Raw genomic sequence first — 72089 nt, forward strand, 5'->3', positions numbered from 1 at the left:
ATAGAATCATAGGACTGGAAGGGACCTCAAGAGGTCATCGAGTCCAGCCCCCCGCCCTCAAGGCAGGACCAAGCTCTGTCTACACCATCCCTGACAGATGTCTATCTAACCTGTTCTTAAATATCTCCAGAGAGGGAGATTCCACCACCTCCCTTGGCAATTTATTCCAATATTTGACCACCCTGACAGTTAGGAATTTTTTCCTAATGTCCAGTCTAAACCTCCCCTGCTGCACTTTAAGCCCATTACTCCTTGTCCTGTCCAGAGAAACCAAGAGGAACAAATTTTCTCCTTCCTCCTTGTGACACCCTTTTAGATATTTGAAAACCACTATCATGTCCCCCCTTAATCTTCTTTTTTCATCTCCATCTTCCACACCCTTGTTCTTCTGAAGAAGTGGGCTGTGCCCACGAAAGCTCATGATACCATCTACATGTTTTGTTACTCTATAAAGTGCTACCAGACCATTTGCTTGCTGTTTTCTTTGACAAGTTAGACATATGGAATTAGAAACCTAAAGGCAAATCAAGAGGAAAGCTGCTCTCTTTTCTATTTTATTATTAACTGTTCAAAATGGATTCCTTTTCCATTTTCTAGCCAACAGAGCTAAATCCAAGCTAAGCAGCACACTGTAGCTGCTACTTTGACTTCTCTTTTTGGACATTACTGTATCCAAAGTTACTAATGCTCTACAGAAAAATTTCTTCAGAATAGGCAGCTGTTCATGCAGTTGCTAAAAAAGTACTTGTTGTAAAAGCAGTTAGAGTGCCAAAAACCTACCATCACAAAACTTGGCAATGAACAATGGCATATCATCATAGAAGTAGTAGTGTATATACCTGTGCATAAAAAGTTTTCTGTCATATCTACATTCTCATCAAATCACCATTTTCAGGATTCAGATGGTACAATTGGAAAACTAGGCTGGAGAATGTACTATTCCTCTGAAACAACAGCTTCAGTTAATGATATAAGTGTTTGTCTGGCATGAAACATGGCACATAAAGCAAATTGTCTATCCTCAAGACCTTAACTATTTCCTGTGGAAAAGACTGTCTGCTAAAATAGAGAACAATTTCTTGCCATTTCAACCAGAAAGGACACTGTCTCAACGACTTAACTACCTGCATTCTGCTACAAAGACCTTTTACATCTGCACTTGAAAGGGAATCCTCTGAACTGTCATTCATGCTAAAATTCAACATTCTCCGAGGGGGATTGAACAAAGACCCCAACTACCTTACCCATTACAAAGATAGCTTCCCCAATTATCACCTCTAATACCATTAGCTCACAGACATCTACCTTTCACAATCACAATGATTGTGACTATTTTCTTCCACTATTTGATCTGAGGAAGTGGGTCTGGCCCACGAAAGCTCATCATCTAATAAAGCATCTTGTTAGTCTTTAAAGTGCTACATAGTCCTGCATTTTGTTTATTAGATGATGAGCTTTCGTGGACCAGACCCACTTCCTCAGATCAAATAGTGGAAGAAAATAGTCACAACCATATATACCAAAGGATACAATTAAAAAAAATGCACACATATGAAAAGGACAAATCACATTTCAGAACAGAAGGGGGATGTGGAGGGGGGAAGGAAGGTAAATGTCTGTGAGTTAATGATATTAGAGGTGGGGAAAGGTAGATGTCTGTGAGCTAATGGTATTAGAGGTGATAATTGGGGAAGCTATCTCTGTAATGGGTAAGGTAGTTGGTGTCTTTGTTGAGCCTCCCCTCCCCCCCGCGGTGAATGTCAAATTTTAGTATGAATGACAGTTCAGAGGATTCCCTTTCATCTAAGGCATTTATAGTGTATGCATAATCTAAACCAATAGGCTTTTCTTGCCCCTAAAGTTTAACATAAGGATAATTATCACTGTTGCTAAACACTGAATAGTTGCAATTTGTTTATAAAGGCTTTTTGCAAAAGTGGATTTATTTAAATGCTCTTCAGAGGAAAGTACCTATTCTTATTTTTAAGAAATGCCTTTATACTTAGGATGTCTAGAATTCCCACAAGTTGGTCTAAAAATCCCCTTAATTCATTCAAAAGACAATAGGAAAGCAGTAAGGGACCAGTAAGAGAACATTTGCACTCCCAATCATTTCCATCAGAAATCTAATAAACAAGCCTTATTTGGAAATCCTTATGTTCATAATAATTTGCTTAGAAAAGGCTATATTGATAAGCAGGGAATTATCATTTTGATACTGTTTACATAGTAAATTGGATTCAGTAAGGTTAACCTCCCACAATGCTCCTTCCCCATACCTTCAAACCAAGAAATAAACAAAGAAAAAAGAAAGAGTCCTAAAAACATGCTGCTTCTGAAGCACTGGGAAAAAAATTGTTCTTTCACAAGCTATTTTAAAAGCGGAGAAAATGAAAAAAAAAAACAATCAAAAGTCTCCTTTGTTTTCCTCCAATTTTATGTCAGTACAATTCCAATGGAATCGATGGAGTTGCACTAACATAAATGTGGAGTAATATAGGCTAGAATCCAGCTCCAGTTATCAAGGCTTGATATATTTTTTACCCACTTCCTCTTCTTGTCCCTCCCTCCCATTTTTTCCTTTTCCCATCCACCCTCCTCCCCTATGTATTTTGGTCCTGGACATCCAGCACTCCGGTCATCTGAAGAAGTGGGCTGTGCCCACAAAAGCTCATGATACCATCTACGTGTTTTGTTAGTTAGTCTTTAAAGTGCTACCAGACTATTTGTTGTTTTTTTAAATTTAGAACTTGGACAGTGTGAGATGAAAATTTACTGGGAGAAAGGGGAATAATATGTAGAAATCTTCAAATAATACTCAAAATAGCACAAAGATCCACAATACCTTTACATGTTAAATCAATAAGACATTATAAAGCAGAATTTGCATACAAAACACATTTGAAATCTCAATTGGCAACACTGAGACAACAATATTTATGAAGGGAAAGGGAGACAAAGACATAGATGTGAGATAATTGTCATTTTAAATTTTTTAAAAACGCCATAGCCAGAGGCCCTGGTGTTAATTCAGTTTCTTTCCTCTCAAAATATACAGTAATAAAAAAATGTATGCATTCTAGAAAATAGCTAAGCAAATAATCTAATCTAATCCAGAAGAAAGGGTGTCTCTGCTCAATTGTGCTAATTAATATTTGTCAACTACAGTTTATACATCTATATATTAGAGCTGGTAAAAAATGGGGGAAAATAACATGCCAAAATTGTGATTTTTCTTTTTATATTTTCATTAAGAAAATCCATTAGTAGAAATTGCCTAACCAGCACTAGTTCTTATGTAGCTATGGAATCCAACTTCCTAAATTAGATTTGTTACGGTAAGAAATCAGATAGTCATTTGGCCTTGGCTAGCAACATATATCAGGTGTTCAAGCCAGGAAACTCCAACAAAGGACTGTAGAAAATGAGTTCATAACATGGAAGTGTTTTAAAGCACAGACCCTTTGGGAAATCCACTTTTGCTACAATGGGTGACTCGGCCTTAGGAAAAGGCTGCCTACGGTAAACTACCCTCCCTCTGAGAAGCTGCTGAAGAGATAAGGATAGTAATGAACTGGAGGGTATTGTTAGAGTAATCACACAAGCAGTTACAGGAACAGCCTATCTTACATATATAGCCCAGGCAGCTGGGTGTTTCATGTTCTTATCCATTCAAATGCTGGTATGCTGTATATCAATGTTAATTCTTATCAAATGCATCACCATCTCAGTAATGTTTAGTTTATTGGCATTGTGATATTGACTATTAACTCTAGTACATATCAGCAAAACAGGAGAAAAATGTTGCCTGGTCTTTAGATTGTATATTAATTATATAGATCACTTATAAAAACAATGATTAGTCCTGTGGCAACTTTGGAACTAACTGATATATTATATCATGAGCTTTCATGAGTAAAACCTACTTCATAAGATGAGTTGAAGTAGAAATTACAGAATCCAGAGTATATATAACAGCAAAAGCAGTTACCTGTAAACTGTAGAACCATTGTTAATGACCCTGAGTCAGGCTAGATATGACTTTCTGGTGATTACTTTGAGGATTGACAAGTCCTTGTCCCAGGATCAGACCCAGTATTTAAATGATTCTATGGTTGGGAATCTTAGTGTGCAAAATTGCCACACTCACACTATAGGAACTCTTCAATATTTACAAATATAGTTTAGTAATACATTTAGCACAATAACAAACAACGTATCAAGAATAACCTGAAGTCTGTGTAGACTGCATCCCTTTTCCGTAAAAGGGATGCAAATTAGACACATCGCAATTGCAAATGAAACGGGGATTTAAATCCCCCCGCTTCATTTGCATAAACATGGCTGCCACTTTTTTCCAGCTCGGAGCTTTGCCGGAAAAAAGCGCCAGTCTAGACGGGGAACTTTTGGAAAATAAAGCCTTTTCTGAATGATCCCTTATTCCTTTTTTAAAGAAGAATAAGGGATCTTTTGGAAAAGGCTTTATTTTCCGAAAGATCCCCATCTAGACTGGCGCTTTTTTCTGGCAAAGCTCCGAGCAGGAAAGAAGCGGCAGCCATGTTTATGCAAATGAAGTAGGGGGATTTAAATCCCCGCTTCATTTGCAATTGCGATGTGTCTAATTTGCATCCCTTTTACGGAAAAGGGATGCAGTCTAGACACAGCCGAAGTGTTTATCCATCATCTTCCTCATCACCATCACCTCCCCCATCATCACCAGTGTCCATCACCTGGCACCTCCCACGGATTATATCTCCTTCTCCTACTGTCCCTAAGGTGGGATGCCATTTTATACAGTACTATGTTACACTGACATTGTTATGTTCAATGCATATTCAGTAGGGGATGTTTTCCTTTCTCTTTATTTGTATTTCCTCATCTTGCTAATGGTGAAGTGTCCTTTTCCCATAGGTCAGTATATTATTGATGTCAACTTATTATTATTATATTATATATGTCAATTTGTTACCCTGGCCCCTTTTGTGCTTATATATTAGATTTTGTTATTTCTGTTTTAACCAGTTATTCTATCTGGTCTTAACCAGTTATTTTGGGTTTCTTTCAAGTTGTGGTTACCTGTTAAGTTTGAAGATGTTCTTGGAAGCCCCCTATCCAATTAAAGGTTGTCTTATTTTATCACTATATATCTAGTAGGTGAAAGGTCCAGAGTATATGCACACTGACTTTGAGAGCACTCCTGCTAACAAAGCAAGAGTTCACACCTGCACTTGCCAGGGAAAAACTTTTGTCATTCAGAGGTGTTTGATTTTTTTTAGCACCTGCAAGGGACAAAAGTTTTGTCAATCAATTGCAAATATAGACATAGCCTCCATTCCTTGTTGATAAAATGGAAATAATTCCCTACTTCACAGGGTTGTTGTAAGGTTAAATGCATTGTTGTTTGTAAAATCTTCACACTGTGGTGTAAGTACCCACACAGATATCTGATCCTAGTTAAAGCAAGGAGGAAAAGACAGTGTTGGGAATGAGTGACTGCTCTGCTTAGGTGGCTTGTTAGAAAACAAATCTATTGCATAATACTTTCATTGTTCCACTCATTATGGTATATCCCAAGCTGACCAGAATAATTATTCAATGGATGTATCATGTACCAAGTAGGTCAGCAATACAGCACTAAATGCTTTACTTCCAGAGAGCAGTAAGCAAGGGGAAAACTGTAACACTGCAGGATCCACACAGTAAGTTAGTACCTAGCAAGCTGGTTCCCTGTAGATTGATACCCTGACTTCCTGGGCACTAATTCACAGCGTAGACAAGCTGTTATAAAGCATTTCTCTGAGGACAGAGGCACCGACTCCGTGGATATTAAAGAGCTGGAGCACCCGGCAGGGGGTGTGTGTGTGTGGAAATGAGCAAGTGCTTAGCATTCACCAGCAGGTGAGATCCCTGTCATTCCTCAAGGCCTCTTGCTCACTTAGAGTTGCCAGATGGTTTAACCAAAAACACCGAATGTGCCTCCCCCCCAAAAAAAAACCACCACCAGGGAAAAAATTGAGAAAAAAAAGGAAAGAGACAGAAGTTGTAAAACAAACAAAAAAGCATTACACCTTTAAATGGCCCCGCGCTCATCACTCCCCTGCCATATGCAGCAAAGGAAAATTGTCCCCGCCGGGCTTCCATCCGAGGGAAACAGGAAATACCAGACATTTTACATGTCCAATATTTTCTGGGTTTTTTACTGGACAGGGGACACGAATACCGGATGGTCCGGGTGAATACCGGATACCTGGCAACCCTATGCTCACTGGCACCCCATTGATCAAGTCCTCCCACTGCCTCCTGGTCACTGGGATCAGCTGTTCCACCATATGCAGGATGTGCTAGGGGAAAGGGGAGGATTGGGGATGGGACACACTTGAGGAAGAGGTGGGGCAGTGTGGGAGCTTAGAGGAAAAGTGTGGTGGGAGCAGGCCTGGGGCACTGGGTTGGTCGAACATCCTTCTCCCCTCCCGGTAGAGAGAGGAAGTCAGTGCCTGTGTTTGAGAGTATGTCTACACTGGAATAAAAGACCCAAGTCAGCTGACTCATGCCCAAGTTTGGGGCTACTGAGCTAAAAATTGCTGTATATATTTTCAGGCTTGGGTCTGCATTCTGAGACCCTGACCCCTTCTGGGTCCCAGCATAGATGCCATATCTGGGGGTGCTCCTAGGCTGGAATACCCACTGGGGAAAAATGAGAGGGTGCTGAGCACCTACCAGCAGCCAAGCTCCCTCCTCTACATTACAACCTCCCAAATCCCTCTCACCCACTGGTGGCTCCTCCCCCACCCTGTCAGCACTCCTGGAGAGCCACAAACAGCTGGTTTGTGGCATTTAGGAAGCTCCAGGAGGGAGGAGAGGAGCAGGGATGGGAGGAGTCCTGGGAAGGAGGCCGGGCAGGTGTGGGAGTTTGGGTGGAAGGGATGGAATGGAGTGGGCCAGGGGCAGGGCCTGAGCTGGCGGAGCGGGGGCACTGAGCAGTGCCCACCAACCAGTTAGAGGGGAAGCCAGTACCTCTGGTTTCTAGAGCTCAAGCTGGAGTCCCTGCCCAAGTATCTACACAGCAGATTTGCAGACCAAGTCCAGTGAGACTAAGGGAGTTGACAGTCAAGCCTTAAGTGTTTAATTGCTGTGTGGACATCCCTAAAGGCACAATGCCTCCAAAGGCTTTTTCTGGGATGTTGCAACTTATGAGCAAGTCCATGCACACACTCGCACACACTCGGGGCTATGCCTGAAAGCACTATCTAGTCTTGTATTACCAGAAAAGGCTCATGGGAGCATTAGTTACCAGTTCAAGTGTCACGCAAATGCTTACCCTTTTTCACATGCACATCTATATAAACTGCTCAGATTGCTTGCTTGGCCATATTTAATTGAAAGGTTCAAGGGCCTGAAATTGGATTTATGAAACATGAGTAATCTAGAGGTTGTTTGCTTTGGGGCTTGTTTGTTTTTTTAGTTTTTAATTTGTTTATTTTGCATTTTAACATCATACAGACTTGAAAACTAAACTTCCCACAGCACTGGAGGAACAAGAAGAGTGGAAATAACAATTAGCACTTGTCCACCATAACTCTCAAGTAGGGTCTCTCTATATAGCCAAAATCAGCCCAAGTCTATCAACTCAGGCTCAGTGGCTTGCTGCTGTGGACTGTATAGACATAACATAAGGCACAGAGAGGAGAGGTGACTTTCCCAAGATCACAGTGTAGGTCACCAGTCAAACCAGGAATAGACTTCACATCCTTGACTTAAAAGTTCAATGCTCTGGACTATATGGCCTTTGGGAGGGTTCATCTATAAGGGCTCAGCACCCCAGAAATCAACCCCCAAAAGGGACCAAAACCTCAAAAAAATCCATCTTATTCTGTGTGAAGTGTCACTAATGGCCCTTATTATCACATTAGTGTGTGTCTAGACTACACGTTTTTTTCGAAAAAAGTGGCCTCTTTTGAAAGAACTTCCCCTGCGTCTAGACTGCTGCCACGTTCTTTCAAAAGTAAATTAAAAGAATGCGGCAGTTTTTTCAACTGCAGAAAACCTCGTTTTATGAGGAATAGCACCTTTTTTCGGAAGTGCTCTTTTGAAAAAAGGAGCTACGTCATGTAAACTGTGCTTTGTGAAAGAGCATCCAGACTGCCTGGGTGCTCTCTTTCAAAAAAGCAACTTGCTTTTTCGAAAGTCCTGGTTGTAATCTAGACGCTCTTTTTCAAAAAAGGCTTTATCAAAAATATCTTTCGAAAAAGCCTCTTTCGAAAGAAGCTTGCAGTCTAGACGTAGCCTTAGAATTATAAACAGATTCACACTTCATATTTCTAACTTCACATAGAAGAATGATATAGGCAGTCCCCGGGTTACGTACAAGATAGGGACTGTAGGTTTGTTCTTAAGTTGAATTTGTATGTAAGTCGGAACTGGTCCATATTGTAGGGGAAACTCTAGCCAAACATTTCTCCAGAGCTCAGTTTTATTCTCCCACACCTCACTTCCCTCAGTCCTTTATTCTCAAGCTGAGGTGTCTGCTGAGAAAAGCCGCTCTGCGTCTCCCTGGTCTGCTGGGGGTGGGGGGGCGCTAGCTTCGCGTCTCCCTGGTCTGCTGGGGGGAAGCAGCTAGTGCGGGGTTGCCTCACCCCGTTTGTAAGTAGGGATCCGATGTAAGTCGGATGCATGTAACCCGGGGACTGCCTGTACATACACAAAAACAGAAAATACAGATTCAGCAGACTGTAACTGTAAAATTGATATATTACATGACCTATTCTGCATAAAGCATCTTTGGATTATTCATATTATAAGCCAATTTTCATCAAGCGTGAAGAGGGGTATAACAGACTGTTTTGGTGATAAATTAATATCGGTCCAAGTGACTCATGAATATTTATTATGGGCTAAATAGCACTATGTTTAATTTAATATTTATGTTCTTTTCGACCTAACACAACTGTACCAAAAATATCTCAATGGAGCAGTTTGAAGACTTTAACTGCCCTTTGGTTCTCTGGCACCACTAGTAGTTGTAGTAGAATATCCTGACAATAGGACCACACAAATAGTAAAAGTTTAGCTGCAGAACAGCTGTGCTTCATCTTCAAACGCCAAAACATCAGTGTATTGGCAGAGAAATTGGCAGTGGCGGCCAGCACAGACATAAATGGCTGTTGACTTACTAATCTGTCCATCTTCCACGTTGTCTTCACAGAGTGTCTTCAATGCAGCAAGCTCAATAATCAGTGACTATTGAACTTCTACAGGGAATGTTGAGAGGCTGATGTCAATAAAAATGAACACATGTCAATAAAAATGAACACATTAGTAGCATCGGCTACCAATAGCCGATGCGCTGCACAAAAATTGAGCCGTTGATATCTAGCTGCTATTATTATAGTGCTTGAAGACTTTTGTTACTCAACATCTTCCAGACTTTTGTGACACTATCCCCTCCTTCTCTTCCAACCTTTCTTCAGGGCCAGATTCAATCCCCCTGTCCTTTTTGCCCATTTGCACTTTTTAGGTGGTGCAAAGTTTCAGAAGTTGCCCAGCTCTAAAATGACATGAAGCCAATGTAAGGTAAAACCCAGAAAAGTCAAGATGGAGGAGGTGTGGAAAAAAGCTAGTGCTGATTAGAGCAGCCTCATGATAACCTTGAGTGCTGCAGAACAATCAGCAAGAGCTGATAAGCCTTTCTTAAAATAATCCTTTTTTGTTTGCAAATGACCTTAGTGATAAAAAGGAAGAGATACATAGACAGAAGCAATGTTTTTTTTGCAACTGTGCTTCTCAAAATATTTTAAGGTGTACCAGATATTTTACACATCTGGATGATGACAACAACTGGGGTAGTGCCTAGACACCCCAATTATGGATCACCATCCGTGTTGTGCTAAGTACCACATAATCACATACCCTACATATATCCACACCCAAAGAGATGCTTCCTGCCCCAGAAAGCTTATGATCTAAGTAAAATATGGAAAATAAGGAAACTAGATCTTTCATTTTTCCCATAAAAATGTTAGTCTTAGTAAAACAACATTTATCCTTTCTGCCTCACCTCATCCATAAAGCTGATAGCCTAGTCAAGAAACGTAACTTGAACTTATTCACAGACTATCTGGGAGGGACAAACAGCAGTATATGATTAGCTATATCATTTCAGCGTACAGGCAGTCCCCGGGTTACGTATAAGATAGGGACTGTAGGTTTGTTCTTAAGAAGAATCTCTATGTAAGTCGGAACTGGCGTCAGCTGCTGCTGAAACTGATCAGTTTCAACCGCGGCTGAATCTGGATGCCAGTTCTGACTTACATACAGATTCAACTTAAGAAACCCAGGCGTCCCCAAGTCAGCTGCTGCTGAAACTGATCAGCGGCTGATTCCAGGAAGCCCGGGGCGGCTTTGCTCGGGTGTCCCTGATCTGCTGGGGGGGTCCAGCGGCTTTGCTGGACCCCCCCAGCAGACCAGGGGGACAGAAGCAAAGCCGCCCAGGCGGCGGGGGTCCCGCCGCCTGGGCGGCTTTGCTCCCGGGTAAACGAGCAAAGCCGCCCAGGCGGTGGCTTTGCTCGGGTGTCCCTGGTCTGCTGGTGGGGGGCCAGCGGCTTTGCTGGACCTCTCCCCCCCCCAGCAGACCAGGGAGACCGGGAGAAGCTTTTCTCACCCCAGAGGACACGGGTGGCGACCGGCCGCCCGTGAGCTCCGGGGCGAGAAAAGCCCCGTTCGTAAGTGCGGATCTGATATAAGTCGGATCTGCGTAAGTCGGGGACTGCCTGAATTCAAGTTCCAAAAAATAGGTTGATTTAGAACATTATTATTTTAGTAACCTTGATATTTTTAAAACGGTGAGAAATAAAATTGATATTTGTTCTTCCAAAAAAAATTATTCATGAATGGTGCTCTTTGTTGCACTCTTAGCAATAATTTTCAGCACTACATAGATTTGATAAAGGGAGACTCCAGCATAGATTAGAGTCAATCTTTGTTCATTTTTTTAAAGGAAACACATATGGCAGTAATGTGTGCTGTTAACTCACAAAGTAGCCAATAATAAATTTCATTTTTTTGGAACTCAATAATTAAATAACAGCCAGAGGATGAGAGATTTAAATTTAACCTAATGTAAGAGTGGTGGCCCATGACCACAGAGGGGCCCAATCCAGAGAAGCCAGTGGGCTGGGGTGCTGGGCTGTAGCTGCGCCCAGACAGGCTTCTTCAGCTCTCCTGCAGGCTTCCTTGCTAAGTAAGCAGGCATCCAGGCAGGTGAGAAAGGTTGACTGGGGATGTGTGTCCCTCCGCCTCCCCATTGGGGACTGTTCTAATCCATATAGCCCCCCTCCCTGTCCCCTTTAGGAAAGGTGAAAGGGAGGGCTGCAGCCCTGTGTGGCTGGAACTCTAATGCTCATCTCCTGACTTCCAGGGAGTGAGGGGAAAGTGTGCAGTTTGTGCATGCCTTCCTCTTGCTCCCAACTGCTAGGAGAGAGTAGAGGAGACTTCACATAAGTTGTGCACTTCCCCTCATTCCCTGATCTTCAGAGGAAGAGGAAGAGTAACAGCAGCCTTGCACTTAAATATGCTCAAAAGGATTTTTTTTAAATAAAGAAGTTCTAGCATTTTTTTCATTTCCCAATAGTCACGAACCATTCTGATAATATTTTAAAATCAAAACAGCATGATACTTTTCACAATAATTTTAATATAGCAAATTTTTTTTAAAAAAAACAACTTACTTTAAAAATTCTAATTTACAAAAAAAAAAAAAAAAGTTCAGAAAACTCCAGCCTATTCTAGTCCTGGCACTGGAATGGAAAGTATTGGGGTGTCTCATAGCTTCCTTCTGTCTGGCAGTCTGCTCTGGCTGTGCAATTATGCTTAAGAATTTTATTTTCCTGTAGCCTGGAGTCTCAAATAACTTTCCTTAACTGAACCTTTAAATGTGGTGTAATATTTCACCTTATCAGGATACACATCAACAGTTTCTGATTGACATATAACTACAACAGTTTCTGATTGACATATAACTACTTTTTAAAAAACATTCCTGCAGACAAAAATGTTAAGAATAAAATTATAACTGAAAAGAAAAATAAACAGGCAGACAAAAAATAGGACTATATATCAGAAAGTGACATCTTTTTAGTAGCATTTTAAGAGTAAGTGAAATGTGGGGAATGGATTTTCAGTGATGAGAATAGGGTGCAAACCTTGCTATTGTAAAGTAATTGTAAAAAAAAAAAAAAAGCAAATAGAGAAGGTTAGGCCACACCCACTGCTCAATTTTCTTATTAGCAGTACCTGCTTGTGCAAGCAAGTAGAACTAAGAATAACATTTGGCTCCCTTGGAGGAGATGAGTTCTGTAACCCACTAGAGCAGTGGTCCCCAATGTGGTGCCCACGGGCACTATGGCACCCACCGGGACATTTATGTATGCCCTCCGAATGATCTGGGCCAGCCCTGCCCCGGGCGCACGGCGCATGTGCGGTGCCGGTCCCAGGCACATGGGCGTCCCCTGCTCCAGGCGTGCGGCACATATGTGGTGCTGGCCCTGGGTGCGTGGCGCATGGGTGGCCCTGCCCTCGGACGTGCAGTCTGTGAGCGGCCCCGCCCCCGAGCACCTGGCAGCCCCAAAAGGTTGGGGACCACTGCGCTAGAGTCTTGGTTCTGGTGTCAGTTGTACAGAATGCACATACACAGTGGGAGTCCATCATCTAATGAGAAACTTCCATGTTTGTCTCCCGTAGGGGCTAGCGATTAAACTGAATTTGTTTTTTCTCTAGGCTTTCCTTAAGTTTGTCATGTTTCTCATACTATTGTGACACCTGATTCAGTCAAATTGTTGTATTTAAAAGTGCTGCATGGGGTCTTTTCAGGAGAAAAGGCAAAATACCACACTTATTGGTAATACACACATATAGCAAGCAACACTTATCATATACATAGGATATATCACACTTACACACACACACACACACACACATACACAAGCACACCCTGTCTTCTTGTTGTTACCAATAGTTGTTCCCCCTAACTGCATTGGCCAGGTGAGTTAGTTAGGGGTTAGGGTTAGGGTGGAGCCAGGCTTCTGCAGATCCAGATTGGTGCTCCTATGTTGACAAGATGAAAATCCGGGGTTGCTCTGCAAGATGCCTTAGATTTACAGTGTCTTACCTCTCCCGCAGATCTCCACCAGTTAGTCATCACGTGCATATGCAACATCTGTGGGTATGTCTACACTACAGAGTTAGTTCGAACTAACTTAGTTCGAATTAGTTAATTAGAATTAAGCTAATTACAACTAACGCGTTTAGAACTAAAAACTAGTTCGAATTAGCGTTTTGCTAATTCGAACTAGCAAGTCCACATTGAGTGGACCCTGAACAGGGCTTAAGGATGGCCGGAAGCAGTGCCGGCAGGGCATCAGAGGAGGACTTAGAGCGTGGAGATGCTGTCTCAGGCTAGCCGAGGGCTGCGCTTCAAGGGACCCGAACCCCACCCCGGACAGACAGTTCTCAGGGGTGCCCCGCTTGAAAACCAGTCCTGGCTTGGAGTGCCCGGAGTGCCCACACTGGGCACATCACAGCACTCGGCCATCAGCCCGGCTGCACTTGCCGCAGGCTGCCATCTGGGGAGAGGGGACAATTGGGGGCTGCAGGAGAGCTTTCACCCCCAGAAGCCCGCAGAGCCAGCCCAGTCCTCCCCATCGGGGGCTCGTACCCCATTCCTCCCTCACCTCCTTCCACTTACCCTTCCCTAGCCCCCCTTCCTGATGTACAAAATAAAGATAACGTTTCTTCCAACATTGACTCTGTCTTTATTGAACAAAACTGGGGGAGACTGGGAAAAGGAGGTGGGAGAGGGGAAGAGAAAGGCTGGAAGAGGGGAGGGCAACTAACATGATCAGGGGTTGGGAACATGTCCCAGATGAAGAGAGGCTACAGAGACTGGGACTGTTCAGCTTAGAAAAGAGGAGATGGAGCGGGGACAGGATAGAGCAGGAGTTAGGTGGAGAGGGTGCATACAGAAAAGTTCTTCATGAGTTCCCATAAAGAAGGACTAGAGGACACCAAAGGAAAGGAATGGGTAGCAAGCTTCAAACTAGTAAGAGAAAGTTGTTCTTCACAAAGCAAAGAGTCAACCTGTGGAACTCCTTGCTGCAGGAGGCTGTGAAGGCTAGAACTAGAACAGAGTTTAAAGGGAAGTGAGATCAAGTCATGGAGGTTGGGTCCATGGAGTAGTCTTAGCCAGGGGGTAGGAGTGGTGCCCCTGCCCAAAGTTTGTAGAAGGCTGGAGAGGGATGGCACGAGACAAATGGCTTGGTCACTGTCTTCGGTCCATCCCCTCCAGGGTCCCTAGGGTTGGCCGCTGTCGGCAGACAGGCTACTGGGCTAGATGGACCTTTGGTCTGACCCAGGATGGCCATTGTAAGCTCAGGGCTCAGGGTCGGAGGTCTCAGTGGACCCCCTTGATTTTCATGCACACCTGCTCCTGGGTGGCCAGGCTGGCAGCTCTCCTGCCCTAGCCGGCCACTTTCCTGTGCCTAGTGCGGAGATCGTGGACGAGGTCCACGATGTCTGCACTAGCCCAGGAAGGTGCCCGCCTCTTGCGGTCCCGGGCAAGCTCCCAGGAGCCGCCAGCCTGGTCCCGGGAAGAGGGGGTGGGCTGGGGGACATCGGGTGGGTGGCTCTGTGCCGTGCCAGGTGCAGGGTCTGCTGGCTGGGTGCTGGCAGGCTTGCACCTGGCACGGGCACCGTAGCCAGCCCGTGGCCCTTTAAGGGGTCCGGGGCCGGGAGGGGGGCATAGAGTTTCCCTGGTGTTGGCCAGAGTGGTTGGCCATAGTTTCCCACTAGTTCTAATTAAGGGGCTACACAGCCCTTAATTCGAACTAGTAAGTTCAAACTAGGCTTAATCCTCGTAAAATGAGGTTTTCCTAGTTCGAACTAAGCGCTCCGCTAGTTCGATTTAAATTCGAACTAGCGGAGCGCTAGTGTAGCGCCTATGAATGTTAGTTCGAACTAACATCTGTTAGTTCGAACTAACATTGTAGTGTAGACATACCCTGTGAGAGTTATCATATGCATATGCAGTTAGACATCTGTGGCACCCATGGGCGGTGAGTTATATGGGCTCATGGTGCCCATGCTCCAGCAATATTCAGAGCCAGGGCCCTGCTCCACCAATATTTGGAACTGGGTCTCTCCCCCGGTCCTACCTGGAGTGGGCTCCAGCCCCCACCTGCCGGCCTCCCCGTGTTTCCTCCCACCCCAGCCCCAGAGCATCCCCCCAGCCCCGGACCATCCCTGCCGTGCGCAGTTTTCAGTCTGGCTCCCCCTTGCCGGTGCGTGCTGCCGGCTGCTGCTGCCATGCGCGGCCTTTACAGGTGAGCAGGAAGACACCCAAGGCATGATGTGACATCACAGCCTGGGACTTTAAAACTGCTTGGCGCGGTGTTACGCTGCGTGGCCTAGCTCCATGTTTGGAATCTGGGGACTTCTGGGGCCCGAGCACAGACTCTGGCCCCACAAAGTGGAAGGTGGAAGGGAAGGGAAAGGAAGGGAAGGGAAGGAGAAAACCTAGGGGGAAGGGGTGGGAAAGGAAGGGGCTTGTGCGGAGGGGGAGGGGGAAGGGGAAAATAGGGGAAGGAGTAGGAGAGGAAGGGGCTTGTGCAGAGGAGGAGGGGAAGGGGAAAAATAGGTGAAAGGATGGGAGAGGAAGGGGCTTGTTTGGAGGGAGAGGAGGAAAACAGGAGAAGCGGTGGGAGAGGAAGGGGCTTATGCGGAGGAGGAGGGGGATGAGGAAGAAAGTGGAAGGCACCAAGCACAACCGTAAGGTTAACAAATTTGGGTTCTGCGAGACCCAGTGTATGTTTACACTGCAGTCCAAAACGTGACCCACTCTAGTTTTACCCCATGGCTAAAAATAGCAGTGGCAGGGGATTCAGTATATGCTAGCAACATGAGTAGGTGCCAAGCAATTCCTGGTGTGATTGTACAGCTTGTGCTGAAGCCCACATGCCACATCTATGCTGCTATTTCAAACCATTCTAACATGGGTGAAGCTACTGCAGGTATGTTTTCCCATGCTGCACTCACACGTTGGATTGCAGTATAGCTGCACCCATAGGGGCAAATGAATCCCTTGGGGAAGGGATGCTCAGAGATCCAGCAGCTCCCTCTCAGGCATTTCTGCTGATCTCTGATGTGACTGTGAAGTATAGTGATAGCTCAGCTAACCTGCTCCCAAACCATTAAGAGCTTTATAGGCTAAAACCAATACTTTGACATTTTAATTCACCCAGGAGCTTACTGGAGATCAGTGTAGATCAGAACATGGGTCTAATAAAGTGATGCTAAAGGGCACCACCACTGAAGAACAGCATTCTGCACTAGCTTCAGCATCTGTATCCCCTGTAGAGAGCACTGCAGCCAACTAATATTTAGGAAATAAAAACAAGGATACTTGTGGCAAAAAAAAAAAAAAAAAAACCACCAGCCAATTTCAGAGACAGAGAGGGCAGAATTTGACATTTATCTGTAAATCTGAAAATCTCCCTGGGCTTGAACAAAGACAGGGTCTTTCTTTTCTTATGCTCCAGATCAGTGCATGTAATAATTCAGGAAAAAATCAGGGGAAGGGGATAAGTAGAATGTATATTTTAGGTGTTGTTGGAAAACACTTGAGAAGATGTCTGCTTCTCTAACAGGGCAGAGCAGCCAGGTGAAAAGCTGAACCAACAACCTGATGCAAGTGACCACTTGGTCAGCAACCTGATCAGGTAAACAACTGAGTTAGTAAACTAATCTCAATCCAAACATTTTAGGCAGAAAAAAGTGTTTATGTCATATATAAAATCTCTGTATCCAGGCACTTAAGGTGAGCACCTGAGTGTGGGCATGCGCTTCTGCATTTTAATCCTATGTTGTGACTTTTTTGGTGGACTGATCACTTCCTGAAGCAGCAAAAAATGTACTTCTTCAGCTCAGGAGTATGTATGTGAACCTGAGTTTAGGGGTAGTGGGCAAAAGAACCAGTCAACACTTTCATTCAGCTCCTTTTGATTGGCACAGAAGGACTCTGCAATAGGGGTGTAAAATCCAATTTAATTAATTAACCTGTTAAACATTAAATGGGGAAGACTGCCCTAGCTGAGCTGGAGTACCCCCACCCCACCCACGGCAGGCCCTGTGGGGCTGGAGCAGCCCCCTGACCATGGCAGGTGGGGGGCTGCTCCATCCCCTATGGGTTCACCATAACTGATAAGCATCACCGGGTAAGGTGCTCTGGCCCTGACAGCAGCAGGTGGGTAGCAGGGGTAGACTGGAGGCCTAGCCCAGTGACAGCATGGCCATGAGGGGAGGGACCTTCCCTGGTCTGGCAAATCCCCTTGTTGGGACCAATCAGGTCCTGAGTGTGCCAGACCAGGGAGGTCCAACCTGTACTGTTATCAGTTCAACTTGAGATAGATGTATGATATAAAATTCCAGTTGTTCTCGGCCATGACACATTGCCCTTGTGTAAGCTATTTCACTAATGGCATTTTTATTAGTCACTGAAATAACTGGCTGGGATACTGTTTCTTTTATAGTCAAAAGCTTTCCCAAATAGCAAGAAGCATTTTAATTGGCTATTCATTGGTTCTGTATTGTATCATATAATGTAGGAATTAAACTTTGCTCTCCCTGAAGATACCATCTTCTCTGAAGTTTCCACATCAGCTTATGAAGAATACAAATAAGCAGAGAGACTTTTTCCCTGAAATAAAGCATGCCCTAATGGATGTTGAACTGTATCTTTCTTTCAATAAGTTAAGTACACAATGTTTCTAGAGGGTCACGACTCTGAAATAGATCTAAAATTCTGTGAGGTTGTTTGTGCTGTATGATGGATGATTTAATACAAAACATTTTTGCCAAGAGTTTGTTCTGAAGCAGCTGGGTATCAAAAATTTGACTTTCAACCAAAAGCATTAGGCTTGTCTTGTCTGATCAAACAATTTTGTATTTCCCTAATGATTTAGAATACTTTCAGTAGCTTACATAACATTCAGTTAGACATAGCGCATTACTGCAGTTCATATAATTTCTTATGTATTTAGAGTATGTAAAGAGTGAATACAAACATAATATGCTCCAAAAATGATTAATTATTGTATTAATATATGCATGAATGATAAATAAATTGAAACTTTCATCAACCAGGAGTGGTACAGTGATAAGAAAAGGGTGAATACAAAGTTAAACATGCTGGACACTTTTAAATTATCTTGGAGTTAATTATATTTGAACTGAAATTTTGGTTAAAAAAAGGAGCCACATGTATCTCTATTTGAAACAGGTTTACCTGATTTGCGCCCTACAAATTTTGCTTTGAGATTAATGAAAACACTCGAAGTGAAACCCAGACAGAACTGCCAACTTTTGATTGGCTTACGGGCAGAACACGGGTTTGAATGGTTTCCAAAAAACATAAATTAGCCTAAATTAACATGAAACTTGGCCCAGATTTGCTTGAATTTTGTCAAAAGGTTTGTAAGGCTTAGTCTAAAATCCTAGCCTCTACAATGATTATATAATGGAGTCATACATGCACTTTGGCAAGAAAATATGTATTATGAGATAAAGAACTAAGATTTAACATGGTGCTCTATGTGAGGACATTTTCTATGTCTGTCTTCAGTTACACAGATGTTAATTGAGAATTATTAAATAGTTTGTTGTGCCATTCAAAGAAACAACGTTGTGGGCACTTTATATTTCAAACATAATTTTAAAAGTGTTAAATATATTCAGTTTTTAAATACATGCTTTTGAATATAAATAGGAAGGTGATGGACTAATGGTTATCTAAGATCCCTTATTCTCTTTTAAGACTTGTATTATGTTCACTATCAAGCCATCAGTCAGATTTACATATACATTTGCAAGAGATGTTTTCACTCTCTTCACTCAAATTCAGTCTTCATTGTCTCCAGCTGTATCTCCGTTAGCCTCCCCCACTCTAACTCCATATAATCTGCATGTGATTGCCTGTCTCCTTCCTTTGTGTTTTATGTTCCCTCCACTTTCTGAATGGTTTGCTCCTCTAGGATCATTCCAGGGAGAGAATGTATTCATTTCAAGTTTGGAGGCATTGTTTTCTTGGCTCCCATGAGATGTCACATGCTAGACTGAAACTCCCTGGCTCCAAGCTTCCCATGCCATTAACTGCTATTTATTTCCTTACCTCCTCTTCTTGCTATCACAGTGGACTCTTCACTGAATTTTGTCAAGAGCTGCCCATTAAACTAATCACCCTTACCCAATCTGGCTGTGAAGGAACAAACAATTGCAAAGTTTTTCACTGAGGCTATTCTGCATAACAATGTCCTACAGCTCTGCTAATTTTCCAATTTGTACATCTAACATGATGATCTTGGATTATCCAAAGCTAGAAGATAAATGGTCTCGATAAGATGTGACATTGCAACACTATAGTTCTTTACTTTCCATAGCGTTCTCAGCATAAACTACATAATCAAATGCTTTACTTACATACCATATTAAGGGCTTGTTTCCACTTCTCAGTTAATGAGAGCTTCAAAAAATATAAGCCTGAACAGTTTTCCCTTGGAAAATGTGGCTTTGTTGAAATCATACTTTCTCAAGAACATGTACTTTTTGATTAAACTTGACAGAAGAATCAGTTTACTGGATAGGCGAAGGGAGTTGGAAGGAGAGAGGGCCCTCTGCAGATACTATGTTCAACCTAGAATCAATTCACAGAATATACATTAGGGCAAGTACTAGCTGTTGTTGGGCCTGTAAATCAAGCAGTGTTATTAAACATTTGTCAAATCAGAATTATCTAAACTTAAGACAACTTTTATTAGTTACAGTGACTGAGCTTTTCTTTGCTATTGTTTGATGACTGTTCCATAAATGAATAATATTAACCCTTTTGTTCAACGTATCTTATCATCAGATATGAAAATTCATATTCAGGATGTTACAGACAGAGAATATCTTATTGCCTCTCTATAAAACCATGCTACGCCCACATCTTGAATACTGCATACAGATGTGGTCGCCTCATCTCAAAAAAGATATATTGTAATTGGAATGTTATTTTAATGAGACCCTAGCATTTGAACATGAAAGGTTTTATTTTAGTTCTGTCATAACTTGCATTATCTTTTACAGGATGTCTTGCATTGGATTAGTTCAATGTGTCAACTCTAAGAGCCGCCAGATTCCCAAATTCCAGGAGTTCACTGACATAAATATTTGCAATTGGAATTAAAAAATGCTTCTCCCTAAAAAGGAACTCCTTGCCAGAGGATGTTGTGAAAACTAGAACTTTAACAGGGTTCAAAAAAGAGTAAATTCATGGAGGTTAATCAATGGCTGTTAGCCAGGATGGTTAGGAATGGTGCCTTTTGCCCCTGTTTGTCTGGAAATGGATGACAGGAGAGTGATCACGTGATGATTACCTGCTGTGTTCATTCCCCCTGGGGTATCTGGCATTGGCCACTGTAGGCAGACAGGCTAGATGGAACTTTGGTCTGACCCAGTATGGCTGTTCTTATGTTTTTGCTATTTTAAAAATACAAAGACATATAAAACAGAAGCTCTAGTAATTAACCAGGCAATAGAACTACTAATTGGTACTGTTTTTACCAGAAAATTATAAACTAGGATGGTTTGGTCACAGCATACAGGCCAATTTAAAAAGAAATGAAAGCTTATTTTAAATGACAATGTTATTTTAATGAGACCCTAGCATTTGAACATGAAAGGTTTTGTTTTAGTTCTGTCATAACTTTCATTATCTTTTATAGGATGTCTTGCATTGGATCAGTTCAATGTGTCAACTCTCAGAGCCGCCAGATTCCCAAATTCCAGTTCACTGACCTAAATATTTGCAATCAGAATTTTAAAAAATGCTTCTCCCAAAAAAGGAATAAATCTATCATAGGAGATAAAAAATGGGAATGAGTGTGATTAGAGTCAAGTGTATTGGATGAGCTTCTACATGTAAACATACCGTAATCAGACATATTTTACAGCAAATTAGAGAAGAGTGTTTTCACGGCATCACAAAGTGCTACTGAATATTTTTCACTTCTTGCCACATAGTGTTACCCAGAACAATAAATCAAGAATTTCAAATATCATATAAGCCATACAAATGAATATTTGTACAGGACATTTAGATCAAATTATAGAGTCCCATATGGAAAAGTATCCATGCTTCTGGGAGAGCTGATGTATTATCAGCACTTGGAATATGGTACCAGCATAGAGCATGAAATCTCAATATGAACCAGCACAATGCACAGTGGAGCTCTTCTTAGGCTTAATCTACACTAAGAAGTTTGGCCACCTCCACACTAGCCAACACAGCTGTGCCAGCAAAGTGCCTGGTACAGACACAATTATACTGAGAGAAGAGTGCTTCAACCTAATGTCATTTGGAGACCTGAGCTAGATAGCTAGGCAGAAGAATTCCTTCTGATGACATATGCTACATCTCCACTAAGGGGCTTTACTGCCATTGGTGTACCAGCACAGCTATAGCAGCAGATGTTCTGTAGCAGTGTTTCTCAACCAGTGGTATGAGTACCCTTAGGGGTACTTGAGAGATGTATGGGGGGTACGTCAATACAACTGAAATTTTGAGAAAATTGAATTTTTGTTTTAAGTTTTACAGCGCTTTATTATTTTTGTACTTTTTACACCCACAAATTTCATCGCCCGTACGGCTACAATTAAGTTGTTTAAACAAATGTGTTGCAATGTTAGAAAAAAAATTGTGTGTCTGAAAACTGTAGGTACTGGGGGTACTTATAATTTTTTAAAGGGGTACTTTATAAAAAAAAGATTGAGAAACACTGTTCTATGGGATAGACAAGCTCTATGGCTGTGTCCAGACTCAGGGGTTTTTTCGAAAAAAGTAGCCTTTTTTCGAAAAAACTTCACCTGCGTCCAGACTCAAGCCGCGTTCTTTCGAAATTAAATCGAAAGAACGCGGCTTTTCTTTCGATGGCGGTAAACCTCATTTCACGAGGAAGAACGCCTTCTTTCGAAAGTTCCTCTTTCGAAAGAAGGCGTTCTTCAATGTAAATAGGGCTTCTTCGAAAGAGAGCATCCAGACTCACTGGATGCTTTCTTTCGAAAAAGCAAGCCGCTTTTTCGAAAGTTCAACGTGCAGTCTAGACGCTCTCTTTCGAAAGAGGCTCTTTCGAAAGTATCTTTCGAAAGAGCCTCTTTCGAAAGAGGCTTGCAGTCTAGACATAGCCTATGAGAAAAGTGAAAATCTGCGTCCTTAACTAACACCACTAACAGTTGCTGCTGACTGCAAAGTTGGAAATAACTGCACATACATAACTCAGAGATTTGGCTGGATCCACCATCTAGCATGTGCTGTTTCTTACAAGGAGGGAACAAGCTATCTGTACTGTCTTTCCCTTCTTGAGCATTAGGGCTACGTCTACACTGGCATGATATTCCGAAAATGCTTTTACCGGAAACGTTTTCCATTAAAAGCATTTTTGGAAAAATAGCGTCTAGATTGGCAGGATGCTTTTCCTCAAAAGCACTTTTTGCGGAAAAGTATCCGTGGCCAATCTAGACGCGGTTTTCCGCAAAAAAGCCCCGATCGCCATTTTCACGATCGGGGCTTTTTTGCGGAAAACAGTACTGTGCTGTCTACACTGGCCCTTTTGCCCAAAAGTCTTTCGGAAAAAGACTTTTGCCCGAATGGGAGCAGCATAGTATTTCTGGAAAAGCACTGATGATTTTACATGAGATTGTCAGTGCTTTTCCGGAAATTCAAGCGGCCAGTGTAGACAGCTGGCAAGTTTTTCCGCAAAATCAAATGATTTTGCGGAAAAACTTGGCAATCTAGACACAGCCTACAGGTGTGTCTAGACTACAGGGGTTTTTTTTTTTAAAGTGGCCTTTTTTCAAAAAAACTGTCCCTACATCTAGACTGTTGCCATGTTCTTTTGAAAGTAAATTGAAAGAACGCGGCAGTTTTTTTGACCGCGGAAAACCTCATTTTACGAGGATTAAAGCCTTTTTTCAAAAGTGCTCTTTAATGCTATGTAATGCAAAGTGTGCTTTTTCAAAAGAGAGTATCCAGAATGCCTCAGTGCTCTCTTTCGAAAAAGTGGCTTGCTTTTTCAAAAGTACTGGTTTTAGTCTAGACACTCATTTTCAAAAGAGGCTTTTTCAAAAGTATCTTTTGAAAAAGCTTCCTTCGAAAGACACTTGCAGTCTAGACATAGCCTAGAATTGAGCCCACAGAATATTAACAATAATTATTATAGTATTACCTGATGCTGGACATTGATTTGCAATGAGTTTACAATGGCCATGTAAATTACAGTTAAATGCTTTGCGAATGGTGGTAAAACATGCTAAAAGTTCATAGAAGAAAAATAAGACAAGGTTCACTTTGAGGATACAACCATCCCCTCCCCTCCCCCCGCTGTACATGTGAACATCATGCCTATGTACCACATGAATAAGTATATAACGATTCTGTAATATAGTCATCATACACAAGCTTAATGACTAATTATATTTCTTCTATATAATAGCCACCCTTATACTAATTATGTAATATCATTGTAAATTTACATATTACTTATTTTTAATGCACATCATGAGCATGGAAGTATATCCTCTGGTACAGTGGTTGAAGCACAAAGGGGCAAACGAATGTTTAGCACATCTTGCATGTATAAGTGCTTGTAAATGCTGGCTGCAAAGTGCCATGCAAATGCCTGTTCTCACTTGTTTATCTTAGGGTGCATCTACACTGCACCGTTATTTCAATATAGCTAGCATTATTTCGAAATAACAATGTTAGCATCTACACAGCCATTACGTTATTTTGAAATAATTTCAAAATAATGGACGTCTAAATCCAAAATCTGTAAACATCATTCTATGAGGAATAACTCCTATTCCAAAAGCTATTTCGAAATAAGGAGTGTGTAGAAGCTCCACTGCTGCTATTTCGAAATAACCTCTCACCAGGGCCATTATAAGTTATTCCTCCCCAGTGCTTCCTGGGACTTTAAATTGAGATAGCACATCTACATTAGGGTGGCCTGCCTCAGACTAATTTTGAGGCTTCCCTGCAGTGTAGACGTGCTATTTTGAAATAACCTATTTTGGAATATCTATTCTGGAACAGTTTATTTCAAACTAAGCACTCAGTGTTGACATACCTTATGTGATTGGCTGAACAAGAAGTAGGATTGAGTGGACTTGTAAACTCTAAAGTTTTCCAGTGTTTTATTTCTCAGTGCAGGATGTTTTTTACATAATTCTACATTTGTATGTTCAATTTTCATAATGAAGAGATTGCACTATAATACTTGTATTAGGTGAATTGAAATATTTTATTTTTGTTTTTGTAATAAAAAATAAATATAAAGTGAGCACTGTGCACTTTGTATTCTGCATTATAATTAAAATCAATGTATTTAAAAATGTAGAAAACATCAAAAATATTTAAATAAATGGCATTCTATTCTTCTTTTACAGCATGATTAATCATGATTAAAATTAATCACTCAGCAACCCTAAAAAAAAGCAATTAAAAAGGCAAAAAAACAGCTCTTTCCATCCCTTGTTCAACAATGTAACAAAGATAACATATAACCCTTCTGAACAATAATTATAAGTTAATTTCTTGGAAGAGTTTCTCACATATAGGTACTGTGTTGATTTTATGGATAATACTACCAAAACCAGACATTTGTAAGATTATTTTATTCTGCAATAATCCCTAAATCATTGTCATCTTATTTTTAAGATTTTCCCCCATTCAAGGTTTAAGTTGCCATTTAAAATTATACATGTTCACACATGAAAAAGGCAATTATCGAGGTGATTCTGGTCACACCATAATCAATGAAGTTTCACCTCACTTACAAATGACTTGATTCCAAAATTAGACATAAAAAACCCCAAAAAATGTCACAACAGATTATCGCTGAAAAATTAGTGTCTACTGACTTCTATCTTTTAAGTAGCCTGTTGTCAAATTAAGCAAATAGCTAGATGAGATGAGATGATGTACTTGCTAGACTCTGCATCCCTCAGGCATACTTACACCCCTGGTTGAGAACCACTTGGAGCTGACCTGATGTTCAGGGGGCCAGCGGCTCAGACTAGCAGTTGGGTTTGGGGGCTGGCTCAGCTGAGGGGGGCAGCAGCTTCATGGACAGGTAGTCCAGCAGCTCAGCCCACACTTATGAAGGAGGGCTCAGCCCAGCACTGATGCTGGGACAGCAACTCAGCCCAATGTGGCTGGGGCAAGCTGGCCCGGGTTTCTCTGGTCTTAGGGACACCCTCAGGGTTCTTCTTTCTAAAGGGGGAGGTTTCAGGGTTCTGGTATGTGAGGGAAGGCCTTAATGGAGGATAGTTCTATCAATGAATATTAGCCAAGGTTGTCATGGATGAACCCTCTGAGTTTCCTACCCTCTGATTTACAGCAGCTGGAAGCAGATGACAAAGAATGGGATAACTCAATGACTGCTTATTCTGTACATTTCTTCTGAAGCAGTTGGCATTGGCCACTGTTGGGAGATAGATACTGGGTGAGAGGGACCATTAGTCTGACCTAGAATGGCTGTTCTTATGATTAAATACAGTTTATTCTAGTGGGGGGGTCTAAGTGAGCAAAGAGGGTACAGAGGAAATATAAAATATATTGCTTTCAGGGCAAATAGTATGATTACTCAAAACAAGTCTTAATATTCTCTGTTATATAGGGTTGTACAAAATGCAGTGGAACTACTTTGAGAAGTTAAATCTTAAATAAGACAACATGTTTGGTAATTAGAACCTTCTGAGCAGTGACATTAATATATCATGACCTGTATCCTCTTTGCCTACTTCACATCAACACTAGAATAAAGTGTATTTAATCCTGTTATTGTCAAGGGAATAACATCTACAGCTATATACTTTGAAATCAGAGCACTTATGAACCCAGAAAGTGAGCAAATGGGAGGGAAAATATTTAGTATGGGTCAAGAAAAACCAACAGGCTGTTTATAGCTAGGCCATGAAAAAAACTGAAGAGGCCAGTAGGACACATGAGCTTCAGTTCAAGGGTCATTGAATCCGAGAGCACATGAAAATAATCTGTTCACCCACTTTCTTTCCCTCTCCCTTAATTTCCCTCACACATACTTGTATACACAGGAATTTTTGACCTATGTATATTCTATTCATCTTGCATGGTATGTAAAATGTCAATATACATTTTCAAACAGAAATTAAATGAGATATCTAGGCTCAATATAATCTTCCATGAAGGCAGTAGGTATGCAATTACTGACACATTTGTACTTCCTTCCATTGATATTACATTTACTGGTGAAGAATTTGTAAACTAGGGGAGCTACATTGGACTCTAACTACAGGAATAACTTCAACTCCCATCATTGGGAGTTCTATGGAAGATCTGTCTATGGCCTGGATTTCCTAATATCACAGAGTGTATGTCACAAGAGGTATGAAATATGCATGTGATATATTCTGATGAAAGTGTTCAACTTTATGCCCACAGTACTAAAGCTGTGCCAATATCTCACAGCATATACCCAGCCGGGAGTGCAAAATTATGCATGCCAAAATATAGATATGGAAAATTCTGTGCAGTCTTAGAAGACAGTTCAAAACTCTATGGAAATTTTATTTTCATACCTCATCCAGGACAGGATATTGGGCTAGATGGACCCAGTATACTTTGGTCTGACCCAGTATAGTGTTTTTATGTTCTTCTTATGTTCTTATCCTTCACAGCAGTCAGCGGGGGAATTTGAAAAGTCAATAGCTATTGAGTGCTAAACAGCTGTTAGGTTGTTTGAGTGTATATTAAAGCAAGTGCCAAATTTGGATTTGATGTCTGTGTCCAGGGGGAGGTCACAGAAGATCCCTTGTGGGTGCTTCCCAGAGTGCTGAGAAGGCCACTGCCACTCGCCTTCCTGCTCTCTGGGGGGTACGTCTACACTGCAACGCTATTTTGAAATAACTAGCGCTATTCCGAAATAACGCAGTCCACATCTACACAGCTGGCAGTTATTTCAAATAGTGTCAAAATACTGTCAAGCTGTGGGATTTCTTACTCAGACTCCTGTAACCCTCATTGTATGAGGAATAAGGGAAGTCAGAGGAAGAGTGCTCTATTTCGAAATAAGTGCTGTGTAGACATTCCCTATTGCAGAATAAGCTATTTCGAAATAAGATACACAATTGACATAGCTCAAATTGCATAGCTTATTTCGAGTTAAGCCCTGCAGTGTAGACACAGCCTGGGGCTTCTCGCTACCTTGCCCTGCTGGGCCATTTTCCTGATTTTCCCCAGCCAAGGTGCAGAGCTTCCCCCCCCCCCTCCCCCTCCGCCCCCCAGGAAACACTACAGACACTGAAACTCTTCTGGTCAGAGGAAAATGCAGTTTGGGGCCCAGCTTCCTGGGAAACCACTCTCCAGATGGATCAGAACCCCAAATGAATTATGTAGGTAAGTGACCTTTAACAATGAAAGGAGGATGTACACACTGATTATTTACATTGGGCTTGACAGTAAATAAAAGTGATTTTATTAAGTACAAGCAGTAGGATTTAAGTGGTTGTAAGAGAGAACAGGCAGAGCAAAATTGCAAACTTAAAATAACAGAAAACACTTAGCTAATTCGAACAGTGAAACCTCAGTATAAACTTATTACAAATGCTCCCTAAAATTGTTCTTATTCAAGCTAAGCCTCCAAACCAGAGAAGTCTCCTGCTAAGATTTAGGGGACAAAAGAGGCTGTTTACATATGATTGACCAGACACTGAGGTGTCCCAAGCTTTGAAATACCCTTGATGGCTTTTGTTTGCACATTTAAAACCATAAAGCATTCTGTACTCCATATATCTAACTTTACACACAAGAATGATACATACGCCAAAAGAAAATACACAGATTCAGCAGATAAAGACTTTAAGATTGATAGGTTACATGAAGCCATTTGTCCCAAACATCTTTGAGTTATGCATATTTGTTTATTTGTGTCCATAAGTCCACTTCATAAAGCACAGGGGGAGGTCCCACCATGTCTATGTGATTAGTCCACAATTTTTGAGAATGTATGCCTGGAACTATTTCTTTCCTCACAATTAGATGGGTCATTTATTCCTTCTTTATGCACTTCTGCAAAAGTATGACTTCATTATAGATGGTTGGTCCAGTTCCTGATATGCCAGCAAGCAAATTTAATAACTACATTGTATAAACATTTGTGAAGGATGCACATTTAGACAGTAGTTATATTTCAAGGAATCTCATTTTTGATCATATTTGAATTACAGAAGTTCTTAGAGGCCTTAATTGGTGTCACTGAACACACACCAAGTAAAAGACCAGCTGAGGAATTTACAGTCTAGCTTTCCTTTCATTCTCAAGTCTCTTCAAGAGTATTCTGCTAATCCCCTTTATGGAGCCAAAGAAGGCTTTGCCATGAAATAAAGGAATAGCAATTTGAAAAATTAGGGAGATTAACTCCCCCAAATTGTATCTCCTTAATAAGATTAGAAAGTCCTGTGTGTGAGGGTTATCTTGCCAGGAAAAAGAAGATTAAACTCCTTTAGGACACGTGTCTGTGTTGTGCTGCAAAGTATGCTTAGAGTAGAGTTAATTTATGAGGTAACTGCTTCTAGTCTAACCTCAACACATTTAAAGGAGACCACTGCCCTTCTGGGTGTCTCTTAAGGTGAAAATGCCTTCTAAATGCCCTTTATTCCAAGGGATGTCCATTATTTGTGCTTCAAATATAACTACTTTCCGCACACATTTCGTATTCCCCTCATCTTTATGGAGGAAAATTATTCATATCAGAAGGAAAAAAATCGCAACACTAACTGTATGCCTACGCTGCAATTAAAAGCCTGCAGCATGGCCAAGGTTGGCCTGGGTCAGCTGATGTGGGCTTCTGTTGCAGGGCTACACAACTGTTGTGTTGATTTTCAGGCTCAGGCTGGAGCCCAAGCTCTGAGACCCTGGGCGGGGGGTTGGGTGGGGTGGAGAAATCTCAAAACCCAGGCTTCAGTCTGAACCCAAACATTAATATCACAATTTTTAGCCTTGCAGCCTGAGCCCCATGAACCCAAATTAGCTGATTCTGGCTCCGAGACTCAGTGCCACAGGTTTTGTAGTTGGTTTTTTTAACTATGGTATAGATGAACCAAGAGGTGAAAGAAAACATCTGTTGAATTTAACTTTCCTGAGTGAATAATATATTGTGTCCTTCATTTTGTCCCTTTGTCACATTCTACATTCTATATTTGGGAAGTCTAGGAAACAGAAGATAAATTCAAATAGAGTGTTCCATTATAAACATATAAATTATTGTTTACACCAGGGCTACTCAGAACGCGACCCATGGGCCACATGCGGCCCGCAGCCCATTTGTTTGTGGCTCATGGCAGGAGCCAAAACAAAAAAGTAGACAACAGAATGGTTTTCTGTTGATGTATGTTTTAGTAGTTACATTCCTGTATTGTCATTGCTCATTAACAATGCTGTCTTATGGGTGGAAATCGGGTAAATATTGCATTTTATAAACCTCAGCAGAACTGACTTAAATTGGGCCTGCATGTTGCGTAGTCTTGCCTTAATCTTTCTATTCATGCCCATCAGTGTGAAAGAATCTATTTTAATATATTTGTATATATATTTGCATGTATATGCAACCACACTTAAGTTGTGGCCCTCGGCATGTTCTGAGAGTATCTTTGTGGCCCCGGGGGTTTCCAAAGTTGAGTAGCCCTGGTTTACACTATCCTTGCTCAGCTCTCTAGCACTATTCAGATACCTATTACGAAATTCATGGCCATCTAATTTGGTTCCATTCTTTTGGTAAAATGTAGCAGCTCTTAAGTACAAAGTACCAGTATTCATTTGCATTTTAAATTGTTTATATTTGGTTGTCTCCATTATCTTTAAACTAGGTGAGTTCATCTAAGTTGATTATTCTCCTGTTGTATTTGTTGACAAGTTCTCTTATGTCTGATCTGCTGCATACAGTAATTTAAACCCAGAACTGGTTGAACCCCATTATGCAATATTAAGTTCTAATAATTTCTTGAAATATTTATCCACTCACGAGAGAAGTTAATTTTCTACATTTTTGTTTAACTTGATTTGCATATTTGCGAAAGCATTAGGCTTGAAGTGTATGTGAATTTGGCTGACGCTCAATGCCCAGGTGTCCGGGGAAGGGTTACATCATCCATGGGAGCAAGAGACATGTTGAACCCCCACAATGCACATGGGCATGTCCATGTCCCCAACCCTGATGGTGCAGCTGGGGGAAAAATTGCTGGCATGTGCATTGTGAAACAGGTTGGAACCATCATGCGCCTTTCCTGACCACCTGACATTAAAGTCCGTGAAGCAGCTGCGGTGGTCCACAATGGCCTGCAGAACCATAGAAAAGTACCCCTTCCTGTTGATATAATCAGATGCCTGGTGGTAGGAGGCCCAGATGGGGATATGGGTGTCATCAATCTCCCCCTCCCTGCCCCCCGCAGTTGGGGAAGCCCATGGCGGCAAAGCCAGTGATGATGGGGTTCACGTTGCCCAGGAAGATGAGCCAACACATCCAGATGGTGTTGATGGGCCTCACCACCTGGAGAAGGAGACAAACAGAGAATCACTGGTTGCCAGGGCCCTTGGGAGTTCCCCCAAGCCTCAGCCCCTCTTCCCCCATACAGCAGGACCAACCCGCAGCTTGCCCTATTCCCTGGCAAGGCTTTGTGAAGTCAGGACTGAAAAACCTCCTAGGGAGAGGGGCTTCTCCCCACTCCCTGCTTCCCCCCCATTCCAGAAGTTCACTTCCCTCCCAAGAACATAGTAAGAGTGTCATACCTGCTTGACTACAACCCTGACGGTTGATCTCCCCACACCAAACTGGTTCCTAATTGAACAGCAGTTGTCCAGCATGGTGAGCTTCCACAGCGCATTGGCAACCAGCTTCTGGAGGGGGATGGTCACCTTACAACCTACACTAGCAGCAGTGACGATGACTTTTCATGCTGAGATGCTAACACTTGTAGCCTGCAAATATGTGGCAGTGAACAAACATAAGCAGGCTGCAGTTTAACCACTGTGAAACTGGCTTTTGGGGCTTGTATCACTGTGACTGAACTGCAAGTGCCATAGCACTATAATATTAATGCTGTTAGAACTTGGATCTCAATGCTGCCATGATCATAGTTACATTAAGAACATCAGAACGGCCATACTAGGTCAGACCAAAGGTCCATCTAGCCCAGTAGCCTGTCTGCCGACAGTGGCCAATGCCAGATGCCCCAAAAGGAGTGAACACAACAGCTAATCCTCACATGATACCTCTCCTGTCACCCATTTCCAGCCTTTGACAAACAGAGGGCAGGGATACCATTCCTACCCATCCTAATAGCCATTGATGGACCTAACCTCCATTAATTTATCTAATTCTTTTTGTTTAACCCTGTTATAATCTGGACCTTCACAACGTCCTCTGGGAAACAGTTCCACAGCTTGACTGTTGCTGTATGAAGAAATATTTCCATTTTCTTGCCCAGTCAACTAATTTTCTGAGATCTTTTTGTAGCACTTTGCAGTCAGTTTGGACTTAAGTATCCTGAGTAGTTTCAGATCATCTGCACATTTTGTCACTTCATTATTTACCCCTTTTTTCCAGATCATTTATGAATATGTTGAATAGGACTGGTCCCAATACAGGCCCTGACGGGGAGACCACTATTTATCTTTCTTCATTCTGAAAACTAACTATTTATTCCTACTTTTTGTTTCCTCACTTTTAAAACTAGTTGCCAATCCATGAAAGGACCTTTCCTCTTGTTCCATGACAGCTTTCTTTGCTTAAGAGCCTTTGGTGAGGGACCTTGTCAAAAACTTTCTGAAAACACTATATCCCGGGGCTGGGCAAATAGCAATCTGCAGGCAGGATCCTGTCTGCCAGAATTAGCTCCTGGCAGGTTCCCACTGCTTTATTTACCTACAGGGCCACAGGTACTGGTAGCTTCTGTTGGTCGTGGATTGCTGGTCCTGGTTTACGCAGCTTTCCGCCACTCCCATTGGCTGGGAATGGTGATCCACAGCCAATGGGAGCTGTAATCTGTATAGGTAAATTCAGAAGTGGCAGCCCACCAGGGGCTAACTCCTGTGAACCACCTCCCGTGTTATTGCCCATTCCTGCTATATCTATAGGAGCCCCCATGCTTGTTGACCCCCATGAAATAACTTTAAGTACATGGGTGAATCATGATTACCCTTTGCAAAATCACGTTGACTCTTCCACAACAAATTATGTTCATCTATATGTCTGACAGTTCTGTTCTTTACTATAGCTTCCAACCAGTTTGCCCGGTACTGATGTCTGGCTTACTGTCCTATGATTGCCAGGATCACTTCTGGTGCCTTTTTAAAAAAATTGTCATCGTATTAGCTATTGGGCAGGCATTTGGTACAGAAGTTAATTTCAATGATAGGCTACAAATCACATGTAGTAGTTCTGCAATTTCACATTTGAGTTCCTTCAAGAATTTTGAGTGAATACCATCTTGTCCTAGCGGCTTATTACTATTTAATTTATCAATTTGTGTCAAAACTTCCTTTAATGACACCTGAATCTCTCTAATTGCAATTATATTGGAAAGTCTCCAGTGAACTTTGCTTCATAGCTTCAATACACTGGGCAGGCACAATGCAATTTAGCATGCTTTGAAAGTTTCGTTCTATTTTCAGATTTAGTAAGAGACTTGTTTTAGAGGAAATGAAGAAAAGCAGATATCTGTTGCATTTTTAACCTTAGTTCCTTTTGGCAGATCTCATTGTAACTTCCTTGGGAAAAAAATAATATCCTTACACACTTCTTTGTTCACAAAAAGCATTTTAATAAACTACATGACCTGATGCCCTCATGGCTTATTTGGGATAGATGGTAGACTTAGAGATAACTTTTTAAATAGGTCAAAATGTACAGATAACCTGTTACATAGAGCCGGACATTCTTAAACAGAAGTATTCAACAGTATTTTTGCATGGGAAGTTAATGTGCCCAATCCAGCTGCCATTGAGATCAATGGAGGTTTGGTCATTGACAACATTGGGGAAAGGACTGGGCTCACTGGGCCTGAATCTTCTCTCTCTTTGCCTTCAGTTTGTCCCATTTGTCAGGGTCATTGGTTCTTGTCATTTCTCTCCAAACATACCTGGTGAGTGCACCTTTCAAGCTGACACCAACCTGCTTCATCTGTTCCTTGTGATGGTGCATGTATCATTCTTGTATGTAAAGTTAGAAATATGAAGTATGAGATTGGTCTCTCTCATTAGCACATTTAAAACCATGAACAGTGGTGCTCTGGCTGCTTTGATAACTGGGCGATCACCTTAACAATTTGAGAACAATCTTGTTTGTCCTTTAAGTCTAAGCAGTGGTTAGTCCTAGGAAGACATGTGGCCACACTACATGGTCCTGGTAATTTTCCATGGAAGGTGGGAATGTAGAACAACGATTCCCACCCAAGAAAAGTCTATTTAAGCAATGGTCCCTGTGTCTTCTGCTGGCTAGGAAACAAGGACAACTTGAGACCCAAGAAAAAAATCATCTTTACTTGAAGGCTTGCCTGAAGTAAGAACAGTTTTAGGGTAAGTTTGCAATACGTTTTAGTGTATTAGAACTAGCTATGTGTTTTCTTTTCATTTTAATTCTGAAAGTTACTTTGATCTGTCTGATTTCACTTGCAAGCACTTAAATCCCACTGTTTGTACTTTAATAAAAGCACTTTTATTTGCTATCAAACCCAGTGTAAATAATTATAACTTGGGGGGAAACAATCACTGTGTGCATCCTCCTTTCAAAATGAGCTTTCATTGTGAGAAACTCTTATGCAAAGGCAGATTCACACCAGGGATTGGTTTCCCATGTGCTATGCCCTAGAACTGCATTCTCCCAGAGCTAAAGTATCTTGAGGCTGCAGACTTTCATAAATGCTGCCGAAGCTCCCTGATCTGGTCCTGGCCACGTGGGTGGGAAAGGAGACAAAGGCTGGGTGCTACTGGTGACTCAGAGACTGCCTCTTGTTAGTGTTCAAAGCCAGGAATTTCCCACACTGTACCTTGACTCAAGGATAATCTTAACATTTTTAAGCGAGTCTGTGAAGCAATGGTTTTGCCCTGTTCCAAAAAAAGTAGACCCCTTTGCACTGTACCCATTCTCACAGAGGTAGCCTGGAAATTTGCTTGTCAACATTTAAGTGTCATGAGAAAGTGGGGGCTGTCAAGCCTTAACCTGATACATGATTTTGTTTCCTTCCACTGAACATTGGCACTTAGTAGACAATAACTGATTACTTGTCACAATGAGCATGCTGGGAGAAAGGTGTCATTAGCCTCACTTTACAGATGGGAAGTGGGGGGAGGAATCAAGGACCAGAGAAGTTGCCTGACATGCCTAAGGAGTTAGTGGGAGTCAGTCTCAGTGCTAGCCAGGATTAGAACACATGATTTCTTTGCTCTCCAACTAGTTCTTAGTGAACACACACGAGTGGCTCTCATGCTACTTAACTATCTTCATGGTGTGGCCAGAAGGCACATTGGTGCTCAAGAGAGACGCCAGCTAGGAAGGAACTAAAAGTGACTGTAGCATCATGAACATCCACATTGGGAATAGTGATAGAAATGTAGCCGTGTTAGTCGGGTGTAGCTGAAGCAAAATGCAGGACTATGTAGCACTTTAAAGACTAACAAGATGGTTTATTAGATGATGAGCTTTCATGGGCCAGACCCACTTCCTCAGATCAAATAGTGGAAGAAAATAGTCACAACCATATATACCAAAGGATACAATTAAAAAAAATGAACACATATGAAAAGGACAAATCACATTTCAGAACAGAAGGGGGATGCGGGGGAGGGAGGGGGGGAAGGAAGGTAAGTGTCTGTGAGTCCACATTGGGGATACCCTTCATTTTCCTAGCTACAAATTGGTCTAGGCCTAGGCCCAACAGTCAAAGGATTTGTAACTGGGTTTCAGAGGTCAGCTCCAGGCACCCATATTATGGTCTATGAAACATATCCACAATTGTTTAGATATCACAGTGACACACTGTCAACCCTACTAATAGCCTTTAAAAGGGATTCCTCCATTATGAATGCAGTTAGAGACTTCCTTTGTCTATCTATAAAGTTAAGGTTATCTATCAGTCTCCAAAACTGGGGTTCCCCCTGACAGAGTCACCACTACACACATGATGGAAAATGATCATTTAAAAAGAAGCCGCTAAAGGATAAATAGCAGCTAACCACAACATTAATTTTCTGCCACAAAATGGCTAATGTCCAACTTTTTTGTGAGACAATTTAATTAACAGAGTTCATGAACCATGGATATTGGACAAAATGATTATCAAAGAGTTTTGTAATGCATTTTGATGTTAAATAGGGATGCAAATTATATAGAAATAAAAATTAAAATATTATTGTGATTTATGCAGCTAGTTTTGGCAGTTGAAGTGTGGGAATATACTTCAGGCAGATGTTCTGCAGAGGTTTTTTGTAGTTAGCAGGAATGATGTCAGAACTTTGCATAGTTTGCCTTCATTGTAACTAGCTGGAATAAACAGTCACATCTTTGGGTCACTTATTAGCACACAAATTCCATCCAAATTTGCTGTGTTATAAACTGAGCAGTACTGTATATATTATATCTCATCTCTATGACCTTATAATCATGCAGATTTGGGACATCTGCTTTACTAATAGACAGTGAAGTGGTTTAACAATATGTAGGAGATACATAAAAGTACTGGTTGTTCCTCTAAAATATGGGATTCTCTGGTCCAGCAACATCCGTGGTCCAGCATGACCATAGGTGTTCCAGGATCAGAGAATCCTGGCATGTTGCAGGTGCGTGAGGGGCCAGGAATCAGCATGTGGTTCAGTTGGGCTGCAAGGGTGGGCCGGGAGCTGGCATGCGGCTCAGCTGGGCTGCAGGGGAAACCAGGAAGCCTGTGAAGGGGCGCAAGGAGGGCTGGCAGCAGGGGACCCCTCCCCTCCTGGTCAAGAAAAATCCCTCATCCAGGACCAGTCAGGTCCTGAGGATGCTGGACTGGGGAGGTCTAACCTGTAGCAACAAAGTAATCCATTACTCACATCTGTCTGTGAAGTACAGACATTGCCCGCCTTACAACCTGAGTCCTTGAAAGGCAAAATCCTAAACTGTAGCATCAGGCCCAAAAGATTGCTTCCCATAAAACTTCACTATTTAAAACCTTGCTTTGTAGGAGCAATTTCTGAGAGCTTACTTGCTGCCCTATTTAATTATGGTACATTCTTACATAACTATTAATTCCTAACTAACTAACACACTTAAAAGAAATATGAGAGGTTCTATATAAAACCTACCCCATGCTCTTGAGTGTTATCTTTAATTTCCCAACTACTATACTGCACCACTGCCTCCAGCCTCCAAGCACCCTCTCCTACTTTTGTTTCATATACTCACAGAGAAAGCCACGGGGAATGGTGGAGTAGAAAGGTGGTGTTATTGCTTCCACAAAACATCTGTTTGGCATAGCGGACTCCATGGCAAAGGGAGCATTAGAGAGAGGAGCTAGTGAACAGCCACATTACACGACATAATCCCCATAATAAGTATCTCTATGTTATACAGTAAAAATTGTGGAAAACTGCAGTTAGCACTCGGATAGCAGCTTTGGGACAGCCAGTATGACATCTGGCATGAAAATTGGTTCGGTTATGTTGCCACGAGCCTAAGAAATGAAGCAGAGAATTAGGGGGAGAGAACCAATGATATGAAAATTCAGCCTTGGCAGCTAGAATTTGCATACTGTGAAAAGGACCACATATAACACCCTGCTGATTGTGAAGTCACTGTGTGCGCATAAGTAATCAGAACACTGCTCTCCTAAGAATGCAAAGGACTTTGTTTACTGTCACACCTTCATCTTCCTACATAGCAATCCCCCTCTGGCTAGCATGTTTCTAGGCAACTAAGGGACTGTCTCCTGTCACTTACTCAATATACTTAAAAAACAACAAATGGTCTGGTAGCACTTTATAGACTAACAAAACATGTAGATGGTATCATGAGCTTTCATGGGCACAGCCCACTTCTTCTGATGACCGGAGTTATGAGTAGGTGATATGAAAACTCAAAATAAATAAGAGAAGGGAAAGGGTGGTGGGAGAGAGAATGATGCTCTGTATCATGAGCTTTTGTGGGCACAGCCCACTTCTTCAGATGACTGAAGAACTCCAGTCATCTGATGAAGTGGGCTGTACCCACGAAAGCTCATGATACCATCTGCATGGTTTGTTAGTCTATAAAGTGCTACCAGACCATCTGTTGTTTTTTAAGTTTATCCTGTACAGACTAACTCTGCTACCCTCTGGAACTTACTCAATAGGCTGTGAATAAATCACCATTTTTGTTTCAGTTCTTTCAGAGGCATAGTGATGGTGTTATGCATCCGGGGGCAAAGGCAAAATTTGTGCCCCTCCCCCAATTATTTGTTACTACCTGTGGGACTTTACACATTCCAATCTACGCTGGGAGGGGAACATGCAAACAGGGTTTGGCTTGGACTCTCTGTGCTGCTGCCATCTGGCCAAAGTGCAGAATTCGCTGCATGAGAAGCGAGAGCTCACAGCCCGCAAGGTGAGCAGAGCCTGGCGGTTTGGGGTGACAATGAATTGCACCCACTGTCGCGAGAATCACAGGTCCGATGACGCATACCCAAGGGGGGAAGGACAGAACCAGGTGGACCATTTTAGTACAGGCAGTCCCCGACTTACGCTGATCCGACTTATGTCGGATCCGCACTTACGAACGGGGCTTTCTCACCCCGGAGGTCGAGGTAGCGGATTGCTACCTGCGAGCTCCGGGGCGAGAAAGCCCCGTTCGTAAGCTGCTCCGGTGCCCCTGGTCTGCTGGAGACCGTCTCCAGCAGACCAGGGGCACCGGGCGGGTTCCCGCGCTTCTGAGGCTTTGCCAGAGCAAAGCCTCGGAAGCGCGGGAACCACTGCTGCTGCCGCATGAGACCCGGTGCCGGTGGTCTGCTGGGGACGGTCCCCAGCAGACCACAGGCACCGGGTCTCATGCGGCAGCAGTGGGGGGGAGGGGTCCCGCGCCTCTGAGACTTTGCCAGAGCAAAGCCTCAGAGGCGCGGCACCCCGCTGCCGCTGCTGCTCTGCTCCCCGTGTCCCTGGTCTGCTGGGGTGGGGGCGCGGATAGTGTGCCCCCCCCCCCAGCAGACCAGGCTTTTGTTTTGGACCCTGGAGCAGAGCAGCTGGGGTGCTGCCGATTGGTCCTGCAGCACCCGCTCTGGGCACTACTGGACCAACCCGGCAGCATCCCAGCTGCTCTGCCCCAGGTCCTGATTCAGCCGCTGCTGGTCAGTTTCAGCAGTGGCTGAATCAGGACGCCTGGGGCAGAGCAGCTGGGGTGCTGCTGGGTTGCTCCAGTAGCACCGAGGGGTGCTACTGGAGCAACCCAGCAGCACCCCAGTTGCTCTGCCCCAGGCGTCCCCAAGTCAGCCGCTGCTGAAACTGACCAGCGCTGACTACAGGAAGCCCGAGGCACAGTTGCTCTGCCCCAGGCTTCCTGGAATCAGCGCTCATCAGTTTCAGCAGCAGCTGACTTGGGGAAGCTTGGGGTTCTTAAGTTGAATCTGTATGTAAGTCAGAACTGGCGGTCAGTTTCAGCAGCGGCTGAATCTGGACGCCAGTTCCTACTTACATACAGATTCAACTTAAGAACAAACCTACAGTCCCTATCTCGTACGTAACCCGGGGACTGCCTGTAAATTAAAGATATTTATTTATGACAGTGATGAATTTATAGTATTTATTCTAAGATTTTTAATTGTCCGTGTCAGTAATGAATTTACAATATTTATTATATTTATTCTATGATTTCTAGTTGAACGTATGAGAAAAAAAGGATGGGAATGGCAAGGGGCATAGTCTCTGCTCTCTCTAAAGATATCAAGCTCTACTAATTAATAACAATAATAACTACAAGCTCTATGTACTACCAAAACAACTATAACACTAAGCTATACAGCAAGAAAAATCAAATCATACATACCAACTTACACAGCACACGGAACATTTCAAAGATATCGGTTCGGTTGCGAAGGCCTTGGTTACACCCGAGAGTCGGGGGAGGTGGCTGGTCGGTTGATCAGGCCGGCAGTGCTTTGGAGTATACGGGAAGGCACATGCACGGTGGTACGTGTGTTGCGAAGACTTCCTCGAGCGAACTGTGTGATGAGTATTTATCCCCAAGTCTGCACATCGCTTTCCCGCACTTGCATATTACCATATATGGCCCAATGGTCACCAAAGTGGGGGTCTGTGTCCCAGGGGTTGGGCCAAAACTGTGCAGGTTTCATACAACCAGGTAAGCTTTGCAGTTCTCACGCCAAGGTGACGGGTGGGAGAGTCTAAGGCTATTTTCCCCTTTTCACACCTTCCCTTTTTCTAAAGGCAATGGTATGCAGGAAGAATGTGGCCGGTTTCTCCCAAGGAGTACTGCAGCCCACTATAGCAAAAGCAGCCTGGCCAAACTTTTTACTGGAGGGGGCAGTTTTTTCTCTAACACCCACTTGAGCGGCAGAGGCTGGAGAATTGTTTGAGCTCCATGCGGGGGCAGTGCGCTATGTGCATCAGGTGTATCCGCGCCAAGCCTGGCAGCGTGACGGTGTCTCGTGGGAAGTTCAGGACCCGGGGCTTCCGAAGGAGGGTGACGAAGCCAGGCTGCAAAGGGCCCGGGGTTAAAACTGCTGTGCGGGTCCCGGGTGGCATTGCGTTGCAAGCAGACGCTGCAGCATAGCCAGTGTGGGAGCCGATCTCTGTAGAGCACTGAGCAATGTCCCCAGCTTTGCTCGTCTTCTTCAGCAGAGGGATGGGACACATAGGGGGATTGAGGTTAGTGGGTTCCGGTGTCAGGAGGGGGGGTTGGGACAGGCGGTTGGTGTTTGGAGGGGTGTGGGTGGAGTTAAGGAGTCATGCAGGGGGTTGGGTTTGGGGGCGAGTTCAGGGAGGGGGTGCGAGTTCAGGAGTCAGGGATGGTGGTGGGAGGTGAAGGGCTCACGGCAGGGTGCTGGAAGGCAGGGCTAGTTTACCAGGGCTGGCCAGTGGTGAGTGTGATGCAGCTCTTGTGGTGTATCCTCATAGGAGCAAGGGACTCCAGGAGCTGGCCCCAGTTTCTATCTACTCCCCTCCAGCGAGTGGAGAGGCCTAGCAGCACTTGCCTGCAACTGTCCCTGCAGCTCTTGGGGGTTTCGTAGCTCCGGTGTCTGCCCAGCCTGCAGCTACACCCCAGCCTCCAGCTGAACTGGGACAGAGTAGAAGTCAGAGTCAGCCCTGAACTCCAGCTACCACCTCTTAATCCCTCAAATTCAGGTTTGCCATGGTGGGGTTGCTTTGATCTCACACAGAGGCTGTCAGTGTAAAAAGAAGTTGGGTCTCACTATCTCACCCAGGCTGCGCTGCAGGGGCTATTCACAGGCAGCCAAATTGGCGCCCGAGGGAAACTGCCCCCGCCCTTGCTACGCTACTGAGTTCTTTAGAAAACCTACTGTTTATTTTAATAATCATCTGCATATTATGCATATCTCTATTGTCTTGTCAGCTAATGTGCAGAATATGGGCTTGAAAACAGTAAGTAAGAAATGTACTGTAGTGACAGTCTCCATGCGGAAATTATGCTTGAGGGGCAATTTTGTTAGAAGGGCGTTTTTGGATTCCAGTACCTTCCCCCATGCTTTTGTGGCTAAAATTGCTCCCGCACAAGCACTTGGTAACACTTAAAGGCTATTTTAGTTTGAGTGGGATTCAAGTGATCCATGGGCTGTGTGTTGGACATCTGCACAGAGAATGATGTCACCCACCAGGGCTCTGAAGTCTACTACAGTGTGTGGAGGCTGCAGTAATAGCTACAAAGCTATGCTCATGGGCTAATTCCATCTGGCCCCCTAACATTCCTGGAGCAAGCCATTTTCTACAACAAAATGGTATCGCTTACACAGTGCAATCTTACATCCAGCATATGTGCAAGTTCCCACTTCCTGGAAGCCATCTGCTAGAACAAAACAGCAGTCACAGCATGACCTCACAGGTTAGGGTGGCCATTCACGCACTCCTGGAATATTGGACATTCTGGTGCTCAGGAACCCTCCTCCATCAGGATAACCCAGCCTCTCTTGGAATGAGGTGAATGTGAGATCATGCTGCATGGGAGTCCGGCACCATTTTGAGGAACACACTGCCTCATACGCACAGGCTACGTCTACACTGCAGGCTTTTTGTGCAAGAACTGTTTTGCGGAAGAGTTCTTGTGCAAAAAAATCTTCCACAGGAGTGCATTCACACTGCCATGTACTTTTGCACAAGAGATGTGCTTTTGTGCAAGAGCATCCATGGCAGTGTGGACGCTCTCTTTGAAAAGAAAGCTGTGATGGCCATTTTAACCATAGGGGCTTCTTGTGGAAGAAATTCATGTCTACACTGCCCTCTTCTGGAAGAGCTCTTGCTCAAGAGGGCTTATTCCTCGTGGGGAGAGGAATAACTTTTCTGGAAGAAGCCCTGTTTTCCAACACTATACTGTAAATTTTCTTGCGCAAGAACACACGTGCAGTATAGACAGCAGGCAAGTTTTTGCGCAAGAAGGGCTGTTCTTGTGCAAAAAACTTGCAATGTAGACACAGCCACAGTGTATATGAGGCATTCACCATTTGAAACCAGACAAAACCATATCCAAAAAGAGGACTGTCCAATTTATAATATGTATATAGATCTCTATTTGCAAGATACAGGCAGTCCCCGGGTTACATGGATCCGACTTACATTGGATCCCTACTTAAAAACGGAGTGAGGCAACCCCGCACTAGCTGCTTCCCCCCGGCAGACCAGGGAGACACGGAGCGGCTTTTCTCAGCAGACACCTCAGCTTGAGAATAAAGGACTGAGGGAAGTGAGGTGTGGGAGAATAAAACTGAGCTCTGGAGAAATGTTTGGCTAGAGTTTCCCCTATAATATGTGCCAGTTCCGACTTACATACAAATTCAACTTAAGAACAAACCTACAGTCCCTATCTTGTACGTAACCCGGGGACTGCCTGTACCCACATTGCATGTTTATATGCATATGTTTTTATTTTCTCTCCCTGATCCTGTCCAGATCTGCTCTGTCCACATTGCTAAAACTCTTCCTCCTGTCCTCCCTCCTTGAATACCAGGAAGCAACTGCCTCTGCTCTGTCCTGCAGCTCTCCTTATATTGGCCTACCAGGTCCTTGATTGGCTGCTCCTTGCAGCTCCTCTCCTATTGGAGCTTCCTGCACCTCCTCCCCAAGGCATAGCTGCTTCTTGTACCTCCTCCCCAGGGCTTCATTAACTCTCTGCTGTCAATGTGGGACAGGTTCCTCATCCCACAGAGCTACTAAGCTTCTGTACTCTCCTACACTTCATGACCCTATGAAAAGCTCTTCACAGGATCACAAAGCAGAGGAGATAGATGTAGATTCCTTGCCTTGCTCCCACTTCCTCCATTCTCTGCAGTAGAGATATAATCCACTGCTGATTCTACTGGCCCGTGGTGAGTAGATTTCAGCCAGCCACTCCGTGCGCCCCATTCACCGGCACATGCATGGTGCGGGGCTGGAGAGTAGCTCTCGCTGCAGTTTGTCAAGCCCTGGTTATTATTTTTATAAGATCCAAGCCTATGCTAGGAGCTCTATTGGACAAATATAATGACATGGCACCTGCCCAAGCTAGTTCTTAAGAGGGGACTAACAGCATGTCAGGGAGCCACCTGCAGCTAGGTTTTCTCCTAGCAATATAACGGACACAATTGATCTTGACAAAGGGTGCCTGCTTCACTGCATTTTCTGACTTGTGGTGGGGCAGAGCTAGCTAGTACTTGAGCAATTAGTAGCCAAAGCATGTTGGCTGCTCAATGTGTTCCACTCCCACAGCTGTGCTTGGTCCTGCTACTGATCAGTCTGGGGTTGTGCATGCTTCAGTTCCTGCCCTTCTCCATCCTTGACATCCCCATCTCTTACCGCTTGCCCTGCTGCCTGACCATGCCTCTAGCTCACTGCCGCTGGATCTGGCATTTGGTTCTTATCCCTGACTCTGACCCTTAGCTCTGCCCTCACTTTTGCCTGAAGTGGCCTGTGGTCCTTATTCTTCATTTTAGCTCAGCTTTGGCCACCCCATGGCTTTGACTCTTAGGCCCCACAACCCATGTCATGGTTCTGACATAGGAAAACAAAAATCACGGAGGAGATGGAGTAAAGAAGGTAAAGACAACAGCAACAGCACCATCTAGTTACACAGTTTAATAATTAACATAAATATTAAAAAGAGATTGTCTTTTCAAACAATGATTACTATTGACTATTTTCAGGGACACCATGCCATGGCTGCAACGTGAGAAAGGCCCTTAAATATGAGAAGCTGGGCATTGTTTTTAAATATTTATTCCACTAAATATATCCATATTTTATCTAGTAGCTAGTTCTTGGTTAATCAATGTTTCACACAACATTCAAAAGTTCATTTGTTATGTAATTCCATTTACAGATAGAACACTTGACATATTGTTCAATCATAATATCTCGATTTGTGTGAGCCCTTCTGTTATATAATTCATAATCTTAAGAGCTCCTCAGACCTTCCCACTCTAACAGTAATTCTGAAAGCCATTAGTTCCCGTTAGATTTCTATCTGTAGTCTGTCCATGAACTGACTTGTCTTGCAACAAAAGGAAAATGGTTTAGGTGATAACCTTTGATCATTCTTCCTGGTTATGACAGTGGGGCAAAGACTTCTTCTGAGCCTTGAAGTCATTAGATTAGTTTGCCAAATCAATCATTTTCTGAGGACAATAAAGGAGCTTTTTTGAGGAATAAACCACAAACCCCAAGCAAGATCAGTGGCTGGATCATGGGAAACAGGTAGTGAAGTTATATATAACTACACTACATCTATAATTCTTTTGTTGACAAGTTTAAAAAAAACTGTACAATACATATTGATAAGGTACAGGTCAAGTGTTAGATTTTAGAGGAAATCTGGAAAACAAAAAGGCTACTAATATCCTTTTATTATAAGGATATAAAGTTATTTTGGGACGATCTTTTTTGGTCCTTGAATAAAATTCAGGAAGGTGATGTCCTGAGGGGAGAAATGTAATTTTAAACTAGAAGTTCACAGCATGTCTAGCCATCCTGCTGAGCCATTGCAATATCCATCTTTGGCTGCAATTCTCATACTTTGAAATACATTATCTAAATAATAGTTCAGATATGCCAGATGCAAGGACTGGATGACAGGAGATGAATCCCTTGATGGTTGCTCTGTTCTGTTCATTCCCTTTAAAGCACCTGGCATTGCCCACTGTCAGAAGACAGGACACTGGGTTTGATGGACCTTTAGTCTGCCAAGTATGGCCATTCTTATGTTTTTGTTTTTGCCACATATAAAATTATCTAAAACTGATGCAATCTGTTTAACAGAGAAAACAAAACAATAATTTTTCTCCAAATTAAAAATACTAGAATTTGAATATTTTCATTATTATATATGACATTCAAAAGAGCATTGCCAAGGTTTTAACCTTTCTTTAATGCTTTGTTTTTGCTTGAGGAAAGTATCTATCCCAGGGTCTAAAATTGTCTATATATCAATATACTAGTGAAACTGTGGCTTTAAGGCCTATCTCTGTCCCTATTCAATTCAATAGCACAAGGTGCAGTGAGTGTCAGTAGTGCTTGTTGAGGAATAGCAAGGAACTGGAGGCTAGAGTCAGTAACTTGTTTGATCATGTGAGTTTTGTGGTTGTACATTTTGGGGTCAAATTATCTTCTGGTGTAAACAAGAGCAGCTCCATTGTTAAGGTCTCCTTTGCTGTTTCTGTTCTTGTGGGCATGGTGCACAGGGTTGGTCACCCAAAGTAAGTTGGAAAAGACTGAAAAATGGGAGCAGAGTCTGGTGAAGAAAAACTCTGGCCACATCCTCTATCACAGTTCCCTGTAACTCCATGTCTCTGCCACTAGTATTATACCAGGAGAATGGTGCAAATGTATTGTGTCTGTCATGGGAAACACAACCTATAACTCTTTGCCATGCCTTATTTTTCCCCTTCTATAAAGGGCTGCTGTACAGTCTCATATTAAAACCTATGCATGCTACAATAGCAGACTTCCAACCTTCTTTTAAATGTGCTCAGAATTAATGAATTATATAAATGGTTCAACAATTTCTACTATAAATATTTGGTCTGTAATTTGTCCATGTACAAGCATAACATTAACGTTAACATTTAACTACTTTAAAGCATACATTTTATGGATAAATGTATTTACATTAGACATGAGATAATACTCTTTTTTCCATCTCAGTTCCATGGATATACACTGACGAGATTTGGTGAATGCCAAACTAGAATAAATGAAAAGGAACATACCTTCCAAACTTCCTCTGAACAAATACATTGAATGTTCGTTAACTGGCCAAAGAACGATGTGTAAATCATACGGTGTAGCTAATGTATCATCATTATGAGATCAAAAACCAGACAATAAAAAACCTTTGGGGATCTGGCTCTTAGTCCCTCTGTGCTTCTGATTCTCATCTGTAAAATGGGGCTAATGGCATCTCCCTAGCTTGAGGGTCATGGGGTTGTGTTGTGAGGATAATAAAGAATGTGAGGTGTTTCTGTACTATGGCAATGAGAGCCATAAGAGTCTATACCTCAGCTATTAACCACATCCCGCAATATGTTGATGTCTTGATTCTATTCCTTTCACACTGCTCTGGTAGTATAGAGAGGGAAAACTTGCCTTACCAGGTAAATGCTAATAGGAGAATTGTCCTATCAGCTATTCCACAAAAGGGAAGCACTAGGCAGTGTAAATCTGGCACAGTGGGCACAGCAGGGGTACTCCAGAAATACTGGCAGAGAATTGTGGGATCCATGATTTCTCTCAGCAGATACTGGAGTTCACAGCAAGAGCTGTCATTCAAGTGATGCAACAGTTAAGTTGGAAGCCCAGGGAGGGCTAGGAAGCAAAAAGATGGCTGATGGGATGTTTTTCACATTCCCAGAATGCATAGTGCTATACTGTGCATTCCCACAGTAGTTAGTGAGTGAATGTGGTACCAGGCATTGTGGGATATTTACCCACATTGTGTTACTCTTTCTGTCCACAGAGGAGCTAGTAATATGGCCATGAAATGTGGCAATGGGAGGCAGAAAAACAGGTTTGATGAGTTTTCAGTTTTGGTGAGCTTTTCATGTTGTCAACATTTTCATCATCAAAACTTCCCAGTGTAGACATAGCCTTAGAGTACAAATAAATTGCAAGGGAAGGCAATGTCTCATTGATGGCCTGTTCAAGAAGGAGGAAATAGTCATCTCACCTGATTAGCTTCGAACATAGTGCAAGGCTTGATTGCCAATTGTCTAACCTTGCTCTGAAGTAATATTTTCAGGGGTGATGCCTAAGCAACAATGACAATCAAAACCACTTGAAGGGGGAAAAAAGAACATAACAGACAAGGGTGGCCTTGTCTATGAATAAAGATAAAAGACTGTTTTAGTATAAAGCCTTTTCACTGGGTAGACATCTTGGCAAATTTGGAATCTGGTTCTTGTGAAGCAGCCAGCTCTGGGCCATACTGACCTTTTGAGGAGACTGTAGGGGACAAACCTGTTTTATCTGATAGGAATGGTAACTATTGATCAGTATAGACCCAGGTTCATATTTTATGTTTTTGTTCCGTATTGTAGCCACTTGTTTCCATCACTCTCCCTTGTTTCTCATAAAATCTCTACCCTTTGTTAAAGAATCCTTCTTTTGTTCTTTTAAAGTGCTGTGTGTTGAATAGCTTTAAGCTGATAAAGTGGGGTGTTCATCTGCTTTGCGGGCAGGGGAGCTGAAGTTTCTTAGAGTAACCACTGCCAGGGGCTGGCACCTCTTGGGTATCTCGTTAATTTGAGCTAGGTAGGCAAATCAGGCAACCGGAGTTGCAAATGAAGCCCGGGATTTAAATATCCTGGGCTTTATTTGCATGTTCCCGTCTGGCTGCCATTTTTAAATCCCCCTTAGTTCGAATGAACTGCCCGCGGCTACATGCTGCAGTTTAAAGTTAATCTGAACTAAGTCCTTAGTTCAGATTACATAAGAACATAAGAACGGCCGTACTGGGTCAGACCAAAGGTCCATCTAGCCCAGTAGTCTGTCTGCCAAAAGTGGCCAGCACCAGGTGCCCTAGAGAGGGTGGACCGAAGACAATGATCAGTGATTTGTCTCCTGCCATCCTTCTCCAGCCTCTGACAAACAGAGGCCTGGGACACCATTTCTATCCCCTGGCTAATAGCCTTTTATGGACCTAACCTCCATGAAATTATCTAGCTTCTCTTTAAACTCTGTTATAGTCCTAGCCTTCACAGCCTCCTCTGGCAAGGAGTTCCACAGGTTGACTACACGCTGTGTGAAGAAGAACTTTCTTTTATTAGTTCTAAACCTACTACCCATTAATTTCATTTGGTGTCCTCTAGTTCTTCTATTATAGGAACTAATAAATAATTTTTCTTTATCCGCCCTCTCCACACCACTGATGTTTTTATATACCTCTATCATATCCCCCCTCAGTCTCCTCTTTTCTAAACTGAAAAGTCCCAGTCGCTTTAACCTCTCTTCATATGGGACCCATTCCAAACCCCTAATCATTTTAGTTGCGCTTTTCTGAACCCTTTCCAAGGCCAAAATATCTTTTTTGACGTGAGACCACATCTGTACACAGTATTCAAGATGTGGGCGTACCATAGTTTTATACAGGGGCAGTAAGAAATTCTGTGTCTTATTTTCTATCCCTTTCTTAATAATTCCTAGCATCCTATTTGCCTTTTTGACCACTGCTGCACACTGAGAACTATCCACGATAAATCGAAGATCTCTTTCCTGATTTGTCGTAGCCAAATTAGCCCTCATCATACTGTACGTACAGTTGGGGTTATTTTTCCCGATGTGCATTACTTTACACTTATCCACATTAAATTTCATTTGCTATCTTGTTGCGAAATCACTCAGTTTGGTGAGATCTTTTTGGAGTCCCTCAAAGTCTGCTTCTGTCTTGACTATCCTAAACAGTTTGGTATCATCCGCAAACTTTACCACCTCACTGCTTACCCCTTTCTCCAGATCATTTTTGAATAAGTTGAAAAGGATTGGTCCCAGGACTGGCCCTTGGGGGACACCACTAGTTACCCCTCTCCATTCTGAAAATTTACCATTTATTCCTACCCTTTATTTCCTGTCTTTTAACCTGTTCTCAATCCAAAAAAGGACCTTCCCTCTTATCCCATGGCCATGTAATTTACACAAGAGCCTTTGGTGAGGGAACCTGTCAAAGGCTTTCTGAAAATCTAAGCATACTATCTCTACTGGATCCCCCTCGTCTGCATGTTTGTTAACCCCTTCAAAGAACTCTAATAGATTAGTAAGACATGATTTCCCTTTACAGAAACCATGTTGAGTTTTGTCCAACAAATTATGTTCTTCTACATGCCTCATAATTTTGTTCTTTACTATTGTTTCGACTAATTTGCCCGGTACTGAAGTTAGACTTACCCATCTGTAATTACCAGGATCACCTCTAGAGCCCTTTTTAAATATTGGTCTCACGTTGGCTACCTTCCAGTCATTAGGTACGGAAGCTGATTTAAAGGATAGGTTACAAACCACAGATAATAGTTCAGCAATTTCCCATTTGAGTTCTTTTAGAACCCTTGGATGAATCCCATCCGGTCCCGAAGATTTGTTAACATTAAGTTTTCTTATTTGTTCCAAAACCTCCTCTAATGACACTTCAATCCGGAACAGTTCCTCAGATTCATCACCCACAAAGGATGGTGCAGATTTGGGAATCTCCCTAACGTCCTCAGCCATGAAGACTGAAGCAAAGACATCATTTAGTTTATCTGCAATGGCTTTATCATCCTTCATTGCTCCTTTTATATCTCGATCGTTATGGGGACCCACAGGTTTTTTAGTAGGCTTCCTGCTTCTAATGTACTTAGAAGTGGAATGAGGTGTAACAGTTAATCCGAACTAAGGACTTAATTCAGATTAACTTTAAACTGCCACGTGTAGCCGCGGACAGTTCGTTTGAACTAAGGGGGATTTAAAAAGGGTGGCCAGACAGGAACATGCGAATAAAGCCCGGGATATTTAAATCCCGGGCTTCATTTGCAACTCTGGTTGCCTGATTTGCCTACCTAGTTCGAATTAACGAGCTAGTGTAGACATACCCTTAGTTAACTTGCAAAGTAAAGCCAAGGATGCATATTGCAAAATGGAGTGCTTGAGTGACTGAAAGGTTGGTGCTGTTAAGGAGCTAAAACCCAGTTACCATAAGCAAGACTGAAGGCAGGGGGTAAAAAGGTGATTCCTAGTCCTGGATATATTGAGAATCTCTACAAAAGAAAATGGCAGAAAGCCATATATCTCCCCTCCCCACCCATCAGGTGCACAGAATGCTGTTGAGATACACCTAGGAATCTGGTCTCTCATCTCCTTTTTTGGGGAAAAAATATTTATCGGGGCAACAATTTCTGAATCAACTAAATGCCTACATCATTTTTGACACTGGCATTTAAGCTTCTCAGTCATTTATTAGTTTTTGAATATATTACCCTTCATCTACAAAATGTGGTTAATTCTATATTTAAAGAGTTAAAATTCACAGGCAATATTACATTATCGGGGTTTTAATTATTTTTCTATAGCAACTGTGTTCTGATAGGTGAAGTGGTTTGGAAATACCACTAAAAATATGATGATTTTCTAATCCATTAGGAAACTATTGATGCAAGCTGTGTAGTGACATTAGGAAAAACATCTGAGGAGGAAAAAGTTATGAAAACATCTACCCATACTACACCTCTGATAAGCAACCTTTTATAAAAGCAAACACAGCTGTGTCATTCTTTCCCCCGATTAAGGACTGATGGTGAAGATTGCAATTTATGCAGAATACTTCAAAATATCAACTTTATTATTATTATTATTATTATTATTATTATTATTATTATTATTATAAATGTGAAAGATGCCAGAAAGCACAAGGGCTAATGAAATAGACAATGGATGAGTATAAAGTATTGCACATTGGCAAAGTAATTTGAATTTCTTATACCCACTGCTGAGTTCTGAACTTGCAGGTGCCTCTGAGGAAAACAAATATAGCAATTAATTTTGGGCAGCTCAGTGAACACAGCAAAGCTAATGCAAACAGGATGCTTAAAACAGAAAATTTTAAACAATGTTCTGGACATAATGATACATCTTAACTGTCCAGAACACAGTGTCCAAATTTGATCATCTCATCTCAAGAAAGATATATTGCATAAAAAACTCCCTGAAAAGTTACAGAGAAGAGGGCTGAAAATTTGTAACTGCAGGTTGGATTTATTATGCTAAGCAATGGCAAAAAAGCCATTTTTTAGCCTGGAAAAGAAGAGGCTTAGAGGAGATTCCAATGAGATATTCAAAATTCATGAAAGGAACAATAACTAGAGATGCTTCTCTCCTTTTTTTTTTTCTTGTCATAGTATGAAACTGATGTGATATTTTATTAAATTAGAACCCAATCCAACTTCTATTGAAGTCAACTGAAAGGAGTTGGCTGGGAACCATAAAGATCTAGTACATTCAGAAACAACACGGAGGCTACATCTAGAATGAAAGCTTTCGGAAGAAGCTTTTCCAGAAGAGATCTTCCAGAAAAAGTTTTTTCAAAAAAGAGTGTCCACATAACAAAAACACAACGAAAAAGCGATGTGCATTTTTGAAAGATAGCGTACACAGCTTCTGCAGAAAATTCACAGCATGACTCCTTCCTCTGTGGTAAAGAGGAGTTTTCCAACAAACAGAAAATGTAGTAGCAGTTTTAGAAGATCTGTTGTCTTGTCCACAATAACAATTCCCAACATTCTCCTACCATTGCTAGCAACAGTATGTACTAGTGCCAGCAGAAATACTGTTGTTGACAGGCTGCTGCAATTTTTAATTACTGTCATCTAGTGCTGGGTCAGACAACACATTTGTAATAAGATCTATGACCTTGGTTTGGCTGCAGATAGATCATGCTTTTTAAAACTGAAACAATTGGATAGGGATGCTATTTTATTCGATTTAAGTTGGACTATCATGTGTGGGATTTTATTTTTTGATATTAGATGCTGCAGTGCTTGACCTGTCCGTGTATTTAATTATGTTGACCTTGAAATGCAGCTGGGTGTTTCTACTTAGCTATAAACTTGGAACAATATTGCAGACTGCAAAACTACAGAAGTGTGGGTGTTCAAGGATCAAACAGGTGTTTCCTGTTGGTAGTCCAAGTTCCCATGTGAGAATCCAAAGCCCATCTGAGAACAAAACGCATCATATCTTATTTACTTGTAAGTAGGGTGCTACACAGAATTCACATCCCTTCCCTGCAAAAAAAGTTTCAATAAAGTTCTGGTTGTGATATAAACCAGAAAAAAAGCCAGGAAATTCAAAGATCAAGCTGATCTCTAGCCTTAAATTACCTTATTGCAGGAGTGGGCAATCTTTCTTGGGTCAAGGGACACTGACCCACAGAAAAATCAGTCAGGGGCCACACACAAGTGAGAAGCAAAACAAAAACAAAAACAAAAAAACCACTCTCACTCACTGACATGGCCCCCTGCTGAGGAGAAACATGTTCCCCATATTCCCTTCATACACCAGCACCTAGGGAGCCTAGGCTAGTAGATTTTGTATGCACCAGCCCCTTGTGGGGCAGCGTGGGGCTGGCATTCCAGCATGGGCTCCTCTAGACTGTGAGGGAGCCCTGAACCTCGAGGGACGGATCCAGGCAAGCCAGGGGCCACATCCAGCCCCTGGGCCTGAGGTTCCCTACCCCTGCCTTATTGTATCAAAGCATTGCAAGGGTCAGAGATGAGTATGAGATTGTTGAGTGCCATGAGTTAGATAAAAAACATATAACTTAATAACTGAGCATTAATTTATAGAAATAAAAGTGTGTATGCGCTACTATAGCATTTGAGAAATGGCCTTTAGGGATGGCTAGGGGTGTCACTGAGCTGAGATAGTCAGTAGTGGAAGTCAGGTCCTGTTTTTTGGTATATGGATTAGGGACAGAGGAGCAAATCACTCCGCATTTTCAGTGTGACTCTCATTCTCCATTTTCTCCTCGCCTCCTCCCACCTGCCTCTCTCTTCATATACTTCCCATAACTCCTGTCCTGAATTTAGTGCTCTAATTAATATGGTGCTTAGGAAAACCTGCCAAGATAAGGGTTCTCAAGAAAGAAGACCACCATATAACAGGAATGGCAGGGCCTTCCACATTTTCTCACATTTCCTCTCCAATGTGGCCAAATCTTGAAATGGAATAACAAATGGAGTTAGAGGATAGTTAAACCTTCAGTTTAATCCTTATCTTCTCTGCAGCCACTGCCATTAAGGGTGCTGTATCACGACTGAGGGCTAGTGCACACTTGGGCTACGTCTGGACTACATCCCTTTTTCGTAAAAGGGATGCAAATTAGACATATCGCAATTGCTAATGAAGCGGGGATTAAAATCTCACCCGCTTCATTAGCATAAAAATGGCTGCCGCTTTTTTTCTGCACGGAGCTTTGCCGGAAAAAAGCGCCAGTCTAGATGCTGATCTTGCAGAAAATAAAGCCTTTTCCGAAAGATCCCTTAACCCTCTATGAAATAAGGGATAAGGGATCTTTCGGAAAAGGCTTTTTTCCCGCAAGATCAGCGTCTAGACTGGCGCTTTTTTCCGGCAAAGCTCCGTGCTGAAAAAAAGCGGCAGCCATTTTTATGCTAATGAAGCAGGGGAGATTTTAATCCCCGCTTCATTAGCAATTGCTATATGTCTAATTTGCATCCCTGTTACGAAAAAGGGATGTAGTCTAGACGTAGCCTTGAAGCATTACAGCAGTGTGGCTGCACCATTGTTGCGTATTTGGTGAAGATACTGTAGGCAAGAGAGACAGAGCTTTCCCATCAACATAATAAAATCACCTTTGCAAGAGAGGATGGCTATATTAGAGAGAGAAGCTCTGTTCACACCTATGCTTAGGTAAATGTAATGTATGTCTCTCAGAAGGATGGCTTATTCACAGTCCTGAGTAACGTAAGTTATACCAGTGTAAGTGGTAATGTATACAAGCCCTAAGATAATGTCAAGATTTACAGATTCCATATCTGACCCCCTAAAATGCATTTCTTTTAATAAATATTTCTCTGCTTGCACACAAAAAAATGCATTGAGTGTAATAGCACCAAAGACCCATTTATATATATACGATGCAGACATATATCATGTAAGTGTATATATGCCTGCATCATAGTATACAAGTGCACATGGTATAATTGATGCATTCTTCTGGGGAGCTTTCCATTTCCAAAATTAATGCCTAACTATTAAGTATAACAAAAGTGTGACTTTGTTCCAGATATGAAAGAGGAGCTCCTATTCAATCCCATATTCCTATCACCAATGTCATTGTCACACTCATTGCATCACCTCAGAATTTGCCTTAAAATTAACTTAACATTTAATAGAAGAGATTGGTATCATCCATGCTGGAAGTGTAACCATCCCATGTGTCTGTTCAGGGAGTGCCAATTTCTTGGTTATCCTTTCAAGGTTTAGTTCTATTTAGTTTTCAGAGTTTGGAATTTCTTCCTAATTATTTCCACTCTTGTCTTCGAGTGTTCATAAGATGATATTTGATAGTGTTTACTGACTCTTGCTTAACTTTCTTATGTTCTCTCAGAATAAAAAAAAAAGCCCTGCTGAAAGTTTGTTTATTTTCTGTCAAGAGAGGTTAAGGAGAAGTTATAAAAGGAAACAGCTGTACAAGCTTAGATAATAGTCTATATTTACCCATCTTTTCATACAAGGTGCTTTAATCCTCTGTACTTACACTTAAAGGAAAACAATATTCTGAACCACAGGCCTTAATCCTTATATTGACACTACAAAGAGGAAAAGATCTAACACAAACTTAGAATGTTTCCTTTGTTATCAGCTTCAGTACATTGCACTTTATTTTCTTCTAAATCCCTGGGAAAGAAAGCACTAGTCATTCACACTGAGTATCTGGAAAAACTTTACTCCAAGATTTCTCTGTTTTACAAGCATTAATTAAAATGTTTTTTACTCCACTGAGTAGCAGATAAGGCATGTTATCTGCAATGTACATTGGGGAAACCCAGGCACCCAAGGCTTAGTGACTTGCCTCAGATCACATAGCAAAACCCTGATCATAGCGTTTAAGAGGAGCTACCCATGTGACTAACTGACGTAAGTAAGCTGGCAGGATCCAAACTGGAGTCCATAACAGACCCAGGATCTCTAGTGATACTGTATTTGCCTGCATATAAGACGACATTTTATGCTAAAAAACATCCCCCAAAAATCGGGGGTCGTCTTATACGCCGGGTATACAGGCAGTCCCCGACTTGCAGGTACGAATGGGGCTTTTCTCGCCCCGGAGGACACGGACTGCGGGACCTCGCGGTCCCGCCGCCCGTGTACTCCGGGTCGAGAAAAGCTGCTCCGCGTCTCCCTGGTCTGCAGACCAGGAAGACGCGGAGCAAAGCCGCGGAGGGGCTCCGGCAGTGGGGCAGCCCAGACGCGCCACGGCTGTCCCGCTGCCATTGTCCTCAGAGGCTTTGCTCCCGGTGTCCCTGGTCTGCTGGAGACGGTCCCCAGCAGACCAGGGACACCGGGAGCAAAGCCGGGGAGGCGGAGGGGCGCTGGGGCGCTGCTGGTTGGCCGCTTAAGGGGGGGGTAGTCTTATACGGCGAGTATGTTTTAACTAGAAAATAAGGGGGTCGTCTTATACGCCCGGTCGCCTTATATGCCGGAAAATACGGTACCTTGATTCAAATCCCCATTCAGAAGACCAGTGGTTGGCTGGTTGATTTTTATGTGTGTGGGGGCAAAATGAGAGAAAGTCTGCCTTCATTTTAAAAGCCATTATAAATGTAGTTTTTTAATGTAACAGGTATTTTCTGCAGTTTTTAAATATGGGAGACAGTGATGGGGGTTAAGCCCAACACTGACAAATTAAGGGTTAACAGGCAGCCTGAGAATCCAGTTAACCCATTCTGTGGTAACTGGAGGGGAAACAGCTCATTAAAGATTAGACTCAGCCGGGAATAATCAAACTGTAGTGTCACAAAGGGTATGTCTAGACTACGTGGCTCCGTCGACAGCCATGTAGATGAGTTTATTAGACATAGCAAAATGAAGCGGCGATTTAAATAATCGCCGCTTTATTTACATCAAAATGGCCACCGCGCTGTGCCGACGATCAGCTGATCGGCACAGCGGGGCAGTCTGGATGTGCCGCGGTCGACAAGGGAAACCTTTGTCGACTGCTCCAGTAAACCTCGTTTCATGAGGCATACCGGAGCGGTCGACAAAGGCTTCCCTTGTCGACCGTGGTATGTCCAGACTGCCCCGCTGTGCCGATCAGCTGATCTTCGGCACAGCACGGCGGCCATTTTGATGTAAATGAAGCGGCGATTATTTAAATCGCCGCTTCATTTTGCTATGTCTAGTAAACTCATCTACATGGCTCCATCGACGGATCCATGTAGTCTAGACATACCCAAAGGGAGGAGAGGGAGGAGAGCTGCAGCACAGAGCTTATACCTTAGAACTGGCCCTGAAGGGAGAGAGTAGCAAAGGTGAAAGTGTTCATGGGAACTGTCAGAGAAAATAAGCGATACCAGAGGAAGGGCCTTACCAACAGACAGAGAAAAGCTTTATGGGGAGATGAAACTCCATAAAGAGAGGACTGAAAAGTGCAGCCCCACAACAGATGCTGCAGACAAGAAAAGGGAGGAAGCAGCCCCAGGAACCAGTGAGGGATCATAAGAAAGAGAGCCTACCTGATTATCACAAGAGATCTGGACTGGTAACTCCAGGAGGGGGTAGGTCTGGATTCCTACATTACCCCCTCACAAGAGGCCCAGTACAAGCCTCAGGAAAGGGACAAAAGCTACTGAGCCTGCACCAGGACTGAAGGCCTGCTACCTGATCACTAGGACTTTACATTTTTATTTGCATATCCTGGAAAGGGACAGAACTGACAGATGACATGGCCAAAGGGCTGGGACATGGAAGAGTGTGACTGCAGAAGATCACAAATTGTAGAAATATGGGGCACCAGAGGCAAAGGATCACTGAAATGCCATGACAAGATGCGTGGGACCACAACAGCTATGGGGACAACTACTTACACAAATCAATACTCAAGTGCCTCCCTTTATTTTGGGGCTGAACACTTGGCCTCTACTGTAGAACTTTAAACCATCGTTTATCTCTAACGTCTCAGAGGGGTAGCCGTGTTAGTTTGTGTCTGAAAAAACAATGAGGAATCCTGTGGCACCTTAAAGACTACAAGATTTATTTGGGTATAAGCTTTTGTAGGTCAAAACCACTTTGTCAGGTGCATCGATCCAGGATAGTGGGTGATGGTAGGGCTGGGGGAGGCAAGCCCCAGCCATGCCCCAGGCCTGCCCCTCTGCTCACACCTCACCTCCCGTGGGAATCAAACCGCCACCCCAACCTCCCTTGCCCCCAGAGCATGGGGAGGGCGGGCATGCAGGGGTAGCAACACTCTGCCCCGGTATGCCTAAATAGGTATTCTCAGAGGGGCGGGGAGGAGGGAATATGGGTGGAGCCGGGCTGGCGGTTTGAGAAGGCGATGCCTTCTCCCCCTTATTATATCCACTGCCCATGCATCCATCCATGCATCTGACGAAGTGGTTTTGACCCACGAAAGCTTATGCCCATATAAATCAGCTAGTCTTTAAAGTGCCACAGGACTTCTTGTTATATTTACCTCTATAGTTCTCAAAAGATAACCTCACTGTGCTTCTTTAAGTTAAGCTTTTGATACCACACGTAGTTTCACTGGAAAGCTGCTAACAAAACCTAACTTCTATTACTGTGTATTGCGTACTGAGACAAAGTAGGAATGCTATTAGCGTGCAGACATTTCACCTACAGTTTGAACTGCTGAAATCTTTCTCTCCATGTATGGTAAAGATTCAGCGATTCCTTTTCTGTTCATCTCTTCCAAACTGCGTAAGTATTCTACAAAAGGGTGACAGTTTGATTCCCGGGGGAGGGGGGGAGGTGTGGGCAGAGAGCTGATAGGTAAGGTCCCATGGGAATCAAGACTGAGGGGAAAAACAGCTGAGGAGAGTTGGCAGTTTTTCAAAGGGACATTATTAAGGGCCCAAAAGCAAGCTAGTCCACTGCGTTGGAAAGATAGAAAATATGGCAAAAGACCGCCTTGGCTTAACCACAAGATCTTGCATGATCTAAAAATAAAAAAGAAGTAATATAAAAAATGGAAAGTAGGACAAATTACAAAGGATGAATATAGGCAAACAACACAGGAATGCAGAGGCAAGATTAGAAAGGCAAAGGCACAAAATGAGCTCAAACTAGCTACTGGAATAAAGGGAAACAAGAAGACTTTTTATAAATACATTAGAAGCAAGAGGAAGACCAAGAACAGGGTAGGCCCACTAGTCAATGAGGAGGGAGAAACAGTAACAGGAAACTTGAAAATGGCAGAGATGCTTAATGACTTCTTTCTTTTGGTCTTCACCGAGAAGTCTGAAGGAATGCCTAACACAGGAATGCTAGTGGGAAGGGGGTAGGTTCAGAAGATAAAATAAAAAAAGAACAATTTAAAAATCACCTAGAAAAGTTAGATGCCTGCAAGTCACCAAGGCCTGATGAAATGCATCCTAGAATACTCAAGAGGATAGAGGAGGTATCTCAGCCTCTAGCTATCATCTTTGGAAAATCATGGGAGACAGGAGAGATTCCAGAAGCCTGGAAAAGGGCAAATATAGTGCCCATTTATAAAAAGGGAAATAAGAACAACCCAGGCAACTACAGACCAGTCAGTTTAACTTCTGTGCCAGGGAAGATAATAGAGCAAGTAATTAAGGAAATCATCTGTAAACACCTGGAAGGTGGCAAGGTGATAGGGAACAGCCAGCATGGATTTGTAAAGAACAAATCATGTCAAACCAATCTGATAGCTTTCTTTGATAGGATAATGAGTCTTGTGGATAAGGGAGAAGTGGTGGATGTGGTATACTTAGACTTTAGTAAGGCGTTTGATATGGTCTCACATGATGTTCTTATCAATAAATTAGGCAAATACAACTTAGATGGGGCAACTATAAGGTGGGTGCATAACTGGCTGGATAACCGTACTCAGAGAGTAGTTATTAATGGTTCACAATCCTGCTAGAAAGTGGGGTTCCGCAGGGGTCTGTTTTGGGACCAGCTCTGTTCAATATCTTCATCAACGATTTAGATATTGGCATAGAAATTATGCTTATTAAGTTTGCAGATGATACCAAGCTGGGAGGGGTTGCGACTAATCTGGAGGATAGGGTCATAATTGAAAATGATCTGGACAAATTGGAGAAATGGTCTGAGGTAAACAGGATGAAGTTTAATAAAGACAAATGCAAAGTGCTCCACTTAGGAAGGAACAATCAGTTTCACACATACAGAATGGGAAGCGACTGTCTAGGAAGGAGTACGGCAGAAAGGGATCTAGGGGTTATAGTGGACCACAAGCTGAATATGAGTCAGCAGTGTGATGCTGTTGCAAAAAAAGCAAACATGATTCTGGGATGCATTAACAGGTGTGTTTTGAGCAAGACATGAGAAGTCATTCTTCCGCTCTACTCTGCGCTGGTTAGGCCTCAGTTGGAGTATTGTGTCCAGTTCTGGGCACCGCATTTCAAGAAGGATGTGGAGAAATTGGAGAGGGTCCAGAGAAGAGCAACAAGAATGATTAAAGTTCTAGAGAACATGACCTGTGAAAGAAGGCTGAAAGAATTGGGTTTGTTTAGTTTAGAAAAGAGAAGATTGAGAGGGGACATGATAGCAGTTTTCAGGTATCTAAAAGGGTGTCATAAGGAGGAGGGAGAAAACTTGTTCATCTTGGCCTCTGAGGATAGAACAAGAAGCAATGGGCTTAAACTGCAGCAAGGGAAGTTTAGGTTAGACTTTAGAAAAAAGTTCCTAACTGTCAGGGTGATCAAACACTGGAATAAATTGCCCAGGGAGTTTGTGGAATCTCCATCTCTGGAGATATTTAAGAATAGGTTAGATACATGTCTATCAGGGATGGTCTAGACAGTATTTGTTCCTGCCATGAGGGCAGGGGACTAGACTTGATGACCTCTCAAGGTCTCTTCCAGTCCTAGTATTATATGATTCTATGAAAAGGCAGTTGCAGAACTTGATGACTTTTCAAAAGAGACAAAAGCATGAGGCATAAATGAGAAGATTACTATTTCCATACAGGTTTACTAAAGTACAGTGCAGATGCCTCCTCACTTCCTACTTTTACACAAAAATAGAAGTAAAAAAAATTGACCCTTGACATGTTCCAATAGCCTTTACCCATGGAGGATATTGCCTAGTGGTCAGGGCTTAGGCCCTTAACCTGTAGAAAGGATTTGACTAGGGTTGCCAGATGGTTTCAACAAAAATACAGGACACACTTGACATTACATCACAAGCTACATTACATCTTATTTAGAAAATACTGGACATTTATATTTTCTCATTTATATTTTCTCAATTTGTTTCCCGAACAGAAAGTTAAAATACTGGAATGTCCGGTTCAAAACTGGACACTTGGCAACCTTAGATTTGGCCTGCACAGGCTTTCCTATTCCACCAGATCCTGCCTGGGGCTCTGTGAGGGCTATCAAAGATCTGAAAGCCAGGGGCATCATAAGGCTGCACTCTCTGGGTTACTTCCTACCTCCACAGATTACACCAACCTTAGCATCTGTGACAAGGAGATGTGGAGGGAGTCATTTCACTTCTTGGCACCTCTTTATAGCTGTGCATGGCACAGGGCCTCCCTCTCTTTCAGGATGGTAGCTGCAACCTGCTGTGTCTTGGCCCTCAGCAAGGTAGGTTCCATGTCTCTCCCACTCAGGAGTAGTCCATGAACAAACCAAGGGGAATTAACACAGATACACAGAGTCCATATGCAAGAGGTGGGGAAATATCTTAGTCTCTGGGTGTACCTGAAGCAGCTCTTCCCATCCCTCAGGAAGAACTATTTGAGCAGCTGTTATAGGGAGAGACCCTGCCTTCCCACAGGTCTTCTCTCAGGAGCTATGAGTTGCAGATCTGTTCTCTTTCCTGGAATGTCTGTAAATGAGCTGCTTCGCTTCCTTTTACTTCCTCTTCCTACAGCCTGTTCATCTCTCTCAGGCTGGGCCCAGAGCAACTCCTTAACCGCTTGTTGCCCAGTGTGAGGTTTCTATACCCCATCACACATGTGGCAAAACATCTTTCATCATAAACACACCAGTACTTCTGACCCAGTTAATCACACTACGTTATTATAATAATCCCTCTGGCCTTAGTGGAGTTGTCCCACTCTGCTAGGCAAAGCCCGTGGTCAAATGCTTCGCTGAGTTGAGGGAAACAGCCCTTCCCCCAAGTTAAATTTTAAAATGGAAAATTCAGTAATTATAGTTTAAATGACTCTTAATACTGAACTTTAGAAATCCAGAATGAAAGCATATTCTGAACATGCTTCAACTCCTTATAATTATTCTCCATACAGACACTGAACACAGTGAATAGGCTGGAAAATGTTTGGCTTTACATTGTCTAATGGATTAGACAGAAACTCACATTCTTAGAAACATTATTAGATGATTGCTTGGGAGAAAATTCTCTATCCAATGATATATAGCCACCCCTGTGCTTCGGCAAAGAGAATAATTCACCTCTTCTGTCACCACTTGTACAAGACTTGACCATGAATAATAAACAGCTTTTCGGATCCCACAAATATTATTCGGTCTAAGAGGTGCAGCTTCTGTTTCCCATTGTCTGACATCCAGTTCCAACTGGGGTACTGTATGCACAGTGAGTTGATGAGCATACTAAAAAAAATTAAAATGTGTTATAAAAATTCCTCTTATATGACTATTTTCATTCAATTTAAAATTCCATAGTCATATCTAGCTCCTCACAAAATTAATGTTAGCACCTTTGTTTAGTAAAAACAAACAAACAAACAAGACAATAGTTGAACAAGGGTATGCTAGAGCCACAGGTACGTGATATAACAACAAATATTGTTACTAGCTTATACAGAATCTTTCAACTTGAAGGACAGAGTCTTGTAGGGTACGTTTAGACTACAGGCATTTTTCGACAGAGGCTTTGTTGATACTGTCGACAAAGCCTCTGTTGAAAAAGAGCATCTAGACTACAACCAGTACTGTCGACAAAGCAAGCTGCTTTTTTGACAGTCTAGACACTCTCTTTTGAAAAAGCAGTTTGCATGCAATAGCGCCCTTTTTCAACAGAGTACTATCAAAAAAAGGCGTTATTCCTTGTAGAATGAGGTTTACCGCCGTCAACAAAACTGCCGCGTTCTGTCGACTTACTGTTGACAGAACGCGGCAGTAGTGTAGACGCAGGTATAGTTTTGTTGACAAAAGCCCACTTTTGTTGACAAAACTCTGTAGTCTAGACACACCCTTAAACACATAGCAGTGAAATGCAACCGATCAGATGGGAACTTGGAAAACCTCATGACACAATATAGGTGGGAAGGGCAATTTTGGTCCGGGACCCTGTGGTAGTCTATAAACCAGAGGTGGGGAACCTAAGGCCTGGGGGCTGGATCTGGCCCCTAGGTTGCCTGGATCTAGTCCCCAAGGCTTAGGGCCTCTCCCAGCATTGGGGAGCCCACACTGGCACTCCAGCCCTACCACAACCCCGGACCCCCGACTAATTTTTCTGTGAATCAGCGGCTCCTGACCCAAAAAAGATTCCCCGCGCCTGCTATAAGCAATGCTCAAGAGTGTTCTGAGGTCTTTAGGGCTGGATGTTAAAAAATGTGTGCCAAATTACATGTGCAATCTTAATAACTCCTTGTGAAAACTAGACAAGCATTTGAATGGTTGTTTTTTTAAAAATCAGGCCTTTTTAATGTCCAAGCTGAGATGACAGAACCAGTTTATAACGTCTCACCCCAAACAGTCATGCATAATTCACTGCCTAAGACTATACTTCTCTACCTCAAAAAGAGTAAGGGCAACAAATCTTCAGTTTTAAGACCCTTAACTATTTCTACCTGATGCTTACCTCAGGAAGCCAGCTCATCTTTGAGCTCCAGACTTTAAGGCCCAAGTTCCTCTTCCTTTAGGCTTTTTTTTATACACCAAAAGCAAAGAGAACGGAGATGCGACTTTGTTTCTAGTGTATATCATTAATCAGGTGCACGCACAGAACTTTTTCATTCTAGAGAATCAAATCACATCAGCACTTTTGTTGATCCAAAATGTAATCCATGTGTGTGCACACACACCCATGTCCATGTACACCCATTTACTGCACACTGCTTCCTATGATATCAACTGGTCTAATCAGACCAGAAGGAAGGAAGGAAAGAGTTCGTTTACAAAATCTTTGCTGATGTTAGTATTAGTATTTTAGCAGCCCAGAGGGACTAAGAAGGAAAACATGAAATAGAAAATGTATTTTAGTTATTAACATTTGTTAAACCGCAGTAGGATCAGTTAACACCTATAATATTGTGATGTTGTGTTATGAACATAGCTAGATATGAGGGCTTTCATGTCCAAGGAAACCAGTGGCAGAACTCCCAATGATTTCAGTGGGAGCAATACTGGGCCCATAAACAGTTCCATGCTCAACATGGATAAATCAAATCTTGGACAGTGCTAATTTTAAAAATCTTCAATATTGATCCATAATTTATTGATGCTTTTATAAATAAATAAAATACAGCGACCATCCATAACTTGACTAGTGCTTTGGTCCCCATACTTTGTATAGCAATTTACTCTTCAGATATCCACACTGATTTACCTGCATAATTTTATCTCAGTATTTGAAATATTCAATTAATTTTCAATAATAAACACATGAAAATTCAAGAAAAACTAGAATACTAAAAGGTATCTAGGGTAAAACTGACATTTTAAAGAGTGATCACTGTTGGAACATTACATTTAGCATCATTTCCGACACGTAGATAAAAGAAGATTGAGACTAAACTTGAGCTCTCAAACACCGGTCAGAAGGGACTGGGAACAGTGTTCCCTGTGAGACTGGGAGCAGTGTTCCCTGTGAGCTGTGCACTAGTGCAGCCTCTCAGGAGAGATTCAAATGCTGCCCAGCTTATTAACAGTACGTTCACAGCTAGGTGTTTTATTTCTACAGGTGGTGTACATTCCGACAAGCCTTGGTGCACATTGAAAATGTATTGTGCACATGGATGGAGAAGATTGGAGGGAACATTGATTGGGAGTGTTGTGAAAGTAAAGATGGGACATCAATTCTCAGACTGTTGTACCCCTTTCAGGAGTCTGATTTGTCTTGCATACCTAAAGTTTTACCTCACAACTACTTGCTTACACAACCAGATGTAAAACACAGCAGTTTCACAGCATGCTATTACTGACAGATTGCTTTCTTATTTTTACCGTGTACTTATAAAATAAATCATTTTGGAATATAAATACTGTATTTACATTTCAATCTATAGGGCATTATAAATAAATCATTATATGAAACGTTAGTTGATATTGACTTTGCTATTGCTTTTTATGTAGCCTGATGTAAAACTAGGCAAATATCTACATGAGTTGAGGTTCCCCCTTGAACACTTCTGCATATGATTGAGAACTAGTGCTTCAAAGCAAGAGCGGATTCTGCAGAGGAGCTCAGAATGCACGGTTGGATGAAATTCTAAAAACTCAACCTGCTCAAAGTTATCCTGATCCAGCCTACGTCTAGACTGCAGGCTTCTTTTGGAAGAAGCTTTCAGAAAAACTTTTTTTGAAAGAGAGCGTCCACACAGCAAAAGCGTATCGAAAAAGCAATCTGCTTTTTGGAAAGATAGCATCCACATTGATTGGATACTATCTCGCATTTAAGTTGTGATTACTATGGACAGAGTGGCCACCAGAGCACCTGTGCTTTTTCAAAAAAAACTCCTCTTCCCCATCCACACACACCTTTTTCTGAAAGAGCTCTTTTGGAAAAAGGCTTCTTCCTCATAGAAAGAGGTTTACCACTGTCAGAAAAACCCCTGCACTCTTTCGACTTTCTGTCGAAAGAACGCAATTGCAGTGTGGATGTAAGTGCAGTTTTTCTGGAAAAACTCTGCAGTGTAGACATGCCCTCAGAAATCCCTGGGATGTAATTGCTCAACCATTAAGCATCAGCAGGCAATGCCACATTTGAAAGGGGTTAGCCAACCTTTGATCCCTTGTAGCAAACACAGGCAAATAAACAGTACACTGTTTGCTGGCATCCTAGTTGTGTTGCTGATCAGTAGTAAAGGAAACTTTTACTACCCTCAGGAGCTCAAAAGAGAAGGAACAGTGAAATCTCTTATTGTTTAATATTAATTTAAAACTGTTAAATTAGGCTGAATATCTGGAATGAGATTTGAAATAGTATCTCAAGGGATGTGATTCAAGTTTCATTAGCTGAGCTATTAAAATTTCACTGGATAAAGTAATAGGCAAGATACTGTATGGAATAGTCCTAACAGCTTTTTTTTTTCATCTCTGTGAATCCTTTATTTACAGAATACATAAGAATCAAGGTTTCTCACTGTGAGAGACAGAGAAAATGTATAATAACTGACACATTTGGTGCTTGCACACATAGACTTTATTGAAATTATATTTTACTGACATGAAAAATTCTGACTGATCAATTTAATATTTGCATTTAAGTGCTTTTTTAAAATCCTATTTAACATGCATGTGTCTTAACCAGGGCAGTACTTTTCTTCCATTGGAGAATTTAACTACATCTTTGTTTATTTGGTTGCCCTAACTGTACACATAAAGGCTAAAATGTTTACTATAGACATTTTCTATTAAGCTAAATAAAACAAACATGTATGCTGTCATGCCTTTATATAACAGAGCAGGTAGCTAGGCTTTGCATTTTCTCCAAAAGAGTTCTATCTGGAGAGACACATCAACAGCTGTAGACTCTGTCCTGGTTCGCAGAAGAGTCTTCGACAGAATAAATTATGAAGCTGCAGCCTGATCTCTACGGGGTAATGGTTGATCTTTGACCATGCCGACAGCCAGACTTCTTGTCATCCCGCTGAGCAGCAAGTCAAATTGGGCTTTAATTACTGTTCAGAGAACAGTGTGCAATTAAACATGCATGTCACAGAATCTGGTTTAGGGGAAAGAAGGGATAAGGGATGTCAAGAGTCACAAGACAAATCTCTTTTTGATGCTTTTCATGAAAGACAATGTGAGCTCTATATACATGAAGTTAAAAAAAAAACAACCCAGGAAGGTTCACCAAGTATCATGCACTGCCTGAAAAGTGTAATGATTACTAACTGACTTCCAATAAAGTAGTAGCTTAAACAATATTTTGATCAGAAATATACTAAATGCTAAATTAAAGTGGATGAGACAGCTTTGACCCAGTCCACCCAATTCAAATCTGTTGATGCTAGCATTCAGGCTACAAAGCACAACCACATTTGAAAGTTACCCCCTCTCCTCTGTTTTTGAAAAAAAAATGGAAATGAAGTGATTATGTATATCTTGTTGGCTACATTTTCAAATATCTTTGTCTCAATTGTCCCACAATACGTGTCCCCACGTGTTGTATTATCCTGGGAGAAAACACATGCAAGCTGATATTCTTGTTTTTGTCTATGCTAATATATAATTATCCCAGAAAGTCAGAGCCATAGTCACTGGTTTTTATTGGGTTATTTTAGTTACTCAAACTTTTTAAAATCTCAGCGACTCCTACTTTATGTATTTCAAGGCTGGTTTCAAATAGTTTTACCAATTTTTATTTCATCCCGATTGCTTTGTCTATCCCGCTTTCAGATAGTTTAGCAAAGTGCTTTTAGCTAACTTCTACAGATAAGGGAGATTGTCTATATTCAGAACATTTTATCTAATGCAACTTTATTTGTAAAAGATCAATGAAGAAGGGTAGTGTTCCTGCTAATCTTTGCCTAATATGAGCAATTGCAGGGACTGACCACAGAATGACACACAGTGACCTGACTTGTTGGTCCCCCAAAGGCACATGCATACTTGGAGAAGAGCTGGCTGAAGCTTCTAGTTTCTCAACCATTGTAAGCTATATCTCACCATCAGACTCTGCTGATATATTCACGGTGAGACAATATAAGAGATCGATCTCTTATGTAGCAGAAAATGATCAAGAGCCAAAACACTCACACACATCCTTGGTCCTTCTATAGTGCTTTTCATCCAAAATAAATCAAATAACTTTCCAAACACTAACTGAGCTTTCCACCACTTCTGGAAAGGAAGTATTGCTTTTCCCGTTTTACAAATAGGAAAGTGGTGGCACCAGGAGAAGTGACTTGTGTGACAAACAGCAAGTCAGTGACAAATTGGAATTCAGAAATTGACTAAGGCTCTTGTAGTCTCAGAATGGTCCCTCTCAGAGGATTTCAGAGCCAGGGCTCTGATTGCCCTGCACACTGAGGTCTCAATCAGCAGTCTACTCACAATTGCAAAGCTAAAAGCTTTCTTAAGTCCTTTGCTGCAGAAGAGCCTAGAAAAACTGCATTGGAGGGACCGATGGCTACATCTACTATGGTAATGAAGCAAATCCTGTTGTCCACATTGTGTGTCCTTCACCTAATAATATGCATCTCTCATCACCTCTTCCCCCTTTCCAATAAAGTGACTGAAAGCCAGCCAAAAAGTCAGCCTGACTGGAAAGATTCCACGTGACGTTAAAATGTGGCTCCTAAAACAGGTTCTAATATCAGAATGCATTAAAGCAGGGGTGGGGAAACTTTTTTTGGGGTCAGAGCCTGCTAACCCACAGAAAAATCAGCCTGGGGCCACACACAAGTAAAAAGCAAAAGCAAAAACAAACCAAAAGAACCCTAAACAAACAAAAACAAACCTTCACTAATGTGGCTCCTGATTGAGGAGAAAGACACTCCCCACATTCCCCTCACGCACCAGAGTCTGGGGGGCCCAGGCTTATTGATTCTGTGTGCTCCAGATCTGCAGGGGACCGGAGCACCAGCATGGGATTCCCAATGATGGGGGAGTCCTGAGCCTCAGGGGCCAGTGCCAGGCAAGCCAGGGGTTGCATCTCACCCCCAAGCCTTTGATTCCTCCCTCCTGCGTTAAAGGAAAGTAACTCTCTTTTCAATTAACTTTACAGCCTACAAACTGAGAATATTTACTAATATGCAATAAAAAATCAGACTGACAGATAAGGTTCTGGTAAAATTTGAGTCAAATTTAATAACATCTACATTAATATTTTGGTCGAAGTCACTCAGGTTTATAAGAACATTAGAACATCCATACTGGATCAGACCAAAGGTCCATCTAGCCCAGGATCCTGTCCATCGACAGTGGCCAATGCCAGGTGCCCCAGAGGGAATGAACAGAACCTGTAATCAAGTGATTCATTGCCCGTTCCCAGTTTCTGACAGAGGTTAGGGACACCATTCCTGCCCATGCTGGCTAATAGCCATTGATGGACCTATGGACCTATCCTCCATGAATTTATCTAGTTCTTTTAGAGCCCTGTTAAAGTACTGGTCTTCATAACATCCTCTGTCAAGGAGTTACACACGTAGTCTGTATATTGTGTGAAGAAATATTTCCTTTTGTTTGTTTTAAACCTACTACCTATTAATTTAATTTGGTGACTCATAGTTCCTGTGTTATGGGAGCAAGTAAATAACTTTTCCTTATTTATTTTCTCTATAGCTGTCATGTTTTTATAGACCTTTATCTTATACCTCCTTAATCTTCTCTTTTCTAAGTTGAAAAGTCCCAGTCTTATTAATTTGTCTTCAGATGGCAGCCATTCCATACCATTAATTTTTGTTGTTGACCTTTTCTGAACTTTTTCCATTGTCAATATATCTTTTGACATGAGGTGACCACATCTGCATGCAATATTCAAGATGTGGGCATACCATGGATTATGTAGAGACAATAAGATATTCTCTGTCTTATTTGCTGTCTCTTTTTTTAATTATTCCTAACATTCTATTTGCTTTTTTGACTGTTGCTCCACATTGAGTGGGTGTTTTCAGTAAACTATCTACAATGACTCCCAGATTTCTGTCTTGAGTGGTGACAGCTAAATTTGTCCCCATCATTTTATACGTATAGTTGGAATTATGCTTTACTTTGCATTTATCAACATTCAACTTCATCTGCCATTTTGATCACCTATTTTTGTGAAATCCATTTGAATCCTTCACAGTTTATGAATTTGTTGAATAGAATTGGTCCCAGTACGAACCCTGGGGAACACTACTGGTTACCTAGTTATCTCTCTCCATGCTCTCCATTCTGAAAACTGACTATTTATACCTACCTACTCTTTGTTTCTTGTCTTTTAGCCAGTTATCAGTTTAAAAATTGGCATCATATTAGAAGATGATTTAAAAAATAGGTTACAAACCACAGTTAGTAGTTCAGCAATTTCATATTTGAGTTCTTTGAGAACTCTTGGGTGAATGCCATATATTCCCAGGGATTTGCTGTTTAGTTTATCAATTTGTTCCAAAACCTCCTCTAATGAGACCTCAACCTGAGACAGTTCCTCAGATTTGTTACCTGAATGCACTGAACATTTGTTTATATAAGGAGTAAAAGTTTTTTTCATTTAAATCCACCACTTAAAATAAATGTCTTGCAATGCCTTTGAAAATAAAAAAGGGCTTTGTAAGATTTTTACTACTAATGAAGATTACATCCCACAAATTCTTACTCATGGGAGTAGCACTTTTGCAAGACCAAACACAATTGGATTATTTGCTTGACAAAGGACTATTCCTGTAATGATTTAAAAGTTTAAGACTTTATACACTTATCATTATTGTCAGAATTTTTCTGTTTACCTGACTTTCGCCTCGGAATTTTCAGGGTAATAAGACACAAATAAGACACAAAGTTGATATATGTCAGCCCTATATTTTCCCTCTCCCCTGGGGGGAAAGATTGAGAGAACAAGACATTAATGCAAGTTCTGTGAAGGACCATAATACACCATAAAGAAGAAAATAAATAAAACTGGGTCTCCAAGTTAAACCATTAGAGAGTTGAACAAGTATCCCATTCAGTCTGATCTAATGCCATCTAAGAATGAAGACAGAAGAGTCACATGATAAAGTGGCTCTTTAGATGAATGCATGAGAAATGAAGAAAACTGAATGGCTGGTGATTGTTTAATATTCTCTAAACAATTGGCCAACATTACAGATATTTGATATTATAGACTAATAATTTGAACCTAACGGAGTATTCTTAAAAGAGTTCTCTAAAAGAATTTTAATGCTTATGCACACATCTAAGACAAAAGTCCATCGATATAAAAGATTTCATAGACAAATTCCAGAGGCTTTTTTAATAGGGCAAAAATATTAAAATACAAATAAAATATAATTTAGGCTGTCTAACGGTCAATGCTTTAATCACATGCAAGTGTTCTCAAGAATTCTGCAAAATCTCTCAAGCGTGTAAGATTATAGATTTGGTAAAAAACAGATCAGTGTAATAGATTCCAATCTATGCCATAACCCTTTTGCCTCATCAAATCCTGGATATTGCCTCAGTGTCATGTGTTTATCTTATTTAGAATAGAGAACACACACAGGAGCCAAATCAATTGGAAAGATTCCAGATTTACTGACTTTTTTATCTTCACAAGTACAAGTCTATAGGGTATAACAACTACAGGGGAAGAAAATATCACAGCACTAAAGATTGCTTTTGGTGCTAAATGTGTAATAGTCACAACACTTTTTCCCCCTGAAATAAAAATCAAATATCTTTTAAAGGTATGTTCTCTGTAACATATTATTATCATAACCTGAAAGACTGCAAACACAGGGTAAGTTAAATGAACCAATTCCTTGACACTTTGTATTTTTTTTTTGTCTCTGTATAAAACCATGATTAATGTAATCCAATTTAATTTTATGTACTATCTTGGCATTCTTCTAGAATGTTGGACATTGCAAATCTTCAAATTGAGCAGAGAAATGGAGTGCTGTCTCATGAACTTGTAGTTCTTATGTCATTCCCTTTAAATCACTGTCATAAGCTATTTCTAGAGTGCAGAGCTTTTCCGGGTTACTGGAGGCATCCCGGAAAATCTATGCCACATCCAAGGAACGCTTCCACTTTTTAAAAGAACAATTTGTGAAAGAGTGGATTTTGCCATCCCTGTAATCCTCATTCTACAAGAAAGAAGGGATGTGTTGAAAAAGCAGGTTCTTCCAAAAATTGGTGTCAGGTAAACAGGCCAAATTTCAGAAAAGCTTCTTCTGAAAGAAAAGTGGGAAAAGATACGCAAATTCCTCTTTGCAATTTTCATATCTTTTTCCAATTTTTCTTTGCAGTGTAGACCTAGCCTTAGATTTCCTTTGTGTTTACCTCAGGAGGTGGTCCATTTTCTTTGTTATCACATCCAGAAAGAAATAAACATCTTCAGAGAGAAGAGTTTAACAAGGTCTTCCTAATAAGATTCTAATGGCGGGAGAAGAGGAGAGAAAGGAACCAGGGAAGAGAGCTAATCTTCTAGTTAAGATACAGAACTTAGGCCTTGACTACACTGGCATGTTTTGTTGGCAAAACCTGCCTTTTGGCAACAAAACAGTGAGAGCATTTACATTGCATTGCAATTTTTGTCAGGAAAAACACCCAGTTTTGGCAACCCTATGACAGTCTTTTGTCTTTTCCCTTCCCCTTATTGTCAACAAAGACGTCTCTGCTGTTTGTTTTGTCGAGAGAACTAGCTTCTGCCAGTATGCCACAATGTCTGCCTTGATGGTTGCTCTCAGTTTTCACTTTTCACGATTTTTGCATGTTGACAACACTTTTGTCACCAAACCTTTCCAGTGTAGACATAGCCTAAGAGTCAGAACAGCTGGTCCTGACACTGATTTCCTGAGAGATTTTGGACAAGTCACTTAATCTCTGTATGTCTCACTGTTCACATCTGGAAGTGATATTTACCTTACAAAGCTAACTCCATGTATTAATCTTTATGAGGCACTTTTACAAAAAGCCTTGTATGAAGGTACTCTCTAAGCAGTGATCTGCAACTTATGGCTCAGTAGTGAGCCAAATATGGCTCTTTTGATGCTCAAACTCAGCCTTCCCCATGTCCTCTGTAGCAGGAAGCCTGAACTAATGCTCCAGCCTTGCAGTCCCCTGCATGATTGGAGTACCAGCGCAAGCTTCCTGTGGGGAAGTGGAGGAGGGAGAAAGCCCTGAGCCTCCCCACTCAATCCAGATCATGAAGAAGAAGCTAGAGCCAGAAGTGACTGTGCACATGCTGCTCCCCAAAGAGTAGTGCAGGAATGTGCTTCCTGAAGGCTTTCCCCATTGCTCTCATTGGCTGGAATCTGGCCAATGGGAACAGCAGGAGGCTATGCCTGGTACCATCATGGGGTGCGAAAGCAGGTAACTTCCCCCTTCCCCTCATGCCCAGACCCTGCGCCCTCCCATCTCTCTCACTCACCTCCACTGAGACTCCACACCCCACTCCCCCTGAACCCTCCCTCCTGGCCAGACGCCTACCCCCAGCCCTCTCCTTCACCCTCCCCTCTGGCCACAAACTGATCTCCACCCTGCTCCTCTTCCTCCCCTGTTCCTGCCCCCTGCCAGACACTTACTCCAACCTTGCTCCTGTACCCACTCCCTGGGCCAAACACCCTACCCCCAGCCAGTTCCTGTACCCTTCTTCCTGGCCAGACTTTGTACCCTTCCTTGCTCCTGCCCCCTTTCCCCAGCCATATGCCCTACTCCCAGCCTGTTCCTGCACACTACCTCCCACCCAGCCATCACACCCTCATTCC

The sequence above is a fragment of the Pelodiscus sinensis genome, chromosome 1, assembly GCF_052426305.1.
Source record: "Pelodiscus sinensis isolate ZL-2025 chromosome 1, ASM5242630v1, whole genome shotgun sequence".
NCBI lineage: Eukaryota > Metazoa > Chordata > Testudines > Trionychidae > Pelodiscus > Pelodiscus sinensis.